The following is a 72,089-nucleotide window of genomic DNA, read 5'->3' as shown; positions in this document are numbered from 1 at the left end:
ATTTACTGATGAATAGAAAAGAGACGTTAGCTAACTTGTCTGAGTTTCAGCAGAGAGCAGGCTGGAATTCAAACTTGGAGCTGATCATTGTTAGTCACTATAGTATAAAACCTCCCAACTGAGACTTGGGACCTGTGATAAAAAAGAATAAAAGTTTTATATCTCAACCTTTCTTTACTGAAACAGCTAGGCATGCACATGAATTAGACACTCCGTGAAGAAAATGATTAAGCATAGATTTAATGAGAAATAGTGACATTTGATCTGTGTGATAGATGGGATAAGCCAGACTTGACACAGAAAGAGAGGAGCAGGAACTAACAATATTGGGTGCTTTACATATATGTTCTCAGTTAATACTCCCTCCCCCACAAAGTCAACCCAGCAAAATAGTTTTTTATCATTGAATTTTAAAGCAAGGCAGCTGAAGCACAAGGAAATTAAGTAACTTTCTTGTCAAAGTAAGAGTAAACATAAAAGCTGGGATTTAAATTCGGGTTTTAAAATACAAAATAGCAGATTTTCCATTATTATCTATTCAGCTAAACGGTCTTGCAGGAAGGAGAATGGTGTGGGAACACTTAGAGAAAATAACACGGTGAGAATGAAGCATCTTGAGTTGTTCAGAGTACAGGGATCTTAGATGAGGGAGAAAGGAGGGGGAATCAGGAGATAGGTTGGTTAATGGATGGGGGAAAACATTATACTGAAGAGTTTATGTTCAGTAGACATGAAAGAGATACTGTAGCATTTTAGGCAGAGAATAGGGCTGTGGATTAAATTTGAGAGCACCCATCCACAAATAAAGGAAGAAATGAAGAGCCAAGAAAAAAGAGGGAATTTCATTCTAAGAAAATAGAATCAAAATAAATTTAAAAATAGAGTATCTGTGTGGCCCCTGGGTGACACAGTTGGTTAAGCACTTGGTTTTGGCTCAAGTCATGATCTTAGTGTCGTGAGATAGAGCCCTGCATCATCATGCTGCTTGAGATTCTCTCTCCTTCTCCCTGTCCCTCCTTGCTTGCACTCTCTCTCTCTCTCTCAAAATAAATAAATCTTAAAAAAAAAAAAAAAAGGAAACAGAATACCTACTACATGTACAACATTAAGCTAAATTTTAGAATCAATACAAAGAACTATCAGATAGGGTTTCTGTAATTCAGTATCTTTAATTGTGCCAGTCAATCCAGGGTGTTTCCCATTTGAAAAAATGTGCCCTAGATAATGGATCAGTCCATCATTTGGTATTGATAATGAGTAATGGAAAATTCCACGTAAAAAGTTGACTTTTAGCCTACTTGTCTAATCTCATCTTTTCACATCTAAATTCAATTAAATTACAGATTTGCAAAAACTGAGACAATCTAAGCAATCATAGATGGTTATCATCAACAAACTAAAAAATCTGGGTAATTTCTGTCAAATATGGTGCATAAGAGATTGAATATCAAAAAAGTATTTATTTTATCTGTGCCTCTTCCTAGATAGTTCTAAAGAGAAATAGTTCTGTAAGAGAGATAGATAGTTCATGGTTGGCAATATCACTAGAAGAACTATACTAACAGTAATAATTGAAAGACGTACAACTGTCTGAGAGATCATCTGTTTCCTACTAGTGTTTTGGAGAGCCATGATAAACACCAGAAAGTCATACTGAGGAAAGAATACTTGGAAACATTTGATTCCTGCCTCCCCTCACAAAGTAACACAAACAGTTATTTCATCTGGCTGCCGTTTTGTTCTGAACATGTTCGCTGTTGTCTTTCTTAAACCTACTCACTGATGCCTGAGTATGGATCTTGTAGCCATAGCCCTCTTTGGCCATGACTAATTAGTCTAGAGAGTAACACATTACTAATCTAAGGACAGTTGAGACCTAATTTAGGTGTGTTATGCAAGAGTCACTGAATGAGCTATTAGTTTATCAGCTCCATTCATATCCATTCAGTTGCCTTCTGTCAAGAATTTGAACTCAGAGACTGTTGAGCTATGTTGGTAAATGCTGGGTTGGTGGCCATGTTGGACCATGAGTCTAATGAGTAAGTATTAGACCATAAGTCTAATAGCTGGTTGTTAAAGAAAAGATGGGATGGACATGTAGAAAGAGCAGAAACACAATACTAGCTGTACCTCAGAGGCAGTAGGTTCCTTAGTTCCTGACATATCTTAACTTCTTTGCACAAAGTTCATTCTCCATAAATTCATTAAGACATAATTTTCCATTAAAATAATTCCTTTCTTTGTGAAATAATTTTGATTGGTGTATAATCCTTGCAACCAAAAGTGTCTTAAAACCTATCAACTGATAAGAGAAACTGGTTGGTATATAGGTGAAACTTCCTGCTGGAACAACCCCCCAATTGTTCCTTATATACTTTAGTGCTGGATTACATGCAAAGTAACCGAAAAATTAAAAAAAAAAAAAATACACCCCCCCCCCATCTATCTGGGTCTACAGTTTTTGAATAAGAACCTAGATGATGTCCAACAGAAGATCTACATGTTAGTTAAAAACCGCAGCTGCTATCATAGATGAATCTGGAAGTCTCTGTGACTTAACATAGTAGAAGTTTGTTTCTTTTTCATGTAGAATGGTGTCTGTGTCAGGTGGAAGCCTCTAACACACCCAGTCATTCAGGGGCCAAAGCTGGCAGAGGGGCTGCCATTTTTCGTGTGTGACTCCCAAGAATGCTTTGATGATTGGCAAGCAGTCAAGAGACAAGGGGAAGAGAGAAATGGGAGACCAGAAGGGAGCTCCATGGTTAGGTTTGGAAAGATAATAAATTACTCAGGCTAAAGTCCATTGGCTGGAATTTAATGATAAGGCCATACCTGATAGCAAATAAACTTGGGGAGCATTTTTTAGTTGTGTGTCTAGAAGGAAAGGAAATAAGTTTGGTGAACAACCAGCCAGTTTGTGCCGCAGTATGTCAACTTCCAGTATTTTATTGCCTGGAAATACCTGCTCTGTCAAACTGCAATGTAATACTGATCATATAAATACTGAGGAATTAACCTACATCCAGCCTATTCAGAACAACTGCCATCCTATGATTGGGGTATTAAAAAATAGAGTATTTTAGATATGTTTTAATTCATAGTGTATAAAAATATTGAATCTAGATGCTGAAAGAAAAAGTCTTTATGACAAATCATCTGAGACTGGGAGATTGCATGGAAATGGAAAACAGATTTAGATGTGTTTTTAGAAAACTTAGAGGTAATTACTGATAAAATGCAACATGTAAATCTTTCTAAATCAGTGGAACAACTGAGCAAAGGAAAAAAACATAGTTGTATAGGCCTGCCGTCTATTCTGGGACAATGCACGCTTTAGTAGTGTGAATTAACCCATTTGTTATTTGTAAATAGGATATTGATGTCAACATAATATGGAAGTCACACTGATTTATACACTTTTTTTCTCCCAGCCCATTAAAGATTTTTGCCATCAAGTAACAATAGTTAAACACAAAGTACATTAAGACAGCTGATGGCAGTAAGCTGTGGAGCAATATTCTAGTGTCCGAGACACCCATGTACTTCACCATCTTCTGCAAGGACTATTTTTGACCACGTACTCTATTTGTGTTTTGTGCAACATTGCTTACTGTGGCTAATTTTGCTGGAAATGTCGTATGTCTTTAAAAAAATAATAAAGAGTATTTTTAAAAATTTTTTGTTATGTTAAGTGTATTTTTATTAGGATTGTTTGAGCTAGTGAATGAGATACAGAGCTGTAGTTTTGGAGGGTTTGAAAGGTCTCTCAAACCTACTTTTCTCTACAGACAATATTATTTTTATTGGTGTTGCAGAATGTGAAGTTCTCAGCACTGCATATATTCCACTACAGAAAATATACCTCTCTTTTCAGTCCCAAGTGTCAAAGACCCAGTCAAAACTACCTCCAAGGAAATGGAGTTGTATTAATTCATGTAACTGGAATGCTCAAGGGTTTTGCTGGATTCAAGCACATCTGTAGCCATGACTTAAAATAGAACAAAACAAAACAAAAGCCAAATAGGTTTTTAGGTATTCATCTCTTTTTTCTTTATCTCTTAGCTGGACTTCTCTCAATGGACTTCAGTTTGAATGCAGGCTTTTTCTATAAGACAGATTAAGGGGGTTTATTCAGACTAAGGCTCATTCATGGTGTCATGATATATATATATATAATCAGTGTTAGCAAGGAAAAAATAGCATAGTCAAAGGGATGATCAAAGAGAATTTAATATGGAAGCTATTTGCAAGTTTCAGGCAGGTCTAGAGACAGCTACAAGGGATGGTGAGGAAAGCTGGTATGGCATGAAAGAGAATGTTTGCACTCCTAGGCTGAATAAATAAATGGAAGGATGAGTTATCAGAACCAGTGATTACTGTAGTTGTAAGAGAGGGCCACACAACGGGAACTGTGGCCTTCAGTAGAAAAACACAGCTACTGCCAAACTGCAGCCCACGGGGAGAGAACTGGAAGAATAAATACACCAAACTTTCTTTCTTTCTCTCTAGTCTTCACTTGTCTCCCATGATGAGCCAAACCTAACCGAATGTAAGAGAATCGAGATGATGATGCAGGCAATAGAGGTCAGCTTCCAAGGGCACAGAGCAAGGTGGGAATTTAGTATGCAGGGGAAAATGGGGAGTATCCAACATGCCCAATTTAGCCCCTTAAGTAAATGGATAGGGCTTCTTCCCATGGCCAGATGTAATTTTTAGGGAAAGTTCTCATTGGCCCTCCATGGATCTTATGTCCATACATGGTAGCCAGGGAAATGTGGTGTTCTGGTTGTACAACTTTGTCAGTGTGGGTGTCTAGATAATATGATTAACAACTGGGCCAATAACTCATATATGGGAGGAGTTTTCAAACAAAGCACTTTTATAGGTCCAAGAAGCTGGCAAAATATGACAGCAGCATAGTAGACCCTGTGTCTGGCTTTGAGATCCACATTTTCCCCTACAGCTGAGATAGCCCAGTAGATCCCAATTGCTTTGTACTTTAGAACAATTTTAAAAATTCACTTTTCCACAGAGAAGGAGGAAGAAGTAATACTGAGAGTGAAACAATGTGTAGTTGCTCATACTTCAAAAAATATTTATATCCTCAAAGTGTAACCCAGCATCTGAGAAAGACTAACTGGTCAATAAATGTTTTATGAAACAGCTAATTGTCAGAACAACAGTTGCTCTGCTGTATTATGTTTGCAATCCCCTAGGTAGCTGAGGAAAATGAAAGTAACCTGCTGTTGACCATGTAGGATCCAAATTCACACTCCAAATGCCGAAAACTTTTTCCCTTATGGAATTAATATTTACATTAATTCCAAATTAATGCTCAACATAAAAATCGTATTCTGCTAACACGTTTATTTTAATAGTTAACAGTACAGAAAAAGGTAGTCATTTGTAAATACTCGTCCAATATAAGGACTTAAACTCTTTTTCAAGTAGGATTGCTCCTTTGGTTTGGTGAAAATAGCCATATAACAAAATAAAAAAGAAAGAAAACAAAGCAACAAACCAGTCACTGTGGGACTATAATGGACATCAAGCTGGTTTCTCTCCCTGTCCATTCTCTTTTATCACGGTAATTTGTACCTTGAGAGCTTTTGACTGTCTAGATGCAGTCAGTTGCTCATAAGTTTTTAGTACTGTGAGAATGTAGTTGAAATGGTTAATTAAGTGGAAGAACTAAGAAATACAGGCAGGGCTAATGAAAATTATCTATATCCAATAGATAGAAGCCTAGTGATTTATATATGTATATTCGAAGAGTCCTACTGTAACAACTGGTTCATGAATGGTCAACTGGTTTAACCTCCCTGAAATGGCCTATTTTTCTTTAATTTGCTTTTTAAAATTGTCCAAGACTTCCATTTCAAGAGTGCTGAGAGTTTTCTGTTTGAGACCTTTGGTAAGACCGAATGTTCATTCTCTATACAAGAAGATAGTGACTGTGTTCATTTGAAAAACTCAGCCTCGCATTGTGAGGGGCACAAAACTCACAGGCCCCACTTGGGTGAAGCTTAGCAAGGGATGGTGACTTTGTTCTGTTTGTTTCTTACCTACACCAATTTGCCTATGCATGGACGTTTGGTTCTAAGATGCTTTTCACTTTAGAACTATTTCAGTCAAAAAAAGAGCCTGGAAAGAGTTGATAGAAATGAAATAGGTGGCATTTTGTTTTTTAAAGTCACTGTTAGAATAACTCTTCACCCCTTTCAAAGAAACATCCGAGACTGAGACACCCAACTAATTTCATCTGCACAAAACTTCCAGGTTCTGTACCTGTTATTAAGGAAGAACATATTCTAGACATTCAAGGGGTGAGGACATATTTTCTTCTACTTTCTAAACATTTTTTACCCAGCTTTCTTTCTGTTTTCTCCTTGGTTATTGAGATGCTCTAATGACTTACTGTCTTTGCATTAGACTGATCAATGTCCAAGAAATAAATGAAAAACTTCTGTTCCCTACATTAAGGAGAGAAAGATGTGTCATAAAAGGAACCATAGGACAAAAAAAAAAGACTTTTAGTGAGCATAGGTCTTTTACAATAAGTTTTTAAAATACTTATTAATTCAAAGTCACGCAGTATTTAATTTCTTGACAATTATTTTATCATTTTTGGTACCAATCAGTGACTAAAGAAAATTCTTCTAAAATCAGCTTATTTGTCAAGTTAGTGTCAGAATCATGTGGGAATGAATTCCATTTGGTCATGTTAGAACTACAATAGCATTACCACTGATTTGTCATAACATTTAATATTTACTGTTTCTTAATCTCAGAATACTCTCTCCCCCCCCCCAAAAAAAAATGCTTGAGTAAAATGTTAAATTCAGTCCCACTGTTACCATGACAACTGCAAGGAAAGGAAGAAGTCTGTCTTCCCCTTTCATGGATGAATTTACATTATGTCTCAGTATTTGCTCCCCTTGGTAGTCCTGGATAACTCCAGGTGACAGTAAGATGCTGTTTCTATTGAAGAGAGATTTGTGGAAATAATCTATAGCATGTCTTGTAGGAGAGTGTGGTCTAGGTGTATAATCCCTTCCCCTCAGGCTCCATTAGCTATTTCAAACTCTCATAGCAGAGCTGGAAAGGACATCTGTGGTAGGAGGGTTCGGTGAGCTCATGAACCCTTAAATATTTTTTTGTTTTTTTATTTTTATTTTTTTAAGATTTTTTTTTTTTTAATTTATTCATTTGAGACACAGAGATACAGAGAGAGAGAGAGAGCATGAGCAGGGGGAGAAGCAGAGGGAGAGGGAGAAGCAGGCTCCCCTCTGAGCCAGGAGCCCGATGTGGGGCTCGATCCCAGGACCCTGGGATCATGACCTGAGCCAAAGGCAGACGCTTAACCATCTGAGCCACCCAGGCGCCCCGAACCCTTAAATATTTTTAAGTTGTTGTCTGTACATTCATATATCTGCTAAATTATATCAGATCTAAAGTTGTTACCTCAAGTTAACTGAGTTGTAAAATTTCCCCTATGTGTCTAGAAACTCTGTGAAATGATATTGATGCTCTGAGGATTTTTAAAGTAAGTTTCTTTGTATGAAGGATTGCTGTTTTCCTGAATCATACCATCTTGGCTAAAGTCTGACTAAATTTAGACCATGAGATTGAACATTCCTCCATGTGCCTGCTGTCATATCGCTTTTGTGCAGGACCTGTAAGGATTTAAGGGTTCAAAAGTGGAGCTTGATGGCCCCTCTGTTAAGTAATCTTTACGGTAGTGAACCTAATGAAGGAGAGGTATATTTTCCTATGATACACATATTTTTTTCATATTATATTTTGTTTGTTTCCATGTAACATATGGTCAAGTGCTACTATTTTTAATTTTAACAGCAAATACACAAAATGTGTGACAAATGTGGTAAATCCTTTCAGATTGATATGGTGATAAAATAGTTAAATAGATCCAGGATATGAAGAAAGCACTTGGAATACTTTGTGTCCTATCTCAGAATAATTTCTCTTTGTACCACACCTCATGCCTTGTCAGAATGGTTGCTGATTAGCTAATGGCAATGCAGTTTGAAAATAATGGTTCAGGTACTCCATGAAATCCTTGGAGCTGGAAGGATTTCATAAAGAATGTCTGATTAATCCCCTTGTTTCAAGACAACACTTGTATCTTAGTATTACTGACACGTAGGCTATCTTCTTTTTTATTTGAAGGTAAAAACAATTGTAATCTTCCACTAATAGTTGATTGTCAGGTCAAATTTCAAGAAATCGTTGATTCCCAAATGACTGTTGCATAAGCTAATAGTTCATTGGAGACAAAGAAAACAAACTGTGTTCATCTAATGTAAAAAGAATTATTGCTGTTGATGAGTTTTGTCAAGCTTACATGATAGGTATTGTAGATAGTTTATGCTAAAATTTTGAGGTTTGGTTATTGGGACTTTACTTCAGTAAGTATTTAGTGAGCTCTGACTAAGTTCAGGGCATATTATGTTCTCTTGATGAAGGTGAAGAGGTCACGTTTTCCTTGCCCTTATCTACAAAGGCCTGGAGCAATAGATAACGTGTCTGTACTGCCTTAGACAAGAGCCACCTAAGTGCCCTGAGGGAAGTGGAAAGGAAATGTCACTGAAATGAAACATTCCATAGACATTTCCTTATTGTAGGATTTTTATAAAAAATCTCACAGATAGGTTTAAGGATACAAATTGTGGGGACTGAAAGAGAAAGGTCACCCGATAGTGTTGCTATGTTAAACAGCAGGGACTCATGGCAGGAGAGGAAACGGGGATAAAGGTAATTCTGTGGTTATGTTTAGGTATTTCTGCAGCTATGTTTATTATTAAGAGTAGCAACAACAGGGGCGCCTGGGTGGCTCAGTTGGTTAAGTGACTGCCTTCGGCTCAGGTCATGATCCTGGAGTCCCTGGATCTAGTCCCGCATCTCGGGCTCCCTGCTCGGCAGGGAGTCTGCTTCTCCCTCTGACCCTCCCCCCTCTCATGTGCTCTCTCTCTCTCTCAAATAAATAAATAAAACCTTAAAAAAAAAAAAAAGAGTAGCAACAACACATATCTGAGTGTTTCCAATGGACTAAAATGTATTCTAAGCATTCTACATGCATTGGCTCAGTCTGCAAAGTAGCACTATGGAGTTGGTTCTATCGTTGTTCCAATTTTGTAGCCAAGGGAAGGTGAGATGGAGCGGTTGCAGCACTTGACTCTGGTTACACGGGTGGTGAGTGGTAGACCTCACCTTCAGATCCAGTAAATCCTATGAACATCAGCCTGAAGTTAAATCCATTTTGCCTGAATCACAAGATACAGAGAGGTTACCCAGAGGAGCTAAGGGTGGAACCATTCTTTGTGGTATCAAACACTGCTCTCAGATCCGTGTGATGTAGAGAGCAGTACTCCAGCTGTGGTCAGTGGATTTCTGCCAGTTGTCTTTGTTACTGTGCTGAAGCCATATAAATACAAAATTTAAGAATCAATTCTTCAAAACTATTTGACAGTAATTTTATGTGTGTTGAACCTAATAATAATAATAATGAATCAAGCTTGCATCTTACATTTTTTTTTAATTTCATATTTCTCGGACTTTATTTTTAGTGTATTCTATAAGTAACGATCAACAACAGATTGGAAAATTTAAAATCAGAACAAAATCAATAGGTATTTTGTTGTATGTAGTTTGAGAACCTCCAATGTAGAATGAAGACCATCCTGGTTTCTATTCATTTCTATGATTCTTTCAGTGGGTTTAGTCCCTGCCTCAGAAGACGGCTGCTGAATGTAAAAGCAGGGAACATAGTAGCTAGCGTCTAGCGGTGTGTTTAGCACATGGTAGATTTTCAGTCACAGCCAGCTAAGCATGTTACCACAAGAATAAAAACCAAGAATTGCTTAACAGCTTTTTCATTGCCTTTAACTCCAGTGAACATTTTTTTAAAAAGATTTTATTTATTTACCCGACAGAGAGAGACATAGCGAGAAAGGGAACACAAGCAGGGGGAGTGGGAGAGGGAGAAGCAGGCCCCCTGCCAAGCAGGGAGCCCAATGCGGGGCTCAGTCCCAGGACCCTGGGATCATGACCTGAGCCGAAGGAAGACGCTTAATGACTGAGCCACCCAGGTGCCCCTCCAGTGAACATTTTGGTCGGAGGAAGGGTCCTGAAGCAGAACCTCCTTTCCCAGCAGAGCATCCTTCAGCCAGTCTGTTTTTGTGATTTGATCCTAGGGGGGAGGGGCAAACGAGAAGAAAAAGGCCCATGTTAGGAATTGATGCCAAAAAGAATTTGTAAAGAATTTAGAATCTGGTGGACTCAGATCCATTTCTGCCGTTTACAGTGAGAACTGATGCTTTAGAACGATGACTCGGGCACTCGGAGAGTTACAACTGCTCAAGGGAAGCCCCTGGGGCTCGATGCCCAGACTTTCCCCACCAGAGGCAAACAAGATTTTGAGCAGAAAGGAGGCAGCATTAGCTGCTGCCTTTCAGAGATTTCAGCCTGATGTGCTGTTTTGCCAGGTTCACCTTTAAGGTCTTTCTTCTCTCTAACTTCTGTGCCTCCCAGACCTTCATCTCCCCTCCTTTGAGTCCACAGGGATGGTTTCCTCTTAAATCTTTCTCCCCTACAAAACTGCCTTCTTCTTAAGACCTGGATTTCCACGTATCTTTCATAGAATATTGTAGAGTCTTTCATAGAATCTTGGGTCCGACTGCCAGCGTATTTGAGCAATCCTCTGTGCCATATGCCCGGAAGATTGAATTTTTCTCCTGTACTTCAAAAATGAGTTTTTATTTTCTGGCCGTAGCCCTCTATCCCAGATTCTGAAACCGTATGAAAGTAATCACATCTAGGATTTTAAAATTAAAAAAAAAAAAAAAAATCTTTACTAAGTGAATAAGGACTTTGTACAGATTTACTGTGTACCTGCTATGTGCAGGCCCCTCTGTTGGACACGAGGAGAGGACAAATATGGGTCACTGACTCTTTCAGTGTGTACTGGGAAGGTCCCTGTAATACACATTAGGAATAATTCTAAAACATAAACAAATAAAAGCAGAATAAGGCAAAATAAATACAAATAGAAGCTCTAGTGTTTTCTTCTTGCACCCCAGTGGGTCACCTGGGATACTCCTTAGGCAAGTGTACTACTGTAAAGACCCGCTGTTCGAAGGTGGGATCATACAGGTATTACATAAATACATCACGAAGTAGAATATAATGTAAGTGTTATAAACGTAATGATACGCAGTGATAGACGGGAGCTATTATTGCAAACTGAATGGATTCTAAGCATTTATTTCACAGTTCTCTCTATGCGCCCAGGTCTGGGATTTTTTTTTTTTTTTTTTGACTCATATGACCATATAGTAACATGAGTAGGAGCAGAGCTCAGCGTACTTTCTTTAAAAAAGGCCTGAAAGTAAATACTTGACACTTGCAGAGCTGATCGTCTTGGTCACAACCAGCTCAAACTTGCCATCAGTAATTTGAAGGAAGACAGCCCCAGGCAACACTAAACCCATTTAGCCTGGCTGTGTCCCAGCGCTGCCTGCAGCCTGTAGCTCCCTGCCCCCCAATAAGAGCACAGGCTTTGCAATCACACCAGGTGACGAATTCCGGTATCAATGCCCGGTGTGTAGTGATGTGCCGGTTCCATCAGCTCTCTGAGCCTTGGTTTCCTCAAGTGAGATCCCGGTAGATGTCTCCGAAGAACTAGTTGAAAATGCAAAATCTCAGGCCTTGCCCCAGGGATGGAGATTCAGAATCTGTTTTTTAACAAGCTCCTCAGGGTATTTTTTTTGCACCTTACAATTAGAGAAGCGCTGTGGTAGGTGATGCTGATGGTTAGAGCGCCGGCTCTGTAGGGTTGTTCAGGTTGTATGATTAATTGAGATGATACTCTTGAAGTACTTACCGTAATGCTAGGACTAACATAATCACTTCCTCAATTTTTTTACTCACTTAATACCTCTGCTAAGATTTCTCAGAGAGCTCAGAGTCTAGTGGGGTTTAGGAAGGTAGTATATGAAATTGCCCTTGAATGATGAGTGCGATGTGGTCGTGGAGTGATAGGGGCTATAGCATGTTAGTGCCACTGTTTAACCACTAAGTCATGGCTATACTCTTAGTAATGAGTTAGTAGGTCATTTTTGGGAAATCAATTAGTGGGGGAAAGATAGGCTCACCACCTGTTGGCATTTTCTTAGTCCTCTTGGAATCCTGATATATATATATTTTTCCCATTCCTTGTCTGTGGTAATTAGGATTAATAGATGTCATCAGAATGAGGTAACTGTCATCTTTGAAGTGAAAAAGGTAATAGAGATATATTATTATTGCTTTAAAGACTAAAACCAAACAAAGCATTATTAATCAGAATTTAAATAAACATGAATACTGTATTACTTTAATTTTGTTAAGTGATGTGTGGCAGTAGTAATAAAGTGACTTATGCTTTCCATATGAATTTAACTTTGTGGTTTATGTTACAATAATGATCCAGGTCATAGCTTGAATGCCTCTTTTTCCTAAGGAGTATACATTCTATAACGAATTCTACATGGTTAGTTCACTGCTAAGCCAGAGTGGGAGGGAACACAGTCAAACAGTCCCTATACCTGCACAGCAGCTTTGTCAGCCTTTAAATGAGAATAATGCCTGTTCTTCCACAGATACAGTTGAGGACAGATGATAAAGTCACTATGCTCTCTGAAAGAATGGCACTATATAAATCCAACACAACATTACAATCGAAGTATTTGATTTTAACCTTATTTAAGCAGGCAGTGATGACTATTAGAAGCAAAAATGGGGACTTGTCTAAATGACTGAGAGTCTGAAGCAGTTCCCATTTTTTTTTCTTTAAAAAATTAATCCAGGGGCGCCTGGGTGGCTCAGTCGTTAAGCGTCTGCCTTCGGCTCAGGTCATGATCCCAGGGTCCTTGAATGGAGCCCCACATCGGGCTCCCTGCTCAGCGGGAAGCCTGCTTCTCCCTCTCCCGCTCCCCCTGCTTGTGTTGCCTCTCTCGCTGTGTCTCTCTCTGTCAAATAAATAAATAAAATCTTTAAAAAAAGTAAATAATTAATCCAAGGTGACTGGAGAGAATTTTCCAGTCAGAGTCTGGTGATTAAACATTACACCTAGTGGGCATTTCATCAGTGATTGAGTGTGAGTACCAGGGAAAGGGCTGTGAGGGGGCAGGAGAAGAGTGTAACTGATGTAGAGATGTGGATTAGGCTAAACCAGCCTGTGGTCATGGAGTTGATGGAGCAGGAGTTTGGAGATACATGTTTAAACAGACACTCTGGAAAGTTAATTGTGATGACTTTTTTGTGTAAATTTAATGGTTTTGATAACTGTCCATGTTGGGGTGTTTTGAGAATCCCAGGTGGTCATGAGCAAAGGAGAACCTTAACACAATTCCTGATAGGGAACAAGTGTTCAGAGATGTTTATTTGTTCTTACAGTTGGAAAGTCTGATGCTAGTTCATTTAATGAAGGGCATTTGTGTGAAACAAAGAGGTATGGGCTTCCTCAGGAGAGCCATTCTAATTCTTTCTCCCCATTCCAGTGAAGCTTCTAAGAATACCTGTCCAGCATATCCCTCAGCTGTCCCTTTATCACCTGTTTTATGGTGGCTCTATTCTTCCCCTCCCACTCACTCTACAAACTTCTCCAAACTTCCTTCTTCTCCACAAAACTACAAAAAGTGGGATCACCAACCACTTTGGTGCCTTTGAGGTCAAAAGACATTTTCTAGAAGTCTAATCATATCAAGTCACTCAGCATTTTTGACACTGTTAAGTATTCCCCTCTTCATGAAACACTTTTCCATGAAACCTGTAGTGACAAAGTCTCACTTGGTCATGTTTGGTCCCCTGCCTCCTCACTGTGTACACTTTGCCTTGGACATAGCATTCATAGTCCTGAAGTTATTGACCGAGTATCCTCTGACAGGTCCAAAATGTGGACCCCTCAGTCAGATCTTCATTCTGAGCCTCATGGTGATGGACAGTACTACCTACTCAGCCTGTTTCCTTAGCTGTTTCCTAGGCAATTGAAATATAACAAGTCCAGTCTAAATTCCTGAATGTAACAAGATGCTCTTTGTTATAAACTGAACTTTCCTAGGACTCTAATATTCCATTTTAGCTTCATCTCCTCTGATAACTAGACATTGAAATATGGTAATTATATTGTCTTTTCCCTCTACCAGACTATACAATGGAGACTTCTTGGCAGCTGCTCCCTCCTGATTGCCCTCCCTTCCTTCTTTCCTTCCTCCTCCTTCCCTTCCTTCATTCCTTTTCTTTGTCTTAAATTATCCCAGTGCACCCTCCACCTAGATAAAGACTGGCATATAATTGGCACTCAAAATATTTAGCAAATGGATTAAACTAGTTCAGTGATAAAAGCATAAGCTAAGCTACAGGTTCACACAAACTGGAGTTGGATTCCTAGACATTCACTCATACCTGTAATATCTAGTTATGTATCTTCTCTGAACCTCTTCTTGTCACCTTACTTTTGTGCATAAAAACCCCTCTTGTCATCTTGCTACCGTATATGAAAACAACTATAGTACAGAATCCTATAAGGATATAAATGATGCCATATAGTGTCTACCATAGTGCCTGATACAAAAGCATAGTATATGATCTTATGTTAATTTGTCACTCCTTTTCTAGGCTTATATTCATTTTTTTTCCACTTATTGATCCAATAATGTATAAGCAGTCACTGTCTGTGAGGTTCTATTCCAGGTGCTGAGAATCCAGTGGTGAACAAAATAGGCCAGCCACATCTCCACTCTTGTGATTACTTCTACTTTCACAGTGGGAGACAGATACAAAATAAGTAAATACATTTACTAAACTTTACCTATATTCTCTGTGAGTGCAAAGAGGAAATAAACAGCAGTTCTGATAAGGTGCTATTGGAACATGCTAAAGGAATGTATCATGCCACAAGGTGGAGGGTGAGTAGTTCAGGCAGAACCCACAGCAGCCTAAACAGCATTGAGGTGGGAAGGCATTCAGATGTTCATGGTGCATCCCCCAGTACAACTGGAGAAGAGTTAGTGATTTTAGAGCAGGAGAAGGGGATATCAATATTATAAGGTCTTTCAGGTCATTATAGAGACTTGAGATTCCTCTCTGGGTAAGATGGGAGCTATGAGTAGATTTTAAGAAGAGGAGTGACATAATTTGACTTAGATTTAAAGCAGACTGTGACACTTGTGGGAGGAAAACCTCAAGGGACTAAGGGTTGAAAAAGGGAAACCAGAGAGGAGTCTATGAACTAGTCTAGGCAGGAGGTATTGATGACTTAGTATAGGATGGTCATTCTCAAGGGTGTTTTCTGGAGCAACATGAACATTACCTAGGTCCCACCCCAAACTCTTAGAAGTAGGTGGAGCCCAGAAACCTTTGTTGTGACAAGCTTTCCAACAAATACTGATGCTCACCAACATTTAAGAACCACCACTCGGGGGTGTAAGCAGTAAGAAGTCATCCCATTCCTGACATTTGTTGAAGCTGGAGCTAATCATGGATTGACTGATGATTATATGTGAGGTATGTGTGAGAATTGGATAATTGTGAGGTTTCTGGACTGAGAAACTGGTGGAATTAAGTTACCACATGCTGAGAGACATCCTGAGAGCACCAGCTGAAATGGGGATCACTTTCATTCTGATACATTCTTTTCAGTGTGTCCATTATGCATCTGAGTGAAGTTGTGAGTAGGCAGTTGGTTATTCATGTCTGGAGTTCTGTTTCTCTTTAATAAGTCTATTTCAGTTGTTATATGGAGACATCGATTGCTATTCTGGATTTTTTCTTTTTGTTGAAGAAGTAAAACTGGATGAGGATCTATAGAGATTAAAGAACTATGTAGGGCAACATTTTTAAAGTTAGCTCCCAAAGAGAAGTGAGTTTTTAAATTTTTCCTGAGACTAATTCCTCTAACTTGTCATAGGCTGGGGATCAGCTAATAGAATCTCTTAACTGAGTATTTTTTAATGAACCCAGAAATTAAAATTATTCCATTATTACTTCAAAACACAAAGGTTGTCATGAGCATTTCATATCCTCAGGCAGTACTCTGTATCTGATTGAACAGCTTGCTGAAGGGCTGAGTTGCTTTAGAAGTCCACAGAGGGCATTTTTTTGTGGAGATACAACTAAGGATCCTAACAGTCTGTAAAATCTGTTTCATATCAGATATTTTCGAAATCTGCTAGGCCTAACTGGCACCAATCAATTTAATTTTGAACAGCCCAGGCTCAAAGTTATATTGGCTGCTGATACATAACTTATTATTTTGTAAAATTTGGATGTCTGAATTATGTATCATGTTATCCAATTTCCCCTTTCTTCGAAGTATAACACATTTTCTTTTTTTTTTTTTTTAAAGATTTTATTTATTCATTTGAGAGAGAATGAGATAGAGAGAGCATGAGAGGGGGGAGGGTCAGAGGGAGAAGCAGACTCCCCGCCGAGCAGGGAGCCCGATGCGGGACTCGATCCCGGGACTCCAGGATCATGACCTGAGCCGAAGACAGTCGCTTAACCAACTGAGCCACCCAGGCGCCCAGTATAACACATTTTCTATTTAAAGAATCAAATATTTGCTATTTTTCAACTAACAATATACCTGAATTATAATGGGATGGTTAGTTATATTTAGACCTGTTACAGAATTAAGAATCTGAAGTAATAGCATTACTCTCTATCTAAATGTAAACAACAGTAGTTGCATAGTTCTGTCCTTAATTATGGTTCTGATATATTTTGATGCTCTAGAATTTCAGTGTGGCAAACTTAGAAGAAAAGTGTTGGAAAATAGAGTAAAGTTTCAAGCTAATTATTCTAGGCGTCTTGAAGATGGAATGCAGACTTGTTTAGTTCAACTAATTGTTTTGTTGAGTACCCAAGAAAGAGTTGAATGGTTGGCATAGTAGGTGGAAGCTATTAAGTTAAAAATCCTGGAGTGGCTTCCAAGGCCCCATTGATTCTCTTACTAAGGAGATAGGTAGCTGGACAAAATATCTACCTTCTCATCTAGATGTGGAATTTACTTAAGCCACTGAAATACGGATTTTGTTCAGTTGTTTAAAGTCATTAAAGGCTATTCAAATCCAATAGAAATGTCAGCATACTTTAATGATGCAAATGTATGAATCAGACGTAAAAACAATGTATGATATGCATAATTAAATAAAATAAAGCATGTGATGAAAACTGTTCTGACAAACTTTGAGGTGTCATGACTTAGCTTTGAATTGGTCAGGATAAAGTTGCTTCCTGGGTCGGAAACTTGCTAAAATTACTTCTTTGAAGAGAGATCCATTGAACCTAACGTGTCTAGTAATTGCTAGGGGTGCATATTCATGGATGTTCACAGATCCTGGTTGGCCTCATGTATTCTGCAGTTGTGTTTCACTGTGTTCCCTAACATTTTCATTCACATCCAGCTTAGCTCAGAGCTTCTCCAACTTGACATTAGCTGCTTGGACATGCAGCTGGCATTCTGGTTCCTGTGTTGCAGAAAAGATCACTTCTGTGCTGCTGAGCTGGCTCTGTTAGATGATTCTGTCTTGTCATTCAGTGTGCAGTGAGACTGAGAAGTGACGTTTGTGAAAAATGCTTCAGGTGATGGATGTGCCTTGCATACCGCTTCCATGCTCTCTACTTCTGTGGACATGCAAAGGCTCAGGTTTAAGTTTAGTTGTAAATGTGAACAAGGGCTATGGCAGGAGGGTTTTGTTTTAGAAGTGACATGTCAAGATATTAGCCTCTGCTGTTTTAGTCAGAAGGTGTGGTCTAGCATGCATAAATACCATAATGCCCAAATGTCAGGCGATGTTTTAAAATAATAACAGTACTAATAATAAATCCTCCAAAACGATGAGTATCTTATATTGGATTTCTTACAAACTCTCCCATATCGTAAGACTCTCTTTATTTAAAGGAACAAAGTGCTGCTTAGAGAATACACCGTAGCCTGAAATTACCCGAATCAATGCTTATTTTGGATGCTTATGGAGGTTATATAACAAGAATAAAAAAAAAATTGGAAAGAAAAATTAAGATAGATTTGATATATACTCATGAAAACATTACTTCAGAATTAGATATATTTGGTGTCCTTCTAAGCATGTCTTCAAATTCACTTTACCAAGTAGTAAGTAGTTATCTTGTAGAAATCATTGTTACGTGCCGATGGGGTGGATGCAAAAAATTATATATCCTAATATTATGGAATTCCATGTTTCAGTTTGAGATACAATTTTTTAGGAATGGTATTATACTCAAATTGAATAAAAATTGTATTTCAAAACCATGAAAGAAATAAAATTTACTTCAGAAAAATGTATTAAAAGACATTGCTCTGGTGAAGATAAAGAGGCTAATGTTGAGGCACAAATATATATTTAAAATAAAATAAGATTGTTTCATGAATCTTGGGAAGGAAATGTATAAATAAATCTATATAGAGACATATAATAAAAGCATATATAATATATATGTATATATACTTATATATGTTTTAAATATGCAGCCCTAGGTAAATAAATACAAACAGGAATCTGACCATTTCATATATATGGTCAAAACATTTCAAAACATATATATATGTATGTATATATATATATATAGTGTATGTTGTGTGTGTATGGCATATACAGTTGAGGTGGCTAAACATATTTTGTTTTATTTTATTAAATTTGAACTCATAAGGAAAAGAGAAAATCAGTTTAAATTTTGGGTGATTTCTTTTTTGTCACAGATGGTGTTTCCTTACTGCTTTCCACATTTTATCTATCAGTATGTATAGTTTACACTGCTATGTTCCTTTTTAAAAATACATGGGTCCCTTGGGAGGACAAACATAGAATAGGTTATCCTTAAAAGCAATGTGTTTTCTTTCTAACATTCAGTCGAACAGTGAATATGTTAGTTTTTGCTGGGCAAAGTAGAAAGGGGATACATGATATTTTCAGAGAAACATAAGGAATTCGAACTGAATATTAGCTTGGCCACTATAGAGTTTGAGACTTTCAATGTTACTGTTGAACTCTTTCTTAAAATGTTTAATAGGAATGAAAATCCTAGCTCTTGTTTACCTCAGTTATTAGAAAAATCCAAATACATACACAATTCCAGAATCTTAGGAATGTAAGAAACCTACAAAATTATCTAGGCCAGTCCTCTCCAAATACCTTCAAGACTCCTGATAAGTAGTTGGTAAGACTTCTTCCTTACTGTTTCCAGTGATGGGGACATCTGCTGCATAAGCATTTTATTTATTACATTTACATTTTGCAGCTACTTGGGTTTTGTATTTACCTAGAATGATCCTCCAGGTGGCGCCTTATCAGGATAAATAAAAAAATAGGCGTGTGAGGGTGTGTCTGTGTGTGTGTGTGTGTGTGTGTGTAAATCTATATGTGTTTATAAATGTTTATCTTAAAATCTAAAGAGCTCTTGGGGCGCCTGGGTGGCTCAGTCGTTAAGCGTCTGCCTTTGGCTCAGGTCATGATCCCAGGGTGCTGGGATCGAGCCCCGCATTGGGCTCCCTGCTCTGCGGGAGGCCTGCTTCTCCCTCTCCCACTCCCCCTGCTTGTGTTCCTGCTCTCGCTGTCTCTCTCTCTGTCAAATAAATAAATAAAAATCTTAAAAAAAAAAAAAATCTAAAGAGCTCTTTAGGGACACAAGTTAGTATTCTTCTTTTTAACCATAGGTCAAACTAGGTTGTCTTTGAGCATTCAGAAGTTTTGTTAAAGTAGAGGAATGCATGAGAGCATAGCGTTTCTAGAAGACAAAAGTGAGGGATACAAAGGAAGGAAAATATTTCCAAAGAAACATTTCACATACTTCGTGATAATTGCCTAATACCCTGGTGACTTCTGTACAGATAACTGTTGATATGAAGGTCTAGGGGTTGGCAGCTAGATATTATTCTTTTGTTCAGCACGTTGTTGATTTTTTAAAAGGAGAAGTGGCCAAGGAACCTAGCCAGTTAGAAGAACAAAAAGCCACCAGGCCTTAACAGGTGTCAGTGAACTGAAGGACATAAAGGGTTAGTCTCATTTTTGTTGCATTTGTGTAAGAAAAAGATAAAAGAGTAGGAAGAGGAAAGATCCAGGCTCAAGAACTCAGGAGTGGAAATTTTGCTTCAGGTAGAGGTGAGTCTCTGGCTGCTGGCTGTGGTCAGATGGCAGAACCCATGCTACTATTTCTGAGGCTAATGAGGATTTCAGTCTATGTGGCTGCCATTCTGGTGCTTCTTTCGCAAAGTAAATAAGGACATGAAACACACATTTCCTGGATGAGGCAATCAGGGCTAAATAAAGGAAGACATTTCAGGAGGCCAAAAAAGAAAGCAAATAGAAGAAAGTAAAAAACGCTCACTTTTCAGTTTAGGGGACATTTTTAAAATCCCCAACATATCTCATTGATAGCCATGCTTTTTCTTCTTATGATTAAGAGATCTTTTTATTTTGGTGAAGTCCCAATAGCTTATTTTTGCTTTAGTTTCCCTTGCCTCAAGAAACTTACCTAGTAAGAGTCGGTTAGCAGAGGGGAGGTGGGTGGGTTAAACAGGTGATGGGGGTTAGGGAGGGCACTTGTGATGAGCACCGGGTGTTGTATGTGTTGAATCACTAAATTGTACACTTGAAACAAATATTACACTGTATGTTACATAACTGGAGTATAAAAACAAACTTAAAAAAAGAGATCTATTTAATGATTAAGAGATTTAGTTTATCAAGAGAGTTATTCTAAGTTTGCTAGATGAAATAACCTTTCTGGGAGCTTAAACGTTGTGGAGCATATCCCTCCCCTTCTACAAGTTAATGGTTATCTTAATTTCATTAAGTTTTTGGGCACAGCTAATGATTCTATCTGATGTGTGCCAAGTTCTCTGCTTACTGACTGCATATCTTCTAGGTTGGAATAGACTCAATTTTTTCACCCTAACTAAACAATTATTTATAGTTATTATGACCTTTTTCTAATTGATAGGACAAAAACAAGCTTATTTACAGCTGAGAGAAAGAAAACTTTCAGGGTCTGTGGACTTGAGAGAGACAGCTGAGGGATGAGAAAGACATAGAATTTTCAATATCTGTATCTCCTGATTGTGTTGATTCACACAATCAAAATTTTAAATGCTATTATGAGTCAGTACTCTGTTCTAAAACCCTGAGTATAGAGATGAAAGAGATTAAGTGAGTGAATGAATGATCTAAGAGCTAAAAAGCTCCCTAGGGACAATGTTTTTTAGATGCAGTACAAGGACTCTGTGGCATTAGAGTTTATAAAATTAATTTCTTTAACACACAAATGATACCTTGCCCACCTATTTCAAAGGGTGTGGGAATTAAATGATACATAAATGTGAAATGACTTTATTAGTATTGATATGAAAACATTCTACTAGTTGACCAACATTGGCTAATACTTACAAGAGAGACAACATGGCTTCATGCACAAAACAATGGCATAAACCATAAGTTTTGCATTCAGACAGGTGTAGGTTCTCTACTGCTTAAATACTGTGTCATTGAGCAAAGTGGTTAACATCTCTGACCCTCATTTTTCATACCTATTAAAATAATAGTGACAACCCCTAGCTAAGGGTCATACTGGGGAGATTAATGTGGAGAATCCAGCAATAAATCTGTGGCTGATCCATAAAAAGTAACTATTATTGTCATTCATTATGCAGTTCAGTTGCCAAGAGTTCAGCACCCTTTCCCCACTTCTGGGGCATAGACCTGAGTTCCAAATAATGTGTGTTGTTGAATGATCATTTGGTTCATTTTTCCCCTAAAATTCACCGAAAACCTTGGTGGCTCCCAGAAGTTTACTGATTTCTCATTCCATAGGAAGACTGATGTGCTAAGCAAGAGTGCTATAAAACAGATGGTTCCAGTGACATCCCCCTCCATGACCCTGTCCTTTGAGCCAAAGATTGAAGGATTGGAAACTACTTTTAGAGCAGCATGTAGAATATGGAACAGGGGTTTTTCAAAATAACCTTTTTCAGACTTTTCAAAGCTCTGAACTTGTTATTTGGTGAAGGTGATATCCCGAGGAGATGTAGTTCAGTGTCCACGTACAGCTCTTCTCTTAAAAGCAAGATGCTATACCATCGCCCATTTGTTATTGCTCTCACTCCGAAAGCAAAAGCCAACTTTCTCCCAGCCAAAATCAAATGTCAGTGACAAAAATCGTATGTGAACTTTTCATTACTTTCAGTTTAGCCTCCCGGTTTTCTAATGGTTTTGGTAAAAAAAAGTTTATCTTTTGAGAAATTCCAATTTTACTTGGTAGAGTTACTTTATCTCAAAGTATTTACCCAGTACCTCACAGAATTCAGTAGTACCAGGGATAGCATAAAATCTATAAGAAAGATAGTAGGATAAAGAAATATTATAAATAAAACATCAAGTCAGAAAATCAATGAGAAGGGTATAAGTTTATGATATTATGCAGTTTTCTTGCATCAGCTGTGGATTCCACATAAGAGTGTTTTGTATATCCAGTTCTTTTAAAGACTGTTTGTGTCGCTTCCATAATTCTCCAAACATATAGTCCTCCTCATTTAATAGTATATAGTCAACCAAAATGCTGGCCATGAGCTGTGAGAGCATCAGAAGAATTGTGTATATTATCTCTGTCCTTTAAGTAGTGTTTTTTTTTGGGGGGGGGTGGTGTGTGTATAGGGAAATTAAAACCAAAGGCAGTAAGTGACTGAGCACCATGACAGTTGATAAAAGAACTGAATCATATAGACATTCAGGAAGGATTGAATGGATTGACTTGTAAATTTTGTTCGAGAGTTTGGAACCTAAGCTACATCTTTGAAGACCTTTTGTTTCAGTTGTTAGGGAAAGAGGAAGACACCAGTAAAGAAAAAGCTGGCTGTTGGAAAATAGCTACATTTCAAGGGATACTGAGACGTGGGCCTGACCAGAGTAATGATGGAAAACATAGCTAAATATAATACTGAATTAAAAAAAGATGGATTGCAAGGTATGTAGAGTTTGGGGATTATTTTATGGATAGGAATGCAATAAGTAGAATTTGAGAATGGTAATGTTGTAATGAGGATTTGGGATGGTGTGCCTCTGTGTGTGTGTGTGTGCGCGCGTGCATGCATGTTCATGTGTGAACAATGGGCGGCCACTGAGGAAGATTAATCTGAAAAATGTAACTGTGGACCGAGGACAGAACAGTCTGGAAATGTAGACCCGTGAGGAGGTTGTATGAGTGTCCTATTGGCTTGAGTGAAGTGGCATTAGGATTGGGGCAGAGGGTGGATATATGAAACAAGGAATGGTTTCCAGAACATGGTGTTCTTCCAAAATGCAAGAATGTTCCCAACAGGGATGCTACTAGATGTCTCCAATTTCTTAACAAACTGAAGATTTGATCAAGTGCCACTCTATTCTGATAACTGCCTAATTCATTGATAATGCCTATTTATTCTTATAATGTCAACAGGCAATTAAAACTTCTGATTAGTATGGCCACAGAGAGTTGATAGTGTTCCAAACTGAAGATAAACAATTCGATTTAATTACCTTGTATGCAGAGAACTCTTGTATCTGCCAGTTATTATTTTTAAGGAAGTCAGACTAGGAAGCAGTGATAGGTAATCAAGTTAAAAAAAAAAAAAAATAGAGGAACCTCTAAGACTGAGAAAGTGATTCTTTGTTATACATGAGTCTCTAACCCAAGGTCAGCAATGAGTCTTTGAAGTCCTTGAGAAAATGCATTTGGCTTCTGAAAAAAAAAATCTTAAACTATCATGAGATCCCATTACAGAGCTTTTTCAAACAATTACTTAAGAAAATGACATGGAGTTTAAAAAACGGAATAGTGAAGACATGCTGAGCTGAACATTAAGAATTTGACTCAAAATGATTAGCATGTTAAATGTATCTGTAATTATTTGTCCCAAGATACTGACCTTGTATGTTTCCTATTTGGGACCATCCTTTGGAATGTGTGTGATGTACAAATTAATTGCTGCAGATTCTCCAGCTCTGCAGAGGATACAGAACTTTTACAGGTTAATGGGTATCAAAAGGATTTGTGTGTGGGTCCAGCAGTGACCTGTCAGAAGGACCCGTGATGGAACAGCCAGGGCATTTGTTAAATGTTGAGGACTAAAGGCACTCTCTTGGGACTTAAACATCCTCTAGGTTTCTCCAGCCACAGAAGGAGATACTTCAGCTGGGCTCAGAAACACACATCATTGGATATAAGATGTTTATTATCTTCATCAGACACAACACATAAAATACCTTATAAATGGCTGTAGAGCACATTGTGCTGTGCCTCCTGGTGCATTTACACTAGTCCTTTTTGAACATTTTCCTTTGCTACAGGCATCAAAAAATGACCTTTCTGGCAGCGTCTCTTCCCTTTTGGATCTGCGCTCTCATCTAGAGTCCCATTATCTCATTAAATCACTTATGTGCAGGAGGGGAGATGCAATAATGAATAGCAAAATCTCACTATTTGTTTTTGATCTGTTCTGCCTTTTCAACAAACACATTTGGAGTAAAGCCTATATAAATAACTTAATTAAAGCCAGGTATTTAAAGTCAGTAATGAATATTTTTGACAGGATGATGCAGACTGAGTTTAAAAACTCAGAATAATTTTAGAAGCTGAAATGATATGGTAGCTACTTTATGCTGCTTTATACTTTATGTGGAGTTTTTGCCTTTGCAGAATGTAGGAAAACTCTTTCTCGACCAATATTGCAATTATCTAACTCAGAGCAGTCACATGGTGTCACTTTGCTACCTGGACCTTCAATTTCCTTATTTGTAAAGCAGAAGAATGTATTGAATAAAATAAAATTGCTTTTAATATATAAAATAAAGGAATCAATGATACAGTGATATAGCAAACCAGAATCTAGTTATTAGTCCCTGAATCAACTTTTTCCATTGCTAATTAGACACCTTTGGGACAGGAATTCTTTTTTTTTTTTTTTAAGATTTTATTTATTTATTTGAGAGAGAGAGAGCATGAGGGAAAGGCAGAGGAAGAAGCAGACTCCTTGCCGAGCAGAGAGCCTGATGTGGGGCTCGATCCCAGGACCCTGAGATCATGACTTGAGCTGAAGGCAGCCGCTTAACTAACTGAGCCACCCAGGTGCCCCCAGGACAGGAATTCTTAATAATATAGTTCCTTATTTGATCTTAACTTAGATGCATTTGTTGATCTACTTATAAGGTTAACAGCAGAGATTTTAGTTACAGTTACAATTTCTTGGTTTAATCTGGGATCCACTACTACTTAGTTTCATGCTTTTGGACAATTAATAATCATTTTGTACCTCTGTTTTTCTGTAAAATGGCTTATTGAAGGTTTACATAAGAGAATTTATGTTAAATGATTGAAGCTGACTGACACTTTATGAACATTCAAATATTAGGTCCTATTGCTTGTTCTTTGTGTTGTTTTCAGTTGCAATAATATTCCTTGAATGTGGGCATCTGATATGTTCATAAATTACTTGGGATCCTGAAGTAGCTTTGTAGACTCTGATGACTACTATAACCAGCTCAGAAGAACTGGTAACATTTGTGAGAAAGGTGGCCGTCATATTGATAAAAGCCCCACTGGAATATTTAAGGTTGACCAGAAAGGTGGACCCTCTCCTACTGTCAATATTAAACTTCAAAGAAATTACTGAAATTTTAAACTCTAATTGAGAAGTGACACAGAGAACAGAGAACATTAGTAATCACTCTCCTTTGCTTGGAGACTTCGGGCAATTAAAATATTTTTGATTTTCCAGTGAGGCAACTAAGACCCAGTTTGGTTAATTGATTTTCTTAAGTCACACAGACAGACAGTGACAGAGAAGGTAAATATTACCGGGTTGATGGCATAGGGGCATGTGTGTGTATTAGGGGAAAAGAGGGAATTCTTATACTCTTTGTTAAAAGTAATTGCTTTAAAAAAATTATTTTTTAAGATTTTATTTATTTATTTGAGAGAAAGAGTGAGTGAGAGAGAGAGCTCATGAGCAGGGGAAGAGGGAGAAGCAGGCTCCCCACTGAGTAGGGAGCCCGATGTGGGGCTCAATACCAGGACCCTGAGATCATGACCTGAGCCGAAGGCAGATGCTTAACTGACTGAGCCACCCAGATGCCCCAAAAGTAATTGCTTTTTAAAATGTAAGAAGATACTGGAACCAGGTAGAGAGTTTTATGTTAAGTTTCAAGGAACCCCTATTTAGCACCAACTGTGTATGAGGAATGCTTTAGATGATGTCACCCATGCTATATCATTGAAAGTAGTATGGTTAGAGACTAACAACCAGAGAATGAGCTATTAGTCCAAATGTAGGAGTTAGAAACTATATTTATGGGATGAAATTGGGTGTCGGGGCGCCTGGATGGCTCAGTCATTAAGCGTCTACTTTCGGCTCAGGTCATGATCCCAGGGTCCTGGGATCAAGCCCCGCATCAGGCTCCCTGCTCTGCAGGAAGCCTGCTTCTTCCTCTCCCACTCCCCCTGCTTGTGTTCCCTCTCTCGCTGTGTCTCTCTCTGTCAAATAAATAAATAAAATCTTAAAAAGAAAAAGAAATTGCATGTGTGTGTGTATATATATGTATACATATATATATCATATATATGTATAGACTAAATAGCTGTTACCATCTTTACATTTTGTCATTGAATTCTTTAACCATTTTCTTCATTCAGTATTTATTTATTGAATGTCTACCAGGCACTATTCTAGGAGCTAGAGATACAGCACGAAATAGTATAAATTATTGCCCTCAAAGAGCGTTCATTCCATTGGAAGAGACAAACAATAAATAGATCGTCAGACAGTAGAGGTGCTCTGTAGACAAGTAAAGTAGGCTAAGCAAAGCACAATTCCTTGAAACAAAGAATAAGTGTGGCACATTATGTTGTTCAGTTCTCTACATTCAGCCTACATAATTGATCATACAAACTATATCACGCATGCGAGGATTATGCCAGATTATGGCATATCATTTCCCATAGGAAATGGCTTCTACCTCAAAAAGGATGACAGAGAACACAGTGAGACAAGAAATCTTCCACACCATTCTTCTTAGTTTAAGATGGAAAACTAAGAATTAACTCGATCAAAACCAAAGAGGTAGGTAATGGCAGACCTAGGCTTAAAATATTTTCCCTATCTGTTCCTTGCATCAGATGGACTCCCATCTGGGCTATATTTTTGCCTAAACTAAATTATCATATAGAAATACTTTAAATATCTTTTGTAGACAATATAATTAAAACTGTGGGCTATAGAGTTTATATTTTGGCCCTTCTACTTCTTGCTATGTAAATTGGGGAAAAAAATTAAATTCGCAGAACCTCAATGCCATAGTTTGTAAAATGATAATAATAAAATGTATTAGATATTCTATAAATTTGGGGAGGAAAATTCATACATGGAAGTCACTTTGCACATAGCCTAGTACAGAATAAATTTCAAAAAGTTATTAAATCTTGATTTAATCGAGGAACCCTAATAAGTACATTACAATATTTAGCACACAGGGACACTTATTAATGTTTGAAGAATAAGATAGAAGACTGGTACTTCAGTGAGTACCAAAAGGTATGTATATTTTTTAAATCTGTGAGTCTGGGCCCATCCCTGTTGCTTTAGTTTCTTGTCCATCCTCTATAATATGTTCTCGGGTTGCTGTAGTATAATCTCTTGGTCTTTGGTATTGATTTATAGTCATGCCCAACCTAGTAAATATAAGAAAGAGACTTGCTGAAAATAAAAGGAGTTTCCACCTTCAAACTACTTTAAGAAATTAATTGTCCCTAAACCTTTCAAAATTAAGCAGCGAGCCCTCAGATTCTACTCTTTTGCTTAGATTACTAAATGGCTTGACTTTGTCTATAACTTCATTAATTCAATACTTTGTACTTTCTTTTTTAAGGAATTCCTCGGAGAGAAATTAATCACCAAATTGATGTCCCTTCTTTAAGAAATTTTCAAGCTTAATGTCTGTCATTGCTCCGAATTTTCTTTTTTCTTTTTCTTTCTTCTTTCTTTCTTAATAGAAATTCACATTGAGTGCACATATTCTGGGGAACCTGGGACTTGGGGAGATGCAAAACATTCTTTTTCACTGGTTGCCTGAAGAATAAGTCCATGTTTCTATTTTATGTGAGACATTTCTCATATTTCATTTGGGATATATTCTATATTATCTTCATGGAATACAGAGATGAGATAAAATGCAAAATATAAAAAATGAGGTCAGCATTTTGGTTTCAGAGGAACCAATCTCTTCTGTGTTCATTTAGCCATATTTCTTATTTGCTGATAGTTAAATTTCTTCACTTCTCCTTTGATCCTTTAAGATGCTCAATTTCTCAAAGAAAAGTAGCAAACTTACTAAAACTTCAAAATACTTGTGAAAAGAGACTTACCTAAAAATAATAGAGTATAATTCCTTTTATACAAAATTCTAGAGTAGGCAAAATTAATGTATGCTGGAAAAAAATCAGAATAGTTGTTGCTTCTGGGGCCTTGAAGAGAGAATTAAGATGTTGGTGTGATTGTAAGGTTGTATGGATCGTGCAGGTGTATGCATTTGTCAAAACTCAACTGTCACTTAAGATTTCTGTCTTCCAGTGTATATGAATCTTTATTTTTTATTTTTTAATTTTTTTGGTGTATATGAATCTTTAAAAAATTTTTTTTTATTATGTTATGTTAATCACCATACATTACATCATTAGTTTTTGATGTAGTGTTCCATGATTCATTGTTTGCGTATAACACCCAGTGAGTGTATGTGAATCTTACATAAATTTTGAAATTATTGAACACTAGTTAATTATATGCACTTTAAAATATTTAGAGAAAAGTGTACTGATGTTTATAGGTTACTTTAAAATGCATTAAAAATACTTTAGACTGAGGGACACCTGAGTGGTATAGTCGGTTGATCGTCCAGCATTTTTTTGGCTCAGGTCGTGATCTCCGGGTTGTGGGATCAAGCCCTGCATCGGGCTCCGTGCTTGACTCAGAATCTGCTTGAGGTTATCTCTCCTTCTCCCTCTGCCCCTCATGCTTGTGCTCTCTCTCTAAAATAAATCAATAGATCTTAAAAAAATACTTTATGCTGAGGGATAGGTCTGTGATAAGCAGTGTAATAAAATGCTAATAGTAGAATCTAGATAGTAGCTATATGGGTATTCACTGTGAAATTTCTTATACTTTGCTACATGTTTGAAAACATCCATAATAAAATATTGGTTGTGTGTGAAATAAAGCTGGCAAATGAGGGATTTATAAGGGGTTGGATTTCAAGAGGACTTAGGATTCAGAAGCTATCTACTCCAACTGTTTTATTTAATTTAAAAAATTGCTTGATAGCTGAAATACAGATTTGTAAATTTTTGATTGCTTGGCAAAGAAACACTCATTATGTATAGGAAATTCTAAACCACATGGATCTTGCTCAAAGGCAAAGCCTAACTTCCAATAAAGCAGCTAAAAGGGCTTCCCTGCAGTTTGGTTGAAGACCCTTGCAGTTTGAGGATAAGAATTCAAAGCTCAACCAATCAGACTCAGCCAGTCTTAGGCTTTGAATTTCAAGTTCACAAATCAAAAATACGGTGCTGAGAAACTTTAGCAGCAACAACCAGTTTCCAGAGACGGTGTGGTCATAGTGATAGACAGCTGTGTCCTATGCTGCTGGTGACTCTGGTATAAGATATTATTTGTAGGTGTTGGTAGCCTTCCTCATGAGCTGGATCTATGAAATGATTTTGATGTGGTTTTGACTGTTCATTTTCAAAATCCTGCTCTCTGGCATTCCTGGAACTACGTAATATCCTATGCCCTTTGAGAATATATGTGTGTGTGTATGCCTGTGTGCATATGTACATGAATATTGTATGTGTGTATAGAGTTGTGTGTATATACACGTAGGGGTGTGTGAATCTGTGTGTGTGTGTGTGTGTATGCACATTTTATACACACATACATATGTAATATATATAGTAAAAATGTAATATATATATACTTTATATACCTTATATACATATAAAGTACTTGTGTCTATATGCATACACATATACATATATACTTTATTATTTCTATTATGTGAAACTAAGAATCTTGAAAATAATATATTAACTTAATAGTATGAATCAATTATTCTTGGGGATCTCTTTCAAGTATCTTTTCTATAAACTATCAAGCCTGAAAAAATAGTCTGGTCTCCCCTACCCAAAAAGGGAGCCAGCTGGCTCCTTAAGGTTCTATTCTGTACTTCCCCACTGACCAACATCAACTGGGTGTACAGCAATATAATTATGATGTCAACTACCTGGAGTTAGGACAAACCCCATAAGTTAAGGGCCAGGTGTTCTACAAGACTGCTCTTACTTCACATGCCAGCAGCACTTGGAGGGCCTCCACGCCACCCACATTTCTTATGTACTGGCTATAAATTTGAGGGTTCCCTTAACTCCCGTCAGGTTCAGTAATTTGCTCGGATGACTCACAGAACTCAAGACAGTGCTATACTTAAGATTACAGTTTTATTATAAAGGGTACATATAGGGTAAAATCAGGAAGGGAGCATAAAACTTCCATGCTCTTTTCCATGGAGTCAGGGTATATCATCTTCCAGGCACAACCAACCAGGAAGTTCCACTGAACCTTGATGTCCAGAAATTATATTGGGATTTCATTGCCTAGGCATAACTGATTAAATAATTGGCCACATGATTGAGCTCAGTCTTTAGCCCCAATTGTCCTCCCAGGAGGTTGGGATGGTCCAGAGTTCCGATGTCCTAATCACATGGTTAGTCTTTCGGTTGACCAGCCTTTATTCTGAAGCTGTCTAGGGGCCTACCATGAGTCATCTCATTAGCATAACAAAGACACTGCTATCTTTCAGGAAGTGCCAAGAAGTTTTAATATCCTTGCTAGGAACCAGGGACAAAGACTATATATATTATACTACAGATTCCCTCTGTCAAAATCATCATTTAATCAGGAAATACAGGCAAAGACAAATGTATATTTTTTTGTATATTAATAGTGGAGTTATGCTACCTCCCATCTCAATTGTTAGTGATGAATAAGAAACATAAAAGGCCTAAATGTGGAACAAATGAGCATACAACATGAATCTGGGGCCCGATTTCGTGGTCCCAAAACTTTTCCTTTACACTGAAGCCACCCATGCATGCAGGGCAAAGCCAATTTGATCACTTACCCAGTGACGGGTAGACAAGATGGAGAATGGTAGATACATCTGTCCCAGACATTGCTGGAAACTTTATCCCCCCTCACCACTTTGATTGATAATCAAGGTGAACCTTACACTACATACAGGCATGCCTAAGATGATGTGAAACAACCAGATAATGGCTACAGCTGTGTTTTTCAGTGTAATAATAATCTACCTTAGTGAAAAAATATGGACTTTTGATGCTAGTCTCTTTTTCCAATCAAATTCACTATTATTACAATCTTGGCCTGAAAGGAATATTATATGGAGAACTATAAATAGTTCTTAAGTATTTCTTTCTCCTATGGAGTAGTGACCAAGTGTCCTCTACTCAATGCAACCTTGATATGGCACTGAACTCATCTACTAAGAATTGTTGGTAGAGTGGTATGAAATATAAAAGAATTAGCATTGTTAAAATAATTAATGGAATAAAGAATCTTCTATTCAACTTAAGAGTTATAGATAGAATCCTCTCCTTTGCTTCCCTTCATCATGTTGCTAGAGCTTGGTCTCTATATTCTTGACACTCCATATTCTTGATGAGTTCTGTGACAGGTCTTCAGAACTTCCCAACTGGCAAATTCCGTGGTCTGGTCACACACTTCAAAACCTTTGACTCCTCTCACTTATTTAACATTTGCAACTTCCCCCTTTGTATGGAAACTTTTTCTCTTGTAATTATTACCCAACACTGTTTGAATTTGCCATGCCTATGACTTACAGAAATCAATAGGAGCCTTTGAATCTCTTTAAGGAGATGGGGAACTGATGAAAACCCAATATATTGTATATTCTCAGCTGTTATATCCTGATGACAAACATTAAAATGGCAAAGGAACAAAAGCAAAATAAAGCCTGAAGCGTATATATTTTGTGTTTTCAAAGCAGCTGTTAATTTCCAAAATTGAAACTGATTACCCAGAATAATTTTTAAATCCTTTATAGAGTTCCCTTATTTCCTCAGTAACAGCTGTTTTTGTCTTCTAGTGATTCAGCTTTTTGTGTCATGAATGTTGAAATGGTATGCCAGGAAATGGAATCCATGGCACTTTGAATGGCTTGATAAATTAATTAACAATTTCAAATAGATCTAATATATTTGTTGGGTCTTTTTCACATTAAAATAACTACAGTTACAGCTACATCTGTAACTCTGGAAGGATGTATTAGACTACCTTGGAAATCTAATTCACCATTTATATTACATAACACAATTCCTTGGATCAACTAGTGGTTTCTAGGGTCATTTTGAGCTATCAAACAAATGAAGATGATGTCATTAAGAAATGTCTACCAACCTTAAAATTTAGAATCAGATATGACATTTTTTTCCTCATCTTTGAATTAATTTCATACATTATGTGTCCCGCATATTTATGTAGTCAACTAAATAGCGAGGAAGACATCAGCTAAAGAAGAACTTCAAGGTAAAAATACATATTCTTAATTTTTGGTTTTATTCTTCACTAAGACTACAATTATAGCTACAGTGGAGAAAGCTTTAGGAAATATTTTTAGGTGCCATTAAAACAAGAAAAAAAACCACAAAGACATCTAAGATGGGTAATACCTTCATTGGACTTCATTTTTTTTTTTTTTTTTGGAATGTAAGAAGATGTCACAATCTGGGTTCCTTAGGTATGGGCATGTGTATGATGCATTTTTCTATTTAAGGAAGAAATGACACTTGCTGTGCATACATGTTAGATGAACATTGCCTTCTTTCTCCCATTGAGACACAGTACACATGCACAAGCATATTTAAATAGCTGTGAAATATGCTCCCTGATGCTCATGGGCCTTTCTTTATTCCAGAACTCATTATGCAGTTTTAGCATTATCTTTTTAATTATCCCATTTCTATGAGTCTGTGAGTTTCTTAAGGCCAGGACCTGTATATTATTTGCCCTTGAACTTGTTTAAGACCTAATATTCTTTTATAGTAATAGTTCAGTAATTTTTATGATTGTTAGAATGAATGAATGAATGCATGCATGCATGAACAAGGAATGGAGAAAGACATTGGGCCTAAAGAGTCCATAGATTTAATTGTAAAAGAAGAAAAAAAATCTTTACTTTCTCCACAGAAAGCCATAGGCACTGACTCTCTTAAATCTTCAGTGTGGATATAAAAATGCAATAGAAAAATGGGACAGAGTTAAAAACCTAAACTTTTATGACATATTGGGTTCATGAAATTTTATATTTTGTATACCTATTGATTCCTTTAGATGACTGTTGAAATATATCAGCTTTAGGAAACAATATTGTGTTTCATGGACTCTGTACTCAGTAATATGGAATGTCTCTCTGGGATTTAAGTTCAGACACTTCCTGAAACTTTGTTCATTGGCACCCCTGCAGTTTTAAAGAGCTTGATGCAGCCTCCCAAGGGGATCACTTATTTTTTTTCTCCCACAGAAAGAAAATTGTACAAAAGGAAGATGTTGCTATTAGAAAAACAAAAATAGGATAGTTTTTCATAAGCCAAAAATACCAACCGAAATCATAGTCTAAAATCCCTGACACAGTTTAATGTTAATGAGTGCAGTGTGGAATAGTGAAAAAAACATGAGACTTGTGTTTAGATGAGCTTTAAAATTCCAGTTCTATTACTATTTGGAAATGTGATTTTTCTCATTGAAAAAAAATTATATGAAGTGAAATTCTCAAATTGTAAAAGTACAGTTCTATGAGTTTTGATAAATACATACACCCACAGAACCATTTCTCCTATCAAGATAGAGAACCACTACCCCCATGAAGATAAAGAACTCACCTCTATCAATGCAAAAAAACTTCTTTGTGTCCTTTTCTGACCACTTCTCATCCCAAAGACAAATCATGTTCTCATTTTTAGCAGAATAGATTTATTTTGTTTGTTCTTGAAGTTTATGTAAAAGTAATAATACATTATGTACTCTTTTCTGTCTTATTTTGCTTAACATATTTTTTAACGTATGTTTTTGAAATTCATTTATATTGTTGTTTATTAGTAGTTTGTTTTCAGTGCTGAGTTGTATTCTGTCTTCTAAGAAGACCACAATTTGTTAGTCCATTATGTAGCTGATGGACTTTTATGTTGCTTCCATATTTTGGCTATTGTGAAAAGAGCCATTATAAATGTTCTTTTTTTTAAAGATTTATTTATTTTTAGAGCGAGAGAGAGAGAGTGAGCACGACTGGCAGGAGAGGAAAAGGGAGAGAATCTTTCAAGCAGATCACACCTCCCACCCCCGACTGAGTGAGGAGCCCGACATGGGGCTCAATCCCACAACCCATGAGATTATGACCCAAGCCGAAATCAAGAGTCGGATGCCTAACCGACTGAGCCACCCAGGCATCCCATGAATGGGATATGTTCTTGATATGTCTTTTTGTAGACAGTTGTTCATTTATTTTGGGTAAATACTTAAGAGTGTAATTGCTAGGCCATAGGGTAGCTTTATGTTTAACTTTATAAAAAAAACAAACTCCCAAACTATTATCCAGAGTCATTATTCCATTTTTCATTCCAACAAGCAATGCATAAGCATTCTAATTGCTCCACAGCATCTCAACTTTTGATGTTGCCAGTCTTTACAATTTTAGCTTTTCTGAATAGTGTATATTTGTATCTCATTTTGGTTTTAATTTGCATTTCTGTGTTTGAGAACTTGTCAGATATTAATATAGCCTACCAGCTTTTATATGCTTATGGTTTGTCTGATTTATCTTTTTCCTTTTCTTACTGTGTCTTTAGATTTAAAGTGCAGGCCTTGTAGACAGCATATAATTGTCTTTATTTTTTACTCAGTTCATTTGAGTATTAGGACAGTTACATCTAGTATCATCACTGATAAGGTTGATTCTACCTTTCTTTTATGACTCTAAGCTATGTTTTTGTTTTTGTTTTTGTTTTTTAATTCCATTTCCCTCTTTTCACACCTTCTCTTGGGGTAACTGAATATATTTTTAGATTGGTGGCATTTGGCTAACCTGTTTTCATGGCTTTTGCTATAACTTTTTGTATGTGTTTCCATGACTTTTTTCTAGAAATAGCCATATGCATTCTTTATTTATCACAGTCCATTTAGAGATAGTATTGTACCACGTCACATAAAATGTGAGACTTGCAAAATTATAAATTTATTTAACCTGCTCCCATCCTTTGTCATATTTTTGTCAACTACTTAATAGCTACATATATTATATATCCCATAATACATTGTCAACATTTTTGCATTAAATATTCAGTTATCATTTGCAGCAACTAGGAAAAAAACAGTCTTTACCCACCTATTTACCATTTCTCTTTCTGTTCAATCCTTGTTGCTTTCAGGCTGAAAAATGTTTGTCTTAGCATTTACTGAATGCACTTCTGCTGCCAACCAACTGTCTTAGTTTTTATTTGTCTGGTAGTATTTTATTTTGGTTGTTGCTGCTGTTTTTGTGTGTCTTTTTTTGTTTCTGTTTTTGTTTTGACTTCATATAAATGTATTTTTTCCTGAATGTGTAATTTTAGTCAAAAGTTTATCTTTTCAACAGTTTAAAGATGCTGATCCATTGTACTCCGGCTGCCATCATTTCTGAAGAGAAGTTAGGTTTTTTGTTTTGTTTTTTTCAAATCAGTGTTCATTTGTATGTAGTGTGCTCTTTTTCTCTAGCTGCTTTCAAGATTTCTTTTTTATCTTTGGTTTTCACACTTTTGGCTATGCAGTGCATAGGTATGGTTTCCTTTATGTTCTTCCTGCTTGGAGTTTGTTGAGTTTCCTGGATCTGTAAGTGAAAGCATTTTCCTTGAATTGCAAAATATTTAGCCAGTATTTCTTCAAATATGCTTTTCTAGACCATTATCTCCTTTATTTCTGAGACTAATTACACATGTGTTTGGCTGTTTTGGATTGTCTCATGGCTCACTAAGGTTTTGCTCATTTTGTTTTTTCAATTTTTTGGTCTCTCTCATATTTACATTGGATAAAGTCTATTTATCTGTTTTCCAGTTCAATGAACTTTTTTTTTTTTTTTTGCCCTGTGTGCAGTGTTCTGTTAAGCCAGTCCAGTAAATAAAAATATGTATATGTGTGTGCATGTGTGTGTATGTTAGTTTTAGAATTTCTATTTGGTTATTTCATATAGTTTACTTTTTTCTGCTGGATTTTTCTTTTTTCCTTCATTTAACCATCTTTTCCTTTAAATTTCAAATATATTTATAATAACTTCTCTAAAACTTTACTGGCTAATTCCAGCAACTGGATAATTTGGGGGCCTGTTTCTATTGATTTTTCTTCTCTTGACTTTAGATCACATTCTTATGTTTCTTTGCATATTTTCTATAATTCTAAACAGAAACTAAAAATAATATATTGTAGGAATTCAGGATTTTATTATCCTTCTATTAATGATATTGTGGGATTTTTTTTCAAATATGCTGTTAAAAATCCTGGACAATTGGGGCACCTGGGTGGCTCAGTCAGTTAAGCGTCTGCTTTCAGCTCAGGTCATGATCCCCACATTGGGCTCCCTGCTCACTGGGGAGCCGGCTTCTCCCTCTCCTGTTTCTCCTGCTTGTGCTCTCTCCCTCTCTCTGTCAAATAAATAAATAAAGTCTTAAAAAATTTCCTGGACAATTAACTTGAACTTACAGAGACTGTACTTCATACATTATTTCAGTTTTGCCTTTTAGTCTGAGGATGAGCCCTTAACTTTGTGTGTGTGATCCTGAAGCTTTTACCAAGCTTTTTGTATTTGGTAGGATTCAAACTCTGAATTCTGTCTGCCTTACAATGAGTTGAAACTGAAATCTCTGCTCAGCTTCTTTAAATGTCCACCTATTGCTTTCTGTTACCATCTTTGAAGGTTACTCCACATATATTTAGCCCAGGGTTCAGTAACGATTTGAGCTTCCAAAATAAGACTATTGTGGCTAATGTTCCCAACACACCTGGACATTGCATCATTCTCGTTTTGTTGCCACACACTTTTGAGTTTCAACACTGAGTTCTTATGTTTGTCTAATTTATCCTTCTTTTTTCTTTTTTTTAAAGATTTTTATTTATTTATTTGACAGAGACAGCGAGAGAGAGAGAACACAGCAGGGTGAGTGGGAGAGGGAGAAGCAGGCTTCCCACTGAGCAGGGAGCCCAGTGTGGGGCTCGATCCCAGGACTCTGGGACCATGACCTGAGCTGAAGGCAGACGTTTAACGACTGAGCCACCCAGGCGCCCCACCTTATTTTTTCTTATCTTGAGTTGATCTTGTTTCTTTCTTCCTTCCATATGTTTATAAACCTGTGCAGACATGGGGGCTTCCTAAAGTGTTATTTATTCCCTCCTTAGCAAGAATCCTCTCCACTCAATTTTCAGCCATTCTGGGACCCTTGACTTGTAGGTTCTGACACCTCTAGCTGTTGTTCAGTGCAGACTGGGGAACGTCCTCAGGTGGTAAACCATGTCAACAAATGGTCTTTACCAGTAGAGTTCTCTTCTTTCAGTGGTATAATGCTCTCTGGTTTCTGTCTGGTTTTGGTTACCCCAGTATAGTCAAATAGTTTTTTTCATTAATATTTTGTCAAGATCTTATTTATTTATTTATTTGTTAAGAGAGAAAGAGGAGTGCAAGTGTGGGAAAGAGGGGCAGAGGGAGAGGGAGAGAGAGAATCTTAAGCAGACTCCATGCCAGCATGGAACCCAACACGGGGTCTCAGTCTCATGACCCTGAGGTCATGACCTGAGCCAAAATCAAAAGTTAGACTCTTAACTGACTGAGCTATCTGGGCACCCCTTATAATTTTGATCTGTGGAGAATGTAGCCCAACACAAGCTACTCTGTAGTTACTGGGATAATATTTTTGAGAAAGCAAAGCTTCAGCTTTGTCATCTGACAAATTCTTAACAACTGTTTCAATTAATGTTATTATGTAGGCCTTTCCTGAGATGACCTGTTTACCTAGAGACTGAACTTTTCAGTGTGTGATATATCCCTAACTAAACTCATTCTAATTCTAGCTTTTTGAGATTTCTTAAGGCTTTTCTTCTTCAAGTCTGCCATTTTCATGGATACTTCAAACATTGTATGCATGTCCTTTTAATGAAGGAAATGGATTCTTGCACATATAATTGCAACTGAACCAGCCTAATGAGTGTCATTATAACTTAGTCCTTCTGGAGATTAGTTGCTGACTAATCTAATTACTAACATGTGTTAGCCCGTATCTTTTTCTTCTTAACATTCTTAAAGTTCTCTTGTGGGGGATATAGTTAAACTCAGAGCACAGTCCTCCTATAGTTGATGCCCGCCAGCTCAAGCTTCATTCAGCTTTGTATTTTAACAAGTAAAATAATCCCATGTTCACTTGTCCTTTAAAAGAAAATCAAACTATTTGTTGAGAATGAAAAGAACTTCAGCCAGGAAGCAAAAAATAAATAAATCAATAAATCAAAGGGAGATCAAGACCAAGTTTAAGAAATTAAAACACACACACACACACACACACACACACAACACAGAGTAGAGAGGCAGAGAGGCAAAGCTTCAAACAGAGGCAAGCCCATTATTTCCTATAGGCATTCAGAGGCTTAGAGCACCAAAAGCCTATCCCTCTTGAGTCTATGATAAACAGTTCTGTACCAGGCCATTCCTGTAGGGGACAGGGATAATTCCATGCCTCTTCAATGAAATATGTACTAACATTTAATTGCCTGACTTCTTCACACCATGTCTGTGTGATCCTTAGTCTTAGATCTTTTTTTTTTCTCCTTTTTTCCTGAGAGGTGCCTATTATGATAATTAGGTCTAGAAATCCAGAACCCACCAAATTAAAATTGTTGACAGCCAGTGTTTTTAATATACTGTAGTTATTGTATCATTGTGGTTTGTTGCTCTGGGTTTTTTGAATTCCAACATTGGGTTCTTACTTTGTCTAACTTCACAAATTCTTTCTCCATGCAATGCATTGAATTGTGTGCCACTAGAATTCATATGTTGAGGTCCTAACTCCAATAGCATGGTATTGAATATGGGGACTTTTGGGAGATAATTAAGTTTAGATGAGGTCATGAGAGTGGGGCCTTTATGATGGAGTAAGTGCCCTTATAAGAAGAGACAACGGAGAACTAGCTCATTCTCTTGCGCTTTCTGCCATGTGAGGATAAAGTGAGACAGTGCCTGGCTGCAAGCCAGGAAGAGAGTTTTCACCAGAACCCAAACATGCTGGTACCCTAATCTCTGAATTCTGGACTCCAGAACTGTGAGAAAAGAAATTTCTGTTGTTTAAGCTACTCATTGTAAGGTGTTTTGTTATGGCAGCTAGAGCTGACTAACCAAGTCCATAATAAGATATATATATCAATTTCTTTTTTCTGTTTATAACAATGTTACTCTATCAGGTTCCATTGACCTGCACTGCTGAAATTAGTATCAACTCTTGGTGACTTCACAAAGCTATGTGATTTACTTCTTGTCCAAAGAGCATAAATTAGATTGAACATTTTCTAAAAGGAAAGAGTAAATAAAGAATATTTTGCCATTCTTTGAGTTCTATTTTTTAATTCTGTATTTCCATCTAATAATACATGGTTTTATAGTGTGTTCTCTGAGCATAAAGGCATTATTTTATTCCCCATAAGTAGCAGAGGCAAGAGATTCTCCATAAGTACTTATGTATTTCATTTTACTCAGGCCCATATTTCTGAAATATCCAGATTTCAGATCCTGACATATTGTTTAATTCAGCCTTAATATTCTTCATTATAATGTTGTAATGACAGTAAAAAGCTTAACACATATGGAAAGTGAAGAATTTTCCTAGTTTAGAAAATCCAGAAAATTAGCTGTTGGCTTAGAATTAGTTGGTAAATTTGTCTCAGGGCTTTGGTTATCCAAAATGAATGAAAACCACTGACATCTTTCATCTGTAATCATCCTTCCAGAGATCTAGCTACAAAGTTGAAAATCCTGGTAGCAGCTTTGCCTACTTTGGGTTTACCTACTGGCTGTTACCCCTTTCCCACATTATGCGGTATAATTGGTTGCAACAGGACCCAAATTATATTTTAGTAAGTCCTCCATTTTTTTCAGGGGTTTGCTCTGCTTCATTTAATTGACTAAATTGACCAAACATCTAAAGTTGTAGGAACCAATAAGCTTCTCTTAAATCTTTCAAAGATTTCTTTTGTAGAAACTATTATCTCCCTTAATTACTTAACAATTTTTAAGATCTTAGAAATGTTGATAATTCTCATTCATTGATTCTATCATCTACTACATCTAGTTTACCTTCATTTTCTTTGTTACCTTTGAATTCTGTCAAGTATTTTGCAAAATAAGTGGAATTATAAAGTTAGAACAAAAATTTAGAATGGAGTGGGATGAATAAACAAATGATTTTCTATTAATAGTATTTGAGATTTTTTAAATAGAGGGTTTTAGTTACTATTAAATATGAACTAATATTATGTAAAAGCCATTACTATAAATATTTTTCTATTCAGTAATAATATTGGAATAAGTTGAATTTGCTTTCAAAGGCACCCATTTGGAGTTTACAGTGGTTTTTATTGGTGCTTTTCTCACAGTTCAGATTATATAGTACAATCCTGCCTGGAAAATCATTAACTTCTCAAAAACTATTTGGAAAATGTTTATAGGCTTTATGTTTCCCATTCAACTAATTCCTACTTAATTCAGTTCATTTGCTTCTTTGTCCATTCATTCATCCAACTAATGTTCACATCCAACTAATGCTTTTAAACTAAAAATTGCAATGTATATCTAAAATAAAAGTATTAGGTGTTTTTTTTCAAAATTCAAATTTCTGAGAAAATTAAATTAGAAAAGAAGTTGAAGAAGGTCAGTAACAGCTTTAATAAAGTAATTAAGATTTTTTTCTTCTTTTGTTCTTTTTTGGAACCATTTTGCTTCCTTATTGACCCCGTTGATGGTCCAATTCTTTTTTCATCAAATGCCTGAGTTTTCAAACTTCTTGGACATTGCTATGTTAGGCAGCTACAAAAAGAAAAATTCAAATGTGGATGATAATTTTCAAGAAAACAAAGCTCCAAATGAATGGGATGCCTGTGTATTTCCAAGAATGGGGCAGCAATCAACAAATGGATAATGGCAACAGCTGAGTTGGAACAAATGCGGGATGATCCAGCTGAAGCAAAGGCTACAATTGGATTAATTTGGCACTGCGTCCATTTCTGTTCTGGCATTTGGACATTTGATTTCTGCTAGTGACCTAATTCCATCTGCGTTCGTCACTGTTGCTTTCAGACACTTGACAAACTATTTGTAGGATGAAGTTGGAATGGTGACGTGGACTAAAGCAAACCCATACTGTGTTTTTTCTTTACCCATTTACTGAATGTATACAAGCATATGAATTCTGTATCTCTGAAAGGTGAGGAAGTCTTACCCACTATTGCTTCCCCAAGACTCTATCCAACAAATGAAAAGAGAAAATCACTCCATTCACTGAACAAATGATTGAATGTCAATTCTAATATCAAGTGGTATGCTAGGGATCTAATGCTGACCAAAACAAACCATTGTCAATGCACTGAGCTTGAAAGGAGTAACCCTTTCAAACTCACCTAAGGCCCATGGGACAGGGGGCTTGAGGGATAGGATAGCCTGAGTTAGGACTGGTAGAATATGAGAGGCTCAGATCATGCAGCATTTGCTTTCTTTCATTTAACAAACTATTCCTGAGCTCCCATAAAATAGTGATATTCTCCAGGCACTGAGCAAATAGTGGAGATTATAATTCATATACAAGGTTCCTTTTAATTCCTGAAGTATACATTCTTGTTCTCTCACCAGTTAGATGGGTGTCTAGTACATAACAGAAGCATGGTAAATGTTTGCTGAACGAATATTCATGTAATATAGTCTCTAGTAAAGTCTGTACCAGTTTTCTCAAGTGGTCGTGTCCCATAAATCTATTATATGGATTAACATTCTTTAAAGAGGAGCTTCTCAAGGATAATATACATGACTGCTACCATGTACTTTGCTATAAATGATGTAGGAAAGGTACATACCAGGCAGGATATTTGCTGCAGCAGAGTTCCTGGAAAAACATCCCGTGCAATAGCACTAATCACACATAAGTATTATGAAATAGATGCTGGACTAAAAATTCCAGCAAAGCCAGTGAGTTTGAAGTTTTAAATTTTAAGAAGAGACACCAGTAAAATCAGTTGTCAGTGTAATTTTAGTTCATAATACACTTAATTGCAAATAGATTGGCAAGAAGGGTTTGCAAAAAGATAACTGTTCTTTGGAGAATTTCAATGAAAGGGTAGTCATTTTTACCATGCTACTGAAAGGTCAGTCAAGATGGGAGCTGAAGAGATAAAAATTAGGTTTGGGAAATTAGGAGTTACTTGGTCTTTTACCATGCCAGTTTAAGTGGCAGGATATTGCCAAAACTCAGTATCAGAAAATTAGAATAAAAGACCAAGAAGGAGATAGGACAGGTGTTGCATATTCATAAAATGCTTGCCAGTGAAAGCAAGGTGGGCAGAGAGAACAATTTAAGTGCAGCTAGAAGAGGGATGGATACATGTGAGCCTTTAAGAAATAGTAATTTTCCAAGTGTTATTCACTGTACCAAGCTGTAGGGTTGATGCTTGGAGAGTGTGCCATTTATAGTGGAAATGGTGTTTGTGCTATGACTGGAGCTGGTTTAACTTTATGAGTAAGTGCTGCTTGATACAGTGTTCAGCAAACCATACAGTCTTCTACAATCTGTATTTTAGAATGAAAATGGACTGTCAGCAACCCTGTCAGGGGCCTGTGTTAGCTCTGTCTGGTTATAAGAAGAAGCAATATAGTCAGTGGCCTTAGGTGATGGAGGTTATGAAGGAGTCTGGGCAAATATATGGCCAGGCTCTATGGAGAACTGACAAATTACTGATTTGTTATTGAATATAAACCCACTGATGTGACTCTGAAGACCAAATGATTTTGTAGTCCATTAGAAGCAGGTGTTTGTTTCTGCTGTGATTTTTCTGTACCTTAGACTTAGCCATTATTGTCTGCTATTTTCTTTGTTTCTTGTCTCTCTGAGATCTCTAGTTCTCTATTATTGTACTGTTTTTTCTCTGTACTTTAAATTCAAGATAATGCAAGAGGAAAGATTGGTGTAGTCAGCCTCCATCCTTTATGGACTGGTTCTATTCGATTTCTTATATCGGACCAGATTAGAGGCTATTGCACTCTGATAGCTACTTATGGCCAAAATAATAGACTCACATACCATACAGAAAAGGCCACTTCTACAGAAGGGATATCCAGGGTTGTTTTTCTCACAAGGAGGTGTCAGTAATGTTAGGGACTGGTTTCAATGCAGATAAGTTCCCAAGTTTCTACAGAGTGATAAGATTCAATGTAATAGCAGAACTCATAAGCAGATTTGTCTCAGGGGTAACATATAATTGAGGATTTCATAATGTGTTGTTTTCTAAAGAGTAATATTATTATTATTTTTTTAATTTATGATATTCTCTCAGACACTGAGTATGTGATAAAGGTCTGAGCTAACAGAGCCCTCAGCAAGTGTGCTTGTCCAAGCACTGAACATAAGAGAGGCTGATATGGAATGGGAAGGAAGCTACACTCTTCCTTTTGCTGAGATACACTTGCGTTCACATTTGGTTGACTATAATGTCTAATTTGAACCAGAACTCAGTAGAAAGTTTGCATTCAAGGAAGTGGTTATTTTGAAATTTGATCAGCAAGAAAAGCTATGAGGAGAAATAAATATAAAGAAAACTTGGAAGCCGAAATCATTCTTTGTTTTAACTCTGTGTAATTTGTGTTGTATAAATGTTGCTACATGACTATTGATTTTACTAAATTCTGGGCCAACTCTGATGAATATTTTGTGCCCCTCCCTCCATTTTGCCAAACTGTGGTTCGCAGTATGGGTTTAAACGAAATCTCACAAGTTTTTATGTTTAGCTATTTTGTTAGCTCTATTTTTGCTGAGACATGTGATCATCTGTAGGAAAAATAATCATTGCCAATAGACTTATTATCCAGGAATGGCCAAACAGTGACCCAAATATACTGCTGTTTAGCTTGGGGTTCTCTAGCATTTTCCTCTGCTGTTCCAGTTCATTATGGAGGAGGTTGGGCTCTTTTCCATTTCTTCTGCCTCATTCAGCTTTACATGCTAAAAATAAGGGCTTAATATACAAATAAAACAACTCACTTGCCAGTAAAAGGAAACTTTCATATGTATCTTTCTTTGATTATTTTTGAAATAGTATGCAGGTAATATCAATTTAGAGAAAAGCAATACCATTGCAAGCAATTATTACAGTTTCCCCATTCTACCCACCATTGTGAAGAGCATGTCTGTGATTCCATTATAAATGTAATCTTCTCATCTAGAATTGATTTTTCTTTTTTTATGTTTTTATCTCCAACTTTTAAATTAAATCTGTTTAGCTTCCCTTAAATTAGATGAACAAAAATCAAAGCCAGATTGTTCTAGCTACAAATGTACTTCAATCCTTCTCTGACTCTGACTGTAAATAGCAATATTAAAAAAAAAAAAATTACATGGGATGTGAGGTTCTTCTACCCTGAAGACTAAATCTCATCATTTATTTTAAACATTGAAACTTAAAATTTGAATCCATTGACTGTGCAAAATCATTTAGTGGTCAACTAATTTAACACACTACCTAAGTCTCCAACAGGTTTTGATTATGGTGAAAACTTTTCAAAGACTTTAATGCCAGGTGTTTACCCAATTCATATTATATGAGTATTGATTATGTATTATTCCTTATAGGAAACTATAATGTAAAATATAACACTAATTTTTAGAAATGAATAAGAAGCATGCCAAATATCTCACCAATACATAAAGTGAGATTAATTATATTAGCTTACTTAGCCTCAGGTTAATTGCTATAATTAGATTCTTGCTAGTTGTGCCCTCCCATTTCAATGAGTCCTTTGGCATTCATTTCAGTTCATAAAATATGAGTCGATCACCTACTAAGTGCCAGATGCAAGGTTGAGAGTGCCAGAATGAATAAGATGTATAGAAATATTTGTGGAATAGTCTGGACTGGAGAAGGACATGTGAATAAGCAGTAACAAGGTCTAACAAGATCTGCAGGAGAAGTGTATACATTGAAAGTGAACACCGATGAGGGAAATTCAACACAGCATGGGTGGAGGGAGTTCTGGAAAGATTCTTCCAGAAATGATGTCCAAGATACAAATTGAAGTACAAGTAGTGAGCCTGGAGAAGAGATCTGGGCTGGAGAAGAGGCAGGAGGAAGGGCTGGAATGAAGGAAAGAACTGCAGCAGCATGACTTGTGGCAAGGAGTGCAGAAGTGGCCTGATCTAGGGGAACCACATGCATCAGGGGTTCAAGTGCAAGGTAGGGAGTAATGTTCACATAGGCTCTAGGTATTGATCGAGGCCCCTTTCTAGAAGGGGTGCTGACCCTGCCCCATGGATGAGGCACTGAAGTAGGCTTTTACTCAGGAAGACACATGGCCTGACATGGACCTCATGATACATGGAAAGATTGAAAGTAGGTAAGACTAGAAGCCAGAGTAGCTCTAAATGTTACTCTTTTGCAGAGGCCCAGGCAGGGAGTTATGAAGGCCTGATAGTCGGAAGAGATAGATATCAGGGCACCAAGTCAAGGTGCATGTACAAAGTGAAATCTGCACGACATAGCCATTGATTAAAGATTGGGAGGGAAGGAAGAATGCAAGAAAGGAGCAGGAACCGATTTCTAGTATGAGTGGCTAAGAGATGGCCTTGCTTCTAATTGACAAATTTGAAGAAGTAGAGGTTCCACTTAAAGAATCAATTTAGTTGTGACTGTATTTATGATTAGTACAGGCATACCTTGTTTTGGTGCCCTTCGCTTTTTTACAATATGTAATACATTTTACAAATGTAGGTATTACGGTTTTTACAAATTGAAGGTTTGTAGCAATCCTGCATTGAACAAGTCTATAGGCACTATTTTTACTACAGCATTTACTCACCTTGTGTCTCTGTGTCATATTTTGGTACTATAGCCAAATTTCAAACTTTTTCATTATTATATTTGTTATGATCTGTGATCAATGATCTTTGATAGTTACTATTATAATGGGGGGCACCATGAACTGCACTGATAGTGAACTTAATAGATAAATGTGTGTGTCTGTGTTCTGACTGCTCCACTCACTGGTCATATCTCTCCTTGTCTCTCTCCCTCTCCTGAGCTTCCCTACGCCCGAAGACAAAACAATATTAAAATTAGGCCCATTAATAACCCTCTCGTGGCCTCTAAATGTTAAAGTGAAAGAGTCGTATGTCTCTCACTTTAAAACAAAAGCTAAAAATGATCAAGTTTAGTGAGGAAGGCATGTCTGAAGCCAAGACAGACTGGAAGCTAGTTTTTGAATGAAATTAAAAGTGCTATTCCAGTGAACACTTAAATGATAAGAAAGTAAAACAGCCTTATTGATGATATGGAGAAAGTTTGAGTGGTCTGGAGAGAAGAGAACACCAGCCACAACATTTCCTTAAGCCAAAGCCTAATGGAGAGCAAGGCCCTAACTCTTCAGTTCTGTGAAGGTTGAGAGAGGTGAGCAAGCGGCAGAAGGGAAGTGTGAAGCTGGCAGAGGTGGTTCATGAGGGTGAAGGAATCTCTATAACATCAAAGTGCAAGATAAAGCAGCAAGTAGAAGCTGCAGCAAGTTATCCAGAAGATCTAGCCGAGATCATTAATGAAGATGGCTGCACTAAACAACAGATTTTCAATGTAGACAAAACAGCCTTCTAGTGGAAGAAGAGGCCACCTAGGACTTTCATAGCTAGAGAGAAGTCAGTGCCTGGCTTCAAAGCTTCAAAGGACAGGCTGACTCTCTGAGGGGCAAATGTAGCTGGTGACTTGAAGATGAAACCAGTGCTTATTTTACTAAAAGTCCTAGGGACCTGAAGAATTATGCTGAATCTACTTTGCCTGTGCTCTAGAAGTGGAACAACAAAGCCTGGATGATAGCACATCTGTTTACAACATAGTTTACTGAATATTTTAAACCCACTGTTGAGACCTACAGCTTGGGAAAAAAGAAAAAGGATTCCTTTCAAAATATCACTGCTTACTGACAAGACACCTGGTCACCCAAGAGCTGTGATGGAGATGGACAATGAGATTAATGTTGCTTTCATGGCTGCTAACAGAACATCCATTCCACAGCCCATGGATCAAGGAGTCATTTTGACTGCCAAGTCTTATTATTTAAGAAATGCATTTTGTGAGGTGGCTCAGTCAGAAAAGCATGCAACTCTTGATCTCAGATCAGGGTCAGGAGTTCAAGCCCCACACTGGGTGTAAAAGTTACTTAAAAGCAAACAAACAAACTTAAAAAAAAAAAAAAAGAAATGCATTTTATAAGGCTATAGCTGCCATAGATAGTGATTCCTTTGATGGATCTGGGCAAAATCAATTGAAAACTTTCTTGAAAGGATTCACCATTCTAGATGCCATTAAGAACATTCATGATTCATGGAAAGAAGTAAAAACATCACCATGAACAGGAATTTGGAAGTTGATTCCCACCCTCATGGATGACTTTGAAGGGTTTAAGACTTGAGTGGAGGAAGTAAACTACACATGTGATGGAAATAGCAAGAGAACTAGAATCAGAAGTGGAGCTTGAAGACATGACTGAATTACTGCGATCTCATGATCAAATTTGGATAGATGAGGAGTTGTTTCTTAAGGATGAGCAAAGAAAGTGGTTTCTTGAGATGGAATCTAGTCCTGGTGGAGATGCTTTGAAGATTGTTGAAATAACAACGAAGGATCTAGAATATGACATAAACTTAGTTGATAAAGCAGTGGCAGGGTTTGAGGGGATTAACTCCAATTTTGAAAGAAGCTCTGCTGTGGGTAAAATGCTATCAAACAGCATCACAGGCTACAGAAAAATCATTTGTGAAGGGAAGACTCGGTCATGCGGCAGACTTCATCATTGCCTTATTTTAAGAAATCTCCACCACCACCCTAGCCTTCAGCAGCCACCACCCTGATCAGTCAGCAGCCATCAACATCAAAATGGGACCCTCCACCAGCAAAAATATTATGACTTATTGAAAACTCAGATAATGGTTAGCCTTTTTTAGCAATAAAGCATTTTTTTAAATTAAGGTATGTACCTTGATTTTTTTCTGACACAATGCTATTGCACATTTAATATACTATAGTGTGAACCTAACTTTTATGTGTACCAGGAAACTGAAAAATTAATTCAACTCGCTTAATGAATTACTCGCTTTATTGTGGTGGTCCGAACAAGACCTGTAGCATTTCCAGGGTATTGCTTGTACATAGGCTAATAAGATAAACTTATTACTGAATTATGGCCTTATATTTTCACCTGTATTTTTCTTCAGAATATTTCAAGGTCTTTTTGTTTATGTTTGTTTCATTTTTTATCTTTTAATTGAATTATACATGCAGAAAAGTGCACATATCCTAGATACCTAGTGTTTTTCCTTTGCAAACAACCACTGAGCTCTAAACTTAAGATTTGTACACAGTCCCACTTTTTTCTAGGATGAACACACCTATGTAAACAACACCTCAGATCAAAAAGAATATATCACTATTCCCCTAGAAAGCCCCATTTCAGGGCCCTTTAAATTTAAGCCTGAGATTGACTTTCCCTAAAAGTTATATTTCTCAGGCTGCCCAGTATTTCTGGTAAGGGGCAAAAATTGATGCAGTTAAAATTTAAGTTGGCAGGAGTTCAAAAGGTGGGGGATTCATCAAAGCTCTGAATACTATATATAGCAAAGGTCAAATCTTGAAAAAGGAAGGGTTATGCTGTTAGTCCACGAATTGATTACAGTAGGGAACTGCATAGCCATTTTTATGGAAAGAGGTAAATTTCTCTAATAGTTTGCCAACCGAGATCCCATATTTTATCATTTTTAAAAGGCATTTTTCCACATTATTGTATCTCTGACTTTGAGATGTACAGTACAGTTGGTGCTAAATTATAGCCACCATCAGCCTTGTATGCAGCAACTCCCACCCCATTGCCTTTGCCCTCACGTGCTTGCATCCGGTCTGAGCGATGGCTGTCTTCGTTTCAGTAGAGTTCTGTGCACACTGGTATCGCACATGGTGGTGCCACGTGCTCAGCGGTGCCACCAAAGGCAGGAGAAATTAACCATCCCTCTGAATAGAAGCCAGAATGGCCAAAGTCACAAGCGATTGGTGTGACTGATTCAGCAGGACAGCCACTAACACCTCAGACAACGGGAATACAACTCCCTGCTGACTTTGAACTGAAGCTCCTTTGCTTCCAGTGGCCTATGACTCAAAAGAGGAAGAGACCAAAGCAAGTTTGATGAGGTTGGCGAGTGCTAGCCTCAGCATTGGCAAGGTGCACTTGGATAAACATTCTGCAGAAAATAATGGGGCACGGATGTCAGTGGGTGCCAGGGGGAAAAGCGATTGAGAAGAGTTACATCCTGAATGGGGTGAAGTTTTAGGACTATCTTAACCACCTCTTTTTTTTTTTTTTTTAATATTTTATTTATTTGACAGAGAGACACAGCGAGAGAGGGAACACAAGCAGGGGGAGTGGGAGAGGGAGAAGCAGGCTTCCCGCTGAGCAGGGAGCCCGATGCGGGGCTCGATTCCAGGACCCTGGGATCATGACCTGAGCCTAAGGCAGATGCTTAATGACTGAGCCACCCAGGCGCCCCTGGTTTGGTTTTGATTACACTATCAAGCACATGTAAAAAAATTATGTGATTAAGATATTTGTTTCAATATATGTAAATGAATTCTTTCTATAAATGCAAAGCAATTCTACATGATAAGAACACATTGTATCATAGTTTAGTTGCACTGTTTTATTTTGTTTTATTGTTACTGTTGTTCCTGGTGGCATATTAAGTACAGTGGAAGTGCTACAACTTCCTAATCTGTAAAACTAGCCATAACAGACTTGCTGAAGTTTTGTAAGGAACTTTCAAGACCACGTATGCCAAGCAACCAAACCAGTGCCTAAAAAAATCCTGTGTTCTCAGGACATGTTAGCTTCTTTCCCAACTTTCTTTTCTCCTGTGTAGTTTTGAGAGAAACTTAACCATCTTCACAGCTAAGACATTTTGTCCCTCATGCCAGCAATGAACTTATAGAGATGGATGCTAAAAAATACTTCTGAGAGTCTTTTTCTCATGTTAGAGTCAATAAAAGGCCAGTGGATGATAATTCTCTGCCTATTTTCCAACCCTACAAAAGGGCTAATCTGCTACAAATGTTAGTCTTTCCTGGGGACTGTATGGGAAGTTGTTCAGGAAAGGTAGCTATAATAGAGTTATTCAGATCATCTAATTAAATGGTATCTGCCCCAACTACTCATGAAGAGAGCCCAGAAGAGAATGCAATACATTCATCCCATTCCAGAAAAATTCCTAATTATTCTGAACAAATGGAAGTGTTGATAAGCAAGAACTTGAATCAGTGACTGTAGATACGTCAGAGGGTTGAATTAATTTTTCAATCTCCAGAACCCCCTCGCTCTTGCAAATTAATAACCTGGCTTTGGTTTAAGTTGAAAACAGGGACCAGAAAATTATCTTGTTTATACACTGTCTTTTAAGTGTCTTATCACAGCCACTCTGGATGCTTAGATTTTTCCAGAGGGCTACTATATAAGGCTCCTGGCAATCAAACTGCAGACTTTACAAGTAAGGATTTAAAGATGTCGTTAAGTCATGAGATGTGTTCCCTAGACTTGTTATTACCATCTTCCAAAGGTGTGTGTTTGTTGTGTTCGATAGGGTTGCTCAAAGACTGTGCCAACATAGTGTGGTAATGGTGGCAAAATATTTCATCCCTCGTAGAGTTGGTAGCTGTTCTGGTGATCACCAGAACCATTGCCTAATTGGTTGTTACTCTTGAGGGGCTGCCAGTTTTCCCATAAGCTGAGAATCCTCAGTCACAACAATTGCAGTGCAGCTGAAATTGATGTAAGGCCTTATTATGTGCCAGGCACCATTCTAGATGCTTGGCTTGTATTTGCTCATTGAATACATCTAACAACTTGCCAACATGCCCTTATGCACGTGAAGAAACTGAGGCACAGAGAGATGCACCTGATAAGTGGAAAGCCACAAATTTGCATCCAGATGCTCTCCCTCTGGAGACTTAAGTCCTTTACCATTATCCCTTTCTATTTCTATGTATACCCTTATTTAAAAAATGGACCGCCATTGCATTTGTAAAGAAGCGATAGGGTTACTTTGCAATTATAAGAAAGCAATACCTTCTGGAGCAAATAGAAAAGGAATGACTGCCAAGAAAAAATGATTCTACCACAGTTATTATACTTTGCAGACTTTGGTCATTGGGAGCAAAATCTGAATCTTCTCAGATATGCCTCTATTTTATTTCTTCCCTTAAAAAAATGTCAAGGTTTATTTTGCTGTAAAATAACATCATCAGCAGAGCATAATACTACCTTGGATACCTTTTGAAAAAGGAATTGGGCCATAAATGGGTTCTTCCTAAGTGTTCACAATTTCAATTGCTTGTGATTATGGAAATGGATAATTTGCCTTATGCAACGACATTTGACCACTTTATAAGTTCAGGGCTTCAACCCATAGTGGGGACTAAAGCTTTGGCTCAAGCAATTTGGTTCTTTGCACATGAAAATAAATCTGTAAGAAGGAATTAGGAGTAGGTGGCCTAGTAATGGGGGACGAGCCCTTCTGTCATCATACGCCAGGCAGCCTGATCAGGTCTGGGCAAACAGGGAGAGAGAAATCCCTGTCCCGAAAGACGTTGCAGTCCAGTAGGGGAAGTGGAAGAGGACCACAATGATTACCTAGCAAGGAAAAGAGTCACTTGTTACAAGATAATGCTATGGGGGACACTCCCCTCTGCGATCTTCACCATCACAGAATTCAGATGTGGAAAGAATAAGTCCGTGTCACAACGCCTGATCTTTTTTCCTTTCCCTGTCTTTTCTAACAGTATCTGAAAAGAGGAACTAACATCCCAGTTCTTGGCCTGAGAATCCTTGGTCTCTGTACAATTCTGAATCAAGGCTTTGACTTTCTGTTTTTTGGAACCAAGTAATAACCCACTTGCATCTCTATAACTGTGGACCCCATAAGACAACATCCTTTCCTTGTAGCACTTGCTTTGGGGGGAAGGTGGCATTTGACTCCTTCATCAGGGTGGCCCAAGTTAGACTCTAACACTAGTCTTTCCAGGCATCAAAAGACTTGATACTGAATCCAGCACCATCACCAATTGTCCTCACATTCCCTTGGTGAATTATTCCACCATCTCAGAGGAAAGACCACGATAGTTCAGAAAAGAAAGCCTAGTTTAAAATTCCAGTTCCACCCTTAAGGCTGTGTGAAGTTGGGCATATCCTTGGTTACTCTGGGCCTCAGTGATGACATTGTAAAGTAAAGCCTGAGTCACTACTTACATATTTGTGCTAAAGAGTAAATCAGTTTCTCAAAATGCTAGGCTCATAGAAATTACCCAAGAGTAACTTCTTTCTTTCCTAAAGCTAAAACTCCAGTTTCTTGCCATCTACAAAACTATAGATGATTCTGATTCTTCCTCAGTCAGATCCCAGGAAGTGCTGGGCCTCATAAAAACTATCCAGTAAAGGAAAGAAACTTAACTATCACCATGGATTACAAAAAAGAGGAAAATATTCTGTCAAAGGGAAAAATATTATCCTTTTTTTTTTTTACAAGATTTTATTTATTTGACACAGAGAGAGAGATAGCAAGAGAGAGAGAAAGAGAGAAAGAGCACAAGCAGGGGGAACGGCAGGCAGAGGGAGAAGCAGGCTTCCTGCATGAGCAGGGAGCCCGATGCGGGGCTTGATCCGAGGACTCTGGAATCATGACCTGAGCCGAAGGCAGTGGTTTAACCAACTGAGCCACCCAGGCACCCCCCAAAATATTATCCTTATGCATAATTATCTACTAAAAAAAAAAAACAAAACCCTTTTGATTAGGGCACCTGGGTGGCTCATTTGGTTAAGCATCTGCCTTCGGCTCAGGTCATGATCTCAGGGTCCTGGGATTGAGCCCTGCATTAGGCTACCTGCTCAGTGGGGAGTCTACTGTTCCCCCTCCCTCTGCCCCTCCCCCACTCATATTCTCTCTCTCTCTCTCAAATAAATAAATAAAATCTTAAAAAAAAAACCTTTTTGAGATAAGGAATACAATTTGGTCTATACTTTAGACTTCTCCCATAAAATGTAAACTACAGAAAACAATGATTTGCTTTTGGTGCGGCATTAAGTGACATTATATATAGTTAATTTTAATATTGGACCAGTTGAATCCTTACAATTCCTATAAAAAATATAAAAACAAGAGAATGAAGAAAAACTGATTCTTCTCTTCTAATGGTGAGATTTAGAAATCCCATCTTTCCATGTGGTTTCTGTGGTACCCTACCTGAAGATAATGAGCCAGTACCTTTGGAACTTCCTAAAGATAGTTTTTGGTTTTTCAGATTTAAAAACACAGACAATTAAAAAATAAATGAGGTGTTTTTTTGTTGTTGTTTTGTTTTAAATCACAAGAATATTAATATGCCTGCCTCCCCAAATCTGTGCACATGTACATTGCATCCTACCTAGGAATTTACACTCATATCTTGGAAGTTTCAAATTTACAATAATATCCTGGCTTATCTTAAAATAATAATTAATCTCTCTTTCTCTTCTCCTAAATAACTATTAATATTGCTATTTCTAGGCTCTAAAACCTAGAAACAACTTTTTACTAAATTCTTAACAAAAAAATCAGTTAAATTTCCCGCTTCTTCTTTATTGTTTGTCCCTTACTAGAAACTGTGTGTGTGTGTGTGCGTGTGCGCTTGACCTGTCAGAGTATTCTAGTAGTCCAGAGCTGTGCATAATTTTGCATAACATCTTCTCATATTTTCTTATGAATCCCCCAGGATAATTTTTCCCTATGATATGTTCTCATTTTTAGGGATGGATTTTGTCCATAATTTCTTTTTACTTCCCTAAAACCTTTCAAAACTGGCCTCTTGAAAAACATATGATGGTTTTGCTAAACATGTTTGACTTAAAATTGTGTACTTACTGGGTATCAGTAGCTCTTCTTGGCTGGACGACTGCAGTCAGTGGCACCTTCCTGAGATTTAAATTTTTTTTTTTCTTAAGATTTTATTTATTTGCGAGAGAGACAATGAGAGACAGAGAACATGAGAGGGAGGAGGGTCAGAGGGAGAAGCAGACTCTCTGCCGAGCAGGGAGCCCGATGTGGGACTCGATCCCGGGACTCCAGGATCATGACCTGAGCCGAAGGCAGTCGCTTAACCAACTGAGCCACCCAGGCGCCCCTCTTCCTGAGATTTAACATCCCAGTGGCACCTTAGAGACCTCACAAAGTGCTCTACCAAAACAAAAATTTAATTCTCAAATATTTACTTTGAAGTCTTCCCCATTATTAGATATTTGAGCTACAAAGTGAATATTTTGGGTGGGTCAGCTGAAATGTGCCCTAACATTCTATAATCTAGGATTGGATATACTTCCTTGTAGTCACTCATGTTGTCAGGCAGTCCTGTCCCCCCTTCCCCCCTTCCCCCCTCCCCCGCCAAATCCTGTATATTAAAGGATTAGCCTAATTGTTTCTCTGAGCTTTTCCTTCATTCCAGAATGGAATAGGAATTAGTTATCTATACACAAACAGTTTCATTATTTTGTAGATTAATTCAGATTAAATTTATTCCAAGAAGAGCAAAATCAGGTCAATATCTGAGAAGGTGACTTCAGCTCACATTTCAAGATTATGGGTGCACCTGATTTTACATAGCTTGTTTCCTCCCATTGTAAAATGTGTTTACATGACATTTGTCTTGTTTTCATTTAACATGATTTTTCCTTCTAAGTTTTTCTAGAGAGGACAATCTTTCATTAAGGTAGCGAATGATGACTTTTTTCCCTCTACAATCTTGCGAATAAATCCCAGGCAAGTGAGATGAAATAAACAAGCACAAAACGTCCATGATAATATTTAAGAACATAGAAGACCTTTGAGATACTTAGCACTGGAGGAAAATAGGAAGAAAGGGGCAAGCAAACCATTAGAGTTGCAAAAAGCTGATATACGCAATGACTGAAATATTCATGTGCCAGAGACACTGTAACAAAAACAAAAAACCTCTGAGTGAAATGTGGAGAAGTTGAGATTTTCATATGGGGACTTTAGTTCTGCATTTCTAAGATCTCAAGCTCCCAAATTTTGAATTGGTATGTAGTTGTCCAACTCTCCATTAATTTACAGAGCATGTTTAGGGAGTGAAAAGCAGGAAAGATTTTTGGTACTCATTCTTCATCGTAATGAGAGTCAGTATTAATTTTAATGTTTCCCAGATGATTGCACAGCATACTTATCTTGCTATAGAAGTGACTGATGCCCTTAGGTACTAAACATTTTCTATTATGCATTTATAGTTTTGTGGGAACGTAAGATCTATGCAACAATCATCTCCATGGGCAAATTTACAAGATTATATAGGATTCTACTGCATGTATTTAGATGTATTGCAAAAAAAATTTACATTAAATATACAAACAATTTCAACAACATGTGTGAACTAAAGGCTATTTTCCATTTCTAAAACCAACCAAAATCTCAAATCCATAAAGTTCTTGGACCAAACTATTTATTTGATCCATAACATTAAAACTGTCATAGGGGCACCTGGGTGGCTCAGTTGGTTGAGCATCCGACTCTTGATTTTGGCTCAGGTCATGATCTCAGGGTTGTGAGATCAAGCCCCACATTAGGCTCCATGCTGAGCATGAAGCCTGCTTAATATTCTTTCTCATTTTTTCTCTCTCCCTCTGCCTTCCCCACCCCCAGTCCTGCTCTGCTTTCTCACAAAATAATGACAATTAACAACAATAAAACAAAACAAGGTTCTCATAATATCCTGTATTTCTAAAGCTAGTTTTACCCATAGGCCACAGTAAGTTGTCTGATATAACTTTCTAGAACATAGTTTTTAGGGGAGCCTGGGTGGCTCAGTTGGTTAGGTGTCTACCTTTGGCTTAGGTCATGATCCTGGGGTCCTAGGGGATCCCTGTGTTGGGCTCCCTGCTCAGCTGGGAGCCTGCTTCTCCCTTTTCCTCTGCCTGTCGCTCCCCCCACCCCTGCTTGTGCTCTCCGCCCCCCCGTCAAATAAATAAAATCTTTAGAATGTAGTTTTTATTTGTTGGAACAGTTGGAATTATAAAACTTAAGTAGAAGAAAATACTAAATTGTCACCAAGCTCTATCACAGCTTATGTGCTCTTCACTCTGCCTCCATTGACATCCTGCCCTTATAAAATCATGACACTTACCGTGCTTTTGTATTGTGACTTTTTCCTCTCTCCAAAGCTACATATTAAGCCTCTTAGCCATCACATGCTCCAAGCCCCAGCAGAGTTCCTGACACAGATCTCAGTACATGTTTATTGAGTTGAACTATAAGTGGAAGAGTATTATCATCACGTCTTTCTGCTATTTCCATAATATTTATTTGAACTTGGCCCAAGAACTCATTGTACACTGTGGCAGATTTCACTAAAAGGAAGTGACTAAATGACCATGTGTCCCAGCTGCATGTCTAGAAATAAGGACCTTTGCTATAGTTTGAGATTATGTGTTTCTCCATCCATCCATCCATCCATCCATCCACCCACCCATTTTATAGAATTTATCTTACTTTGCCTGTCACATATGGATTTATTAATGAATTTGTGAATACCTTCTTGAGGTCACTTTGATATACTCTTTAAAAAACCTGTGTCCCATTCTAGTGTATTTAATTACTGTCTTAGTCTGTTTGTGCTGCTATAACAGAATACCATAGAGTAGGCAGCTTGCAAGTAACAAAAAAAAATATTTCCCACCATATTGGAGACTGAAAAATTCAAGATCAAGGTGCTGTTAGGTTTGATGTGTGCTGAGGGCCCACTTCCTTATTCAGTACATAGCCGCTCTGTGTCACGGACATGGCAGAGGGGGCAAGGGAGCTCTCTGGGGTCTCTTTTACAGGTGCACTAATCTCATTCATGAGGGCTCTGCCTTCAGGATCTAACCACCTCCCAAAGGCCCCCAATCCTAATATCATGTCATTGGGGGTTAGGATTTCAACATATGCCTTTTGGGGGGGAACACAAGCATTCAGTCTGTAGAAACTGCCACATTCAGATATGAATTGAACTTCCCAGAGACCCCTACCACAAACACTTCAACAGGATCCATCTTTTCTCTTGTTTCTGATTCTTTCCTATCTTTTACCAAGTCTCAGTGAAAGGACAATTTATCCCAAAGAGCTACTGAATACGCATTGAATATCTATGAACATAAGGGTGCATGGATCTATCATAGTGTAAAGACTGATGAGGCAGCAGAGATGGAATTTATGGATAATGCTGAGAACAATACCAATATGGTTAACCAAACCTAAGTGTGGTGAGAAATGGGTCCTGAGTAGCTGTGGGTGTACCTGGCTGGGCAGGTGAGGGGCAGCAGCCCATTTACAGACATCTTGGCAGCCATTTCTGCAAAATGATCCTATATTTACTACCTTTTGCCAAAAACTTCAAGTTCTTTATCCTGACTGAAGAAGTAAAAAGACATAAAGAATAAACTACATGAAATTTGAAGGCTAAGTAATGACTTAAAATGTACTGAATACCATATATAGTAAACTTATAAGCTGTCAAAACACAGATTAAGAAAAAAAAAAGAAACCCTTTTTTTTCTGAAAGATAAAATGACTGTTAAGACGCATATTAAGAATTAATCAAAATATTATCTTCGTTTTAATGTAATTAGCTCTTCAAACTGTGTAAACTAATTTTGTAAAACTGCATATTTTACCAACATGACTTTTACAGAAAATGGTAGGAAAATGCTTTGAAAACCATGGCTGACTTACTTATACAATGATTATTTAACTATTATTCTACTTTGAAAGTACTTGTGAGCTAAAGATATTTCAATGCTAACATTTTAAATTATTGAAAATAGAGAACATTTTTTGCATCTAGCACATGTTATTTAGCAAACATCTGCTGGGGTAGATACCTGCCATTAGGTACAAATTACTTTTCAAAAATAATAGTTAGCTTTTAAGTGTAAGATAAATCAAATATTGAAAGCAGCTCATAAGCTCTTTGCAAGGATTTTATTGTGAGGAGGGGCATCTGTTTAACCTTGAATAATCAGCAGTAGGAACAACTTAGTAGGTATAAAAAAGCATCTCTGGGAATTTTTGAAAAGGTTCCATTTTCCTGTTGAGACACATATGGAAATTATGCACCCTCGCTCAGAGTGAATTGGTAAATCAGAATCACTATAATCAGAAACATCTCATCTTTGAATATGTCAGTGGTGAATGTGCGATTCACACAAATGATTTGCCCATCTTGTGTTCTTTTCATTTCTTTCTTCTCCCACCTCCATTAAAATGAGTACTGAGTAATATATAGAATTATTGAATCATTGTACACCTGAAACTAAAAATAATGATAATTAATTTTTTTCTTCTGTTTATCATCACAGTAATGTTTGGCAGGAACTTTTAAACAGATTTCTTTCTTTTAGCTGCTTGGATGAGGATGACCAATGACTTAGGGGAGTTGGCATATTTGAACAGCGATGTGCCAACTACCATAACAATGGTTGTCATATGCTCTTCTTAAGGAAGTAGGGTGCCTTGTTGTTATAGAATACAGGACGTCAGGGATTATTTTTCTGATTCATCCACTGCCCACTCCATTGGGATACAACAGTAATTATGTCGTCAACCTTGGTGATCATTGTTTCCTGGATCTCCCTGTGCCTCTAAAACAATAGAAATGCCTTTGTAGTCGGGCCTCCTTTGCCTCCTTGATAAAATCTGTCTTGGCCACTCAGATGTTATCTGTTTGTCCTTTGTTCTAGTTGTCAGTTCCTGCAGATCATTTGTTAGCCCCTAAATTTGGGGTTCTCCATTTCATCAGTTCTACTTTGAGTATATTCCCAGTCCACTCAGAATGGATTGTGTCCTGGACCCAGTCCTGGACCCAGTCTTTCTCCCTGTCCTTATCTCATCCCGCAAGTTTTGTCTATTTTTTCCCCTTTCTCCACACCCCTAATCTGCTACTGCTCATCCCCTATTGTGATACATAATCACTTGTGATGGAGCTGCCATGGAAACTATTGTTTTTCTGGTGTTTTAAGCGTATAATTGAAAAAGATACTATTAAGTCAGAAGTTATAAACTAACCAGTGACAGTATTCTCTGATTCTGACAACTTCATGATTGAAGAAACATCCCAATTTCAGGAAAATTAAAATGTGAAATATAGAAGCCTTAGATTTGAAGAAATGTGGGAGTGCATAGCCTTTTACCTCCCCAGAGGAGAGCTATGATAATCGAGAATAAAATGGATAAACCCAGATTAGGGTGGGAAGGGATGGACACAGATTTGGAACCTCGTAAATCCAGAATAATTTTGTTTAAAATTTTCTCGTAACTGACAAGATATTAATTACTTTGCCACAGTAGACATAAGCAATATTGAGCTTTTCCAATTTCTCAGATCACACCAACTGCACTTTCCCTTAATAACAGGGAGGTGGTGCACTCATTTATTATTAGACCCACTTCTCTCCAGGGCTCTTTCCTCTCAAAATGAAAACTTTTGTGAAGAGAAAGAAAAATGGGTCCAAGAGAAAGATAATATATTTTTTTTAAATTTTATTTATTTATTTGACAGAGAGAGACACAGCGAGAGAGGGAACACAAGCAGGGGGAGTGGGAGAGGGAGAAGCAGGCTTCCGCGGAGCAGGGAGCCCGATGCGGGGCTCGATCCCAGGACCCTGGGATCATGACCTGAGCCTAAGGCAGACGCTTAACGACTGAGCCACCCAGGCGCCCCGAAAGATAATATTTTAAGGTAATAATTAAATATGCCCATGTTTCAGTCCCATAGGCTAATGATGGCTTTTTTATCTGAGATCTACTACACAAGCCTAAGGTTAATGTCCTTTTTTATACTTTTAATACTTGCTTTAGTTTTGGTCTCATCCTACCCTTGGCATATGTGTTTCACTCTCTGGGTAGAATAAAGATAGCATGTTGTAGGAAAAATTAATCTGAGATTTAAAAAAAAAAATCTATTTGGCTAACAGATTTTCAGAGCTTGCATCCACATGATTAAAGATAAGAAGGTTATAACATCTCCTTAATCCATTTTGAGCTAAAATCTCACATGAGGCTGGGCTATATAAATATTCCCACCACAAGCTACCCATTTCCTTATTTTCTGCCTTTTGAACACTTGCACTCAAGTGTTGGGCTGTGTTCAACACACTGACGTGACAGCTTTCGTTAGCCTTAGAAGGGGTGCGTTGCAACATGGCTGTTTCACATCACTCCATACCACATTAGAGACTTGTTGGCAATGAAAATATTTATAGTGAGGGGCTTCTTTTTTTGTTCGCATCTCTGTTGTTGTTGTAGTTGCTGTCATCTTTGTGATTGCTTCCTTTTCAGGGCAGTGAACCAGCTAATAGCAGCATCCCCTAAGTATCTATTTTGAGGGTGAGAGGCTTGCCTTGCTTGTGTTGTTAGAAATGGGATTCATCCATGAAAATTGACAACTGAATTGTCACCTTCCCCTCAGGTGGTTTCCTAATTATAATTTGTTCTGTGCAGTGTCAGGAAATAGAAGAAGAGAAAAATAGAATCTCTTCTGCTGCAAAGCATAGGGGATCAGGACAGCCTGGGGGCCGAGGAGAGTCACATTGGAAATAGCTCAAAGGGGCTGGCCGGTTGTGAAGATGTGCTTTTCGGGAAGGTTACTCAGGTGCTTCAAATTGCCTCTAGCCTTAAGTGAACTTGACTAATGATGGGTTCAGTGATTTCTATCCCAGAATAGGCTGGGGCTCTGGTACTTTGTTAAGATTTGAAATTACCTTTCTGAAAGTGCCATCTATTACCATAACTCTGCACTCAAACTCCCATTTTTAAGTAGTCAGTGGAGGTCAAATGTGTGACACTCAGATGGAGAGCAGTGAATTAAAATCGCCCCGATGTTTTAATTGCCATGCTCTAGACAGCATAGCTTATTTTAAATTGCTATGGGAAACCACTAGTCACATATGAAACCCTGATAGTTTGTCAGCTTTGATGGGTGTATGGTTTGGTGGTTGAAAAATGATCAGGCTTAGAAATGCCTGGGCATCTGGCTTGTCAGTGTTTTGTTTCATATATAACCTTCCACTTTTTCCAGGATTATGTGGACTTTGGAGGGGAACTGGGTTAATTACTGTTTGCATCATGGGGAACTTAGAAGAATCCTTAATTCACAAAAAGCTCACCATTCCAAGATACAAAATGTCCATTTAAAACAAATTTTGGGTTACTCCCTCCCCTTCCATCTCATCCCCTCCTCTACCTCTTTTTTCCTTGTCCTTTTGTTTGTTATCTATCACTTCATTTTCCACTGTCAGCATATCTCTGTCTCTCCCCTCTGTAACTTTCCTTCATTTTTTTTTTTTTTCATCATGGCCAGCCTACTTGTAGTTTGTTTAAAAAAAAAAAAAAAATTCACGGGACACCTGGGTGGCTCAGTCGGTTAAGCACCAGACTCTTGGTTTCGACTCAGGTCATGATCTCCTTGGTCTTGAGATCAAGCTCCTCCTTGGGCTCCACACTCAGCAGGGACTCTGCTTGAGATTCTCTCTCTGCCCCTCCCCCCACTCATTTTCTCTCTCTCTCTCTCTCTCTCTCTCTCTCTCTCTGTCTCTCTCCCACTCCCTCCCTTCCTAAAATAAACAAATCAGTCTTTAAAAAAATGCACTGGGACACCATTTCTCTGAGATGTTGGGAACAAGATGCACACAGTTCTCTTTTAATAATTAAGTAAACCTCAATTATCTGAATGTGCTACTTCAAAGAACTTATGTGAAGGTGGGCAGTGGTCAGAAGCCACAAACTATGCCAAATTGGCTTCATACTAATCTGAGAAGGAGTTATCACTTCACTAGAAAAAAAAAAATGATGTCACCTGTGAAATTATTCGACACTGGCATTTTACTGAGCAGGTGGAAGGCAATATTTGGAAAAGATATTCTTCTATTTGCATTTCTAGAGAGCAGCCACCTCTACTGTATATTTATAAGGTCACAGCTCTCTCCCCACTAAATGCCTGAAGAGAGATTTTATCTCTTTGTGTCCCTAACATCTTCCACAGGATTGCTCCAATGAAGTGTTAGGTAAACGGAACTGATCAGAGAAACCATCACTACAAAGAAAATAGATCAGAGCATCTAATGCCAGTAACAGTGTGTCATCTCAGACAAATTGGAGTAGGGGCGCCTGGGTGGCTCAGTCAGTTAAGTGTCTACCTTCGGCTCAGGTCATGATCCCAGGGTTCTGGGATTGAGCCCTGCGTTGGGCTCCCTGCTCAGCGGGGAGTCAGCTTCTCTCTCTGGCTGCCACTCCCCTGCTTGTGCTCTCTCCGCGTCCCCATCAAATAAATAAATAAATAAAATCTTTTTTTTTTTTTTAAAGACAAATTAGAGTCAGTGCTTCAGCATCTATTTACCTTGTCACCAATAACTGTTAACTTCAAGGTGGCTGTGTTCTACTCCAGTGTTAGTGGTCTTCAGAAAAGCGTCTAGTTAGAATATTCCTTAGGAAAACAATGGATCGTGGATCACCACATCAAAAACCAATGATGTATTGTATGTTGACTAACATAACATAATAAAATTAAAAAAAAAAAGAATATACCTTAGGATGGATGCAGGTTTTTAGTTTTATTTTTCTTAATACTAACAGGCAGATGTATCGTTTAAGTCATATGTAATATATAGCACTTGTCATTACTAATATATACAGAGTAAGGATAGTAAACATTATTTATACTATACATATATGGGAAATGTACAAGTATTTTATTCTAAAACCTAAGAGAAACTGTCTTGGGATTTTCTCACATTTTTGGTATTTCCAATATCATTTGCCTAACCCAAATGACCAATTTTCAAATCTGTGAAGTTTTCTACGAGAAGTGGAGAAGCCAGAGCTCCTTAATATGCTTATTGATTTTGCTGTGGAGATAGATTAGATCAGAATGAAAACAGAGCTTTTCCTCTGAGGAATAATAGTGCCAGCCTGGGTAAAGAGGATTCTTTTAAGTAGGAGTGCACACAATGTAATTTTAGAGAGATAAGGTGGAAGATGGCTAAGGGAAGACTAGAAGAAATCAAAATTAAATACATGCATGGGGTCCTTTGCTTTCAACAAATCTGGCAGATGCAAAACAAAATAACCACTATTGGATAGAAAGTAGAAGAAACTTTCTACTTGGCATAGTAGTTCTTCAACTTTTAGAAAAATGACTTACAGTATATATCTTCTTGAGTTCATTTAAAATTTGATTGAGATTTTTTTTTAAAGTATATTTATTCACTATAAGAAATGAAATGCATCTTCGTAGCTTTGCTTGGCATTTTAGCTGGGAAATTATCTTTTCAGATATTTTATTTTACTTTCTATGCATGAATATAAACATGCTGAAAATCTGACACTAAATATCTGTAACTCATTGCTCCAAGATGCATGGGCTGATAAAGATGACACTGAATTTCATGGATTCTTCATTTGGGATGATGGTTTATAGCTATAGCTGTTTTCCTCCCCTTGGTAGCACAGAAATCAAGAATTGTGACTTTTTAATTGCTCAAAGCACAATAGGTAAAGGGAGCTATCTTTCCAATCCATGGAGGATCATGATGGCAAAAAAGAGCCCTCAAATAATCACAAAGTTGCCTTTAAGCTGAGGTTGAGAGAAAACAAAACCAAACTTTTTTTTTTGAATGAATATTAAACTTGCTCACATGAAAAACATTTAAAAAGAGTCTTGGGTGGGAGAAGATTGGAAACTTTTAGTGAATTTTTACAGATGTTTGTAGCAGAAGAATTGGGAAATTTTAAAGGCCATGCCATTTAAGCACACTGATTTAGTGCCTCGAATATTTTCATGGAAATAGGAATACTTTTTTGGAGGTCATTGTAGGGTAATGTTAGTAGAAATGTACTCCCAACATCTTTTTTTTTAAATTTTTTTATTGTTATGTTAATCCCCATACATTACATCATTAGTTTTAGATATAGTGTTCCATGATTCATTGTTTGTGCATAACACCCAGTGCTCCATGCAGAACGTGCCCTCCTCAATACCCATCACCAGGCTAACCCATCCTCCCAGCCCCCTGCCTTCTAGAACCCTCAGTTTGTTTCTCAGAGTCCATCATCTCTCATGGTTCGTCTACCCCTCCCATTTCCCCCCCTTCATTCTTCCCCTCCTGCAACCTTCTTCTTTTTCTTTTCTCTTAACATATATTACATTATTTGTTTCAGAGGTACAGATTTGAGATTCAAACTCTTGCACAATTCACAGCGCTTACTAGAGCACATACCCTCCCCAGTGTCTATCACCCAGCCACCCCATCCCTCGACCCCCCACCACTCCAGCAACCCTCAGTTTCTTTCCTGAGATTAAAAATTCCTCATATCAGTGAGGTCATATGATACATGTCTTTCTCTGTTTGACTTATTTCGCTCAGCATAATACCCTCCAGTTCCATCCACGTCGTTGCAAGTGGCAAGATCTCATTCCTTTTGATGGCTGCATAATATTCCATTGTATATATATACCACCTCTCCTTTATCCATTCATCTGTCGATGGACATCTTGGCTCTTTCCACAGTTTGGCTATTGTGGACATTGCTGCTATAAACATCGGGGTGCATGTACCCTTTCGGATCCCTACTTTTGTATCTTTGGGGTAAATACCCAGTAATGCAATTGCTGGGTCATAGGGTAGCTCTATTTTCAACTATTTGAGGAACCTCCATACAGTTTTCCAGAGTGGGTGCACCAGCTTGCATTCCCACCAACAGTGTAGGAGGGTTCCCCTTTCTCCACATCCCCGCCAACATCTGTCATTTCCTGACTTGTTAATTTTAGCCATTCTGACTGGTGTGAGGTGGTAACTCATTGAGGTTTTGATTTGGATTTCCCTGATGCCGAGCGATATTGAGCACTTTTTCATGTGTCTGTTGGCCATTTGGATGTCTTCTTTGGAAAAATGTCTGTTCATGTCTTCTGCCCATTTCTTGATTGGATTCTTTGTTCTTTGGGTGTTGAGTTTGATGAGTTCTTTATAGATTTTGGATACTAGCCCTTTATCTGATATGTCATTTGCAAATATCTTCTCCCAACTGTCGGTTGTCTTTTGGTTTTGTTGACTGTTTCCTTTGCTTTGCAAAAGCTTTTTATCTTGATGAAGTCCCAATAGTTCATTTTTGCCCTTGCTTCCCTGGCCTTTAGCGATGTTTCTAGGAAGAAGTTGCTGCGGCTGAGGTCGAAGAGGTTGCCGCCTGTGTGTTCTCCTTTAGGATTTTGATGGACTCCTGTCTCACATTGACGTCTTTCAACCATTTGGAGTCTATTTTTGTGTGTGGTGTAAGGAAATGGTCCAGTTTCATTCTACTGCATGTGGCTGTCCAATTTTCCCAACACCATTTGTTGAAGAGACTGTCTTTTTTCCATTGGACATTCTTTCCTGCTTTGTCAAAGATGAGTTGACCATACAGTTGAAGGTCCATTTCTGGGCTCTCTATTCTGTTCCATTGATCGATGTGTCTGTTTTTGTGCCAGTACCATACTGTCTTCATGATGACAGCTTTGTAATAGAGCTGGAAGTTCGGAATTGTGATGCCGCCAGCTTTGCTTTTCTTTTTCAACATTCCTCTGGCTATGCGGAGTCTTTTCTGGTTCCATACGAATTTTAGGATTATTTGTTCCATTTTTTTGAAAAAAGTGGATGGTATTTTGATGGGGACTGCATTGAATGTGTAGATTGCTCTAGGTAGCATTGACATCTTCACAATATTTGTTCTTCCAATCCATGAGCGTGGAACGTTATTCCATTTCTTTGTGTCTTCCTCAATGTCTTTCATGAGTATTTTAGAGTTTTCTGAGTACAGATCCTTTGCCTCTTTGGTTACATTTATGCCTAGGTATCTTATGGTTTGGGGTGCAATTGTAAATGGGATCAACTCCTTAATTTCTCTTTCTTCTGTCCTGTTGTTGGTGTATAGGAATGCCACTGACTTCTGTTCATTGATTTTATATCCTGCCACTTTACTGAATTCCTGTATGAGTTCTAGCAGTTTTGGGATGGAGTCTTTGGGGTTTTCCACATACAGTATCATATCATCTGCAAAGAGTGAGAGTTTGACTTCTTTTTTGCCGATTTGGATGCCTTTTATTTCTTTTTGCCATCTGATTGCTGTGGCTAGGACTTCCAATACTATGTTGAATAGCAGTGGTGATAGTGGACATCCCTGCCGCGTTCCTGACCTTAAGGGGGAAGCTCTCAGTTTTTCCCCATTGAGAATGATATTCACTGTGGGCTTTTCATAGATGGCTTTTATGATATTGAGGTATGTACCCTCTATGCCTATACTCTGAAGAGTTTTGATCAAGAAAGGATGCTGTACTTTGTCAAATGCTTTTTCTGCATCTATTGAGAGGATCATATGGTTCTTTTTCTTTCTTTTGTTAATGTATTGTATCACATTGATTGATTTGCAGATGTTGAACCAAACTTGCAACCGAGGGATAAATCCCACTTGGTCGTGGTGAATAATCCTTTTAATGTACTGTTGGATCCTATTGGCTAGTATTTTGGTGAGAATTTTTGCATCCATGTTCATCAGGGATATTGGTCTGTAATTCTCCTTTTTGATGGGGTCTTTGTCTGGTTTTGGAATCAAGGTAATGCTGGCCTTATAAAATGAGTTTGGAAGTTTTCCTTCCATTTCTGTTTTTTGGAACAGTTTCAGAAGAATAGGTATTAATTCTTCTTTAAATGTTTGGTAGAATTCCCCTGGGAAGCCATCTGGCCCTGGGCTTTTGTTTTTTGGGAGACTTTTGATGACTGCTTCAATTTCCTTAGTGGTTATAGGTCTGTTCAGGTTTTCAATTTCTTCCTGGTTCAGTTTTGGTAGTTGATACATCTCTAGGAATGCATCCATTTCTTCCAGGTTATCTAATTTGCTGGCATAGAGTTGATCATAATATGTTCTTATAATTGTTTGTATTTCTTTGGTGTTGGTTGTGATCTCTCCTCTTTCCTTCATGATTTTGTTGATTTGGGTCATTTCTCTTTTCTTTTTGATAAGTCTGGCCAGGGGTTTATCAATCTTGTTAATTCTTTCAAAGAACCAGCTCCTAGTTTCGTTGATCTGTTCTACTGTTCTTTTAGTTCCTATTTCATTGGTTTCTGCTCTGATCTTTATTATTTCTCTTCTCCTGCTGGGCTTAGGCTTTATTTGCTGTTCTCTCTCCAGGTGTAGGGTTAGGTTGTGTACTTGAGACCTTTCTTGTTTCTTGAGAAAGGCTTGTATTGCTATATACTTTCCTCTCAGGACTGCCTTTGCTTCATCCCAAAGATTTTGAATAGTTGCGTTTTCATTTTCATTGGTTTCCATGAATTTTTTTAATTCTTCTTTAATTTCCTGGTTGACCCATTCATTCTTTAAGAGGATGCTCTTTAGCCTCCATGTATTTGAGTTCTTTCCAACTTTCCCCTTGTGATTGAGTTCTAGTTTCAAAGCATTGTGGTCTGAAGATAGGCAGGGAATGATCCCAGTCTTTTGGTACCGGTTGAGACCTGATTTATGACGTAGGATGTGATCGATTCTGGAGAATGTTCCATGGGCACTAGAGAAGAATGTGTATTCTGTTGCTTTGGGATGTAATGTTCTGAATATATCTGTGAAGTCCATTTGGTCCAGTGTATCATTTAAAGTATTTCCTTGTTGATCTTTTGCTTAGACCATCTGTCCATTTCAGTGAGGGGGGTGTTAAAGTCCCCCACTATTATTGTATTGTTGTCGATGTGTTTCTTTGCTTTTGTTATTAATTGCCTTATATAATTGGCTGCTCCCATGTTAGGGGCGTAGATATTTACAATTGTTAGATCTTCCTGTTGGATAGACCCTTTAAGTAGAATACAGTGTCCTTCCTCATCTCTTATTACAGTCTTTGGTTTAAAATCTAATTTGTCTGATACAAGGATTGCCACCCCAGCTTTCTTTTGGTGTCCATTAGCATGGTAAATGATTTTCCACCCATTAACTTTCAATCTGGGGGTGTCTTTGGGTCTAAAATGAGTCTCTTGCAGACAGCATATCGATGGGTCTTGTTTTTTAATCCAGTCTGATAGCCTGTGTCTTTTGATTGGGGCATTTAGCCCATTTACATTCAGGGTAACTACTGAAAGATAGGAATTTAGTGCCATTGTATTGCCTGTAAGGTGACTGTTACTGTGTATTGTCTGTGTTCCTTTCTGGTCAGTGTTGCTTTTAGGTTGTCTCTTTGCTTAGAGGACCCCTTTCCAGATTTCTTGTAGGGCTGGTTTTGTGTTTGCAAATTCCTTTAGTTTTGTTTGTCCTGGAAGCTTTTTATCTCTCCTTCAACTTTCAAGGACAGCCTAGCTGGATAGAGTATTCTTGGCTGCATATTTTTCTCATTTAGTGCTCTGAATATATCCTGCCAGTCCTTTCTGGCCTGCCAGGTCTCTGTGGATAGGTCTGTTGCCAATCTAATGTTTCTACCCTTGTAGGTTACATATCTCTTCTCCTGAGCTGCTTTCAGGATTTTCTCTTTGTCTCTGAGATTCGTACGTTTTACTATTAGATGTCGGGGTGTTGACCTATTTTTATTGATTTTGAGAGGGTTTCTCTGTGCTTCCTGGATTTTGATGCCTGTTTCCTTCCCCAAATTAGGGAAGTTCTCTGCTATAATTTGCTCCATTATACCTTCTGCCCCTCTCTCTTCTTCTTCTGGGATCCCAATTATGCTAATGTTGTTTCATCTTATGGTATCGCTTATCTCTTGAATTCTGCCCTTGTGATCCAGTAGTTGTTTATATCTCTTTTTCTCAGCCTCTTGATTTTCCATCATTTGGTCTTCTATATCACTATTCTCTCTTCTGCCTCATTTATTCTAGCACTTAGCACCCCCATATTTGATTGCACCTCATTAATAGCCTTTTTGATTTCTATTTGGTTAGATTTTAGTTCTTTTACTTCTCCAGAAAGCGTTTCTCTAATAACTGCCATGCTTTTTTCAAGCCCAGCTAGTATCTTTAAAGTGATGATTCTGAACTCTAGATCTGACATCATACTAATCTGTATTGAGTAGGTCCCTGACAGTCGGTACTACCTCTTGTTCTTTTTGTTGAGGTGATTTTTTCCATCTTGTCATTTTGTCCAGAGGAGAATAGATTAATGAGAGAACAAAATGCTAACAGGGTAACAACGTTCCCAGAAAATATACTCTAAACAAATCAGAAAAGACCTGAAGCAGTGGGAAAAGAAAGGGAAAGAGAAAAAAAGAAAAAAAAAAAAAAAGAAAGAAAAAGAAAAAGGTAAAGATAAAAACAAACAAAACAAAACAAAAAACCAGAATGTGATCAAATATGATCAGGCTGGTACATAGATCAGTGCCACACAGTAGATTTTGGATGTATTTTGGTCTGTTAGAAGAAAGTGCCTCCCAAAATTTTAACGAAAGAAAAACTTACATATGTACAATAATAAGGGTTGATATGATGAAGGGATGGAATATGACTGTAAAGATGGAAATTATAAAAAATTTTATAAAAGGAATTGATAAGTTGTTTGAAAAAAAAAGAAGAGGATTTAAAAAAAAAAGAGGGAAAAAAGGGAGAGAATGTGATCAGGCAGGGGAGTAGAAAAAAAACCATACACTAGAGATTTAGGGATATTTTGATCTGTTAGGAGAAACTATCTCAAAATTTAAAGTGAGAACAACTTATATATATATGCCAAAAATATGGGTAACTACTATAAAGGGATAGAATATGACTCTAAAAATGAAAAATAAAAATGTTTTTTTTTAAAAAACGGATTGATAAGATGTTGTTTGAAAAAGGGAAAAAGAAAAATTCAAAAAAAAAAAAGTTAAAAAAAAATTAACTTTGAAAGACTAAAGAATCATGGTAAAAAAGCCATGAATTCTATGTGAATTATTCCACTAGTGCTGGAGTTCTGCCATTCTCATTGATTGGTAAACTTGGTCTTGGCTGGCTGTTCTTGCGGATCTTCTGGGGGAGGGGCCTGTTGCCGTGGTTTCCAAAAGTCTTTGCCGGAGGCGGAATTGCCCCGCCCTTGCCCGGTCTGGGCTAAGTAATCTGCTCGGGTTTGTTTTCGGGAGCTTTTGTTCCCTGCAAGCTTTCCCTACAGCTTTGGAGGCGGAGAGTGAAAATGGTGGCCTCCCAATATCTGCCTCGGAGGAGCCGAGCACTCGGGCCCCTCTCCTCAGTGAGCCCCCAGAGAAAAGCAGTCAGTCACTCCCGTCTCTCTGGTCTCCGGCCGCACTCCGTGCTCACCTGGCCTGTGACCCTGTGTTTCTATCTCTGGCACTGGACCGCGTGTGGAGTCTCCAAACCCAGCAGATCCCTGTGGTGTGCTCCCACACCTCTCCTTCCGGGGGAAGAAGGTGAGTCTCCCCGGATCTGCTGCTTGTTGGGTCCCTGCTGGAGGAACAGGGGCCCGACTGTGCTGCGGATCACGGTTTATGGCAGCCCCGAGCTGAGAGCCCGCGCCTTGGCTCCGCCTCTGCAGCCGGCTTCCCCGCTCCGATACCTTGGAGCTCTGCTGCACTCAGGCACCCCCGGTATTTCTGTGTCCCTGAGGGTCCTGAGACCGCACTGTCCCACGAGGGTTTCACCCCCCGCTTAGCCACCGGAGTGACATCCCTCAGTGGAACTGACTTCTAAAAGTTCCGATTCTGTGCTCCATGGTTCTATCACTTGCCAGAAGCAGCCGATGGAGGCCCCTCCCCCGCCGTCTATCCTCCTGAATATCGCCTCGGATTCACTTCTCCACACATCCTACCTTCCAGAAGGTGGTTGCCTTTCTGTTCAGAGAGTTGTTGCTCTTCTTTTCTTTGATCTCCTGTTAAGTTCGTAGGTGTTCAGAATGGTTTGACCACTATCCAGCTGAATTCCTGAGAGGAGACGAAATCCAGGTCTCCTACTCCTTCACCATCTTGCTCCCTCCCAACATCTTTTATCACCTCTGGTCAATATATGGTTAATATCCTATTAGGGAATTAATTATTGACTACTTTGTTTTCTTTGTCTTGTCCACAATTGTTTTGGAGATCAATTTAATCAGACCTAAATTGTCAACTGTATCTATTTACCAGTCCCCTGGCCTAGAGATGCAGATGGCTGGCTTATCCATTCTTCAAGATTGTGGTAGGTAATGTATTCCTATACATTCCAATACATTCCTATGTATTGTGGTAGGTCTGTATTCCTTCTTCTTCCTTAGTAATAATCCTCAGTATTATTTGAGATGACTATGAGACTATTTTGGACAGTAACATATAGGTGGAAATGTTATGTGCAAGGCTGGGAAGGTGTCTTAGAAGACTTTATCCCACCGGAAGATGTGCCCTTTTGTCTTTTTCCACATCTCCCATATTGCTGCCTCCATTCAGTCTATCATTGCTGGAGCTTTGATAGCATTGGGAACCGTAAGTGATGTTGAAGATGGAATTGACATGCTAGTATGGTATAGCAGAAAGATACAGAGTGCCTGGTTCCCTGGTGACAATGGGACAGTCACGCCAGCTCTGGGCCGTT

The sequence above is a fragment of the Mirounga leonina genome, unplaced genomic scaffold (assembly GCF_011800145.1).
Source record: "Mirounga leonina isolate KUSES-001 unplaced genomic scaffold, KU_Mleo_1.0 Mir_94, whole genome shotgun sequence".
NCBI classification, from domain to species: domain Eukaryota; kingdom Metazoa; phylum Chordata; class Mammalia; order Carnivora; family Phocidae; genus Mirounga; species Mirounga leonina.
The sequence above is the reverse complement of the archived record's forward strand: the minus strand, read 5'-3'. Positions refer to the sequence as shown.